This window comes from Heterodontus francisci, chromosome 25 (genome assembly GCF_036365525.1).
Source record: "Heterodontus francisci isolate sHetFra1 chromosome 25, sHetFra1.hap1, whole genome shotgun sequence".
Taxonomy (NCBI): domain Eukaryota; kingdom Metazoa; phylum Chordata; class Chondrichthyes; order Heterodontiformes; family Heterodontidae; genus Heterodontus; species Heterodontus francisci.
In genome coordinates, this window is record NC_090395.1 from 61,232,864 (window position 1) to 61,304,952 (window position 72,089).

Here is a 72,089-nt window from a genome sequence, read left to right on the forward strand (position 1 = left end):
TTGGGGGGGAATTTGTTTAAAAACACACTTTACATATCAAGATTTATGGTGATCAAGAGTTGGTTTTGTTTTGGATATTGTTTTGAGTCAGTTGGGGGTAAGCCTGCTAACAGAGAAGTCACCAGCTCATCCTTTTCCCACTTCTTTGAGAAACCCTGAGAATCCAGTGTGATAGCTGAAACCCCTGATGCAGTGATTCTGCTCTAAAACCTGCCAGACTCATCCTCAACGTCGCCAGAAAAGAACTGCTCCAAAAAGATCCCAGTGACAGCCGTCTACACATATTTGAATACCAGAATAAGGGACCACCTAGGAACAGACCATATTTTATCCTTTTCCTTCAATAATTGACAAGTATGTGGCCAAAGTATTTTTTTGTCTTTTTTTGTCAAGCGATCTCTGCAGAGAAAACTTCTTTATTTTTTCTTTAACCGGTGTGTGTGTGTGCGTGTATGTGTTGGGTTAATTTAGAAGGGAACTTTCATATTTCAACCTGTGTTTATATCTTTACTAAATAAGTCTTGTTTTATAACAAATTACTAATCTTGTTGTTTATTAAAGAAACCTGGTTGGTGGGTTTTATTCTGAAACCAAAATAGATTAAGTATTGGTAACTGGGTAAGACATTTAAACATATGTTGTGACCCATAGAGAAGTGAAACTGGAGAAAGACGGTGCACTCCTCCAGCCTCAGTCGTAGCATCATGTACTGCCATTTTCTAAATGAAATAAAAATTTGCCAAAGTATTAAATATTGTTTGATAAATCAAGGCAGGGTCATGGAAGATGTGTTCCAAGCTATGATTGGTCAAAATCCTACTGTTAAAATGAAATGCTTTTGTAGCTGTTTCAGTGGACTGAGTTCTGAGGTTCACTGGCATGCAGCGTTACAGCACCCAGGGTGTTGTGCTCTGCATTGATAAGATATATATTCACAACAATCATTTCCAACATGCTAAATCTTCAGTTTGACACATGCTACCAGTGACAGGACACCAGCAGAAACAGGTGCTACCAGTGACAGGGCACCAGCAGAAACCAGGTGCTACCAGGAACAGGACACCAGCAGAAACCAGGTGCTACCAGTAACAGGACACCAGCAGAAACCAGGTGCTATCAGTGACAGGACACCAGCAGAAACCAGGTGCTACCAGTGATAGGACACCAGCAGAAACCAGGTGCTACCAGTGACAAGACACCAGCAGAAACCAGGTGCTACCAGTGATAGGACACCAGCAGAAACCAGGTGCTACCAGTAACAGGACACCAGCAGAAACAGGTGCTACCAGTGACAGGACACCAGCAGAAACCAGGTGCTACCAGTGATAGGACACCAGCAGAAACCAGGTACTACCTGTGACAGGATACCAGCAGAAACAGGTGCTACCAGTGACAGGACACCAGCAGAAACAGGTGCTACCAGTGATGGACACCAACAGAAACAGGTGCTACCAGTGATAGGGCACCAGCAGAAACCAGGTGCCATCAATGACAGGACACCAGCAGAAACCAGGTGCTTCTCCACAAGAAGCGAAACAGAAAAGACAAGAGAATCAATTGCCCTCATTGTTCTCATACACATCCAGTGTCCGGTTACACAGCAATATTGCCAGGTAGCAGGTCATCTGGCTGCCCTTCTGGAGAGGCTGTGGCATGTAGTGCAAGCATAATCAGAGGGGAAAAGGAGCCAAAATCTAGATTGAAAGAGAAAGGGCAGTGCACCCAGTGTTTAGACAACCTCTTTTATATGGGTCCCTTTAAATTTTACAATAAAGGATCGCATAGTGAGGCCCTTGATTTGGAATATGTCCTACAGGATGAGTAAAACTGCTTCAAGCCGGGTTTAGTTTGCATTAACCACCGACCACAATAAAAGGTTAGTTATCTGCCATGTAAATTGGTTCCACATCCTTCTGGCTCTTCTGGTTATGGCTCATTCCCAAAAAATATCCTGAATTGTAAAGTACCTTATGCAACTTGAAGAATCCTGAAGTTACAACTCTGAATCTGGTTCAACATTCCCTCTAAGCCAAGCACATGAACAGCCACACAGCAACCCGGAAGGTACTCCACGGGCCACTCACAAGTTGTCCACTTTAAGATACCGCGCACGTGCGACCATAAAAAAATCTTTAAACGGACTGCACATGAAATGAACAGGTTGCGCACAACAAAAAACATTTAGGGTGGCATTGATCTGGACTAATCTGACTCAAATTCTCTGTGAATTCTCACTATAAGTGGACGCTGGCCATCACCTTGTACGAACTGTATTGTTGCAGAAGAATGTCCCCCCCTTTCCCTTCATCTCAATTTGCTGTTAGTTTATTTCTTTCAATCACTTTAGATTTGTTTTTCTAATATTTTATTCTGAAACAACACACTGTAAAATGTTATAGAACAGATTTTTTAAACAAGTACAGCCGTGTGAACATGTAATCAATTAGAACAGCCTTAGAAACCATCCAGAACATTCCAGTTTTTCTGTGGCTGGACACAGTGCAAAAAAACAATCCAGTTCTTGAATGATAAAGATCAACCTATAAAATAAAAGTAAAATACTGCGGATGCTGGAAATCTGAAATAGAAACAGAAAGTGCTGGAAATGCTGAGCAGCATCTGGGGAGAGAGAAACATAGTTAACGTTTCAGGTCTGTGACCTTTCATCAGAACTGGCAAAAGTTTCTTTCTCCACAGATGCTGCCAGACCTGCTGTGCATTTCCAGCACTTTCTGTCCAACATACAAAATGTGTTTCATAAGTGACTTTAATGATGCAGTGGAATTTTTCACCTTGGCACTTTGCAAGGAGCCTGTTGCCTTAATTAGAAAAAAATGCAAAGACCAAAGTTCACCCTCAGTGATGGCAGAAACAGGCGGTAGTGGATTGGCTGCCTTTTATTTACCTCGGCCAATTTTCTTTTGAAATACAACAGGAAAATCAGGTGGATTATATAATGGGCAGCCAAACTGCTACCACCTGCTTCCTACCATGGTGGGAAATGAAAAGCTACTCCAACAACTGTAGATTAATTGAAAGCTAGTCTCCAACTCTGATAGGTTTCTAAGCTTCATTGAGTTTTGAACTGGGCCCCAGGTTGTTTTTATAGAGACTTGTGTTAACGGTAATGCTGACCCTGTATTTCCTGAGGTGAATCAATCTTTATGCATGTGAACACTGCGGGAAGCAACATGCAAAGAGTTAATTTTCTGTAGTTGATCTAATTCGATTTTGCTTCCAAGTTTAAGGAGAGTTTTTTTTACACAATTTTAAAGGCATTTCTCAAGAAGCTTTCATCCTTTGAAGATATGGTCCTGAAATGATATGCGATATTAGCCGATGAACACTTAGTGCATTCCCGTGACCTTCCTCTCTCTGCTATTTCGTAGAGGCATTAACCAATTTAAAATACATGAAATAACACTTGCATTATATCAAAAAAGACAATGGTCGTGAAATTCAGATCCGTAACGCCTGTGTTTTTGGTGCCACCAGTGCCGTTTTTGTCTCCAAAATGGTGTCCGTTGCATGCACTCACACTTCTGGTGCAAGTCGCGCCGGCTGCCATTTTGGTGAGGGTGTTAGTGCGTGTGATGGGCTGCAAGCTCTGCGCAAAACCCTGTGCCAAGTTGGTGTTGGACTCCTCCATGCTCCTTGACATTAACCACAGGCTTTCCGGCAGGCTTCTCAGTGCACCAAGCATTTCATTGGGTATACCCATCAGCCTTCTGCTGTAGGCTGCTCCATCAAAGTGCTCATCTGAGTCCTCTGCAGCAGAACACATATGAGACCTCTCTCTCTGCTGAACTGACAGCTGTTCTACCCTTGTCCTCTGCCCTGACTGCAGACTAATCATGCCCAGTGTCTCTCCACGTGCAGATTCCACCTGTAAGCTATCCACTAAAGTGCGCACAGTGTCAGCATGTGAGCTGGTAGCTGCAAGTGTTAGAGTGAGTGATGGTGTTTTTTCTTCATCACTCTCTTCCTGCTTTTCCACTGCATGCTCTCCCACTGCTACCTGGCCAGGTTGCAGATCTTAGGTATCTGAAAGGAGAAAGACACAAGGCTCGGGCTGTGGTGAGGGTGGGGTGGGGGGGGGGGGGGGGGTGGGTGGGGGGGTGCGCAGGGGGAAGCATGCGGTGCCTGTTTACAGGATCTGCAGCTTGTAGATTAGAAGAGATCATGGGATGTGGGAAAGAGGATTAGGTTTGAGTACTTCATCATATTCAATGCTTTCATCTCCGCTGTTTGCCCTAGTCTCAGTCATGGCCACTTCAATGATGGTGCCCACCATCTCCTCTTTCGAGATGAGGACATGCAACATGCCAGTCCCCCACCAGTTAGACGCTGCAGCCTCCAGTAATGCGCACTCCTTGTCCTGGAAGAAAGAGCAAAATGTGTCAGTGAATGTGGTGCAATGTGTTTGGGTGACGTGGCTGTCATGATTGAATAGCTGGCAGTGTGTGCAAGCTGCAAGATATGGGTGTGAGGCTTGCAGCAGCGCTAAGTGTGTGAGGGTGAGGTGAAGCTATGTTAGGTATGAGTCCTGATTGTTAGAGACTGTTGGTAGGTGAGTGATGGGGGTGTGGTGCATTGAGCAGTGCATAAGGCTTTTGATGAAGTTTCTGAAATATGAAGATAAATTCACTGACCTTGACCTGCATTGCATCCAGGTCCTCAGTGCTGGACTCCTGGTAGTAACCACCAAGCTTATCTGATCCCACTGCCCTCTGTGGATAGCTGCCAGCTCTCCTCCTCTTCACCTCCTCCACCAAGGCCTCCAGTGCAGCATTGAAAAATTTTGGAGTACATTTATTTTGTGTTACTGGGTTCTTCACATAAACTTAACAATCACACACTGATGAATGGTAACAAATGCTTTGGGTTCTTTTTATTGTAGACTCACAATACTACATGCCAGTTACAGGAGAGCTCTACACCACATCTTACTAGGGATCAACACAACTACTACTACTGTGTCACATGCTGTATAACATCACTTCCTGCAGTGATGATGCACACTCACTATTTACATGTTCCTCTGAAGCAATATCACAGCAGCTTACTGCTATGTTGTGCCATTCTTCTGTCTTTCCCAGGTTTATTGTAGAATGACTTCCAGCGTCTGCTCCAGCCATAATGAACCTTCCCTTTAAGAGGTGGAGATTGGCCTGAAGAAATGCAGGCTAGCTTTAACTCCTGCTCGCCTCTCACTATTTGGCGTTTCCCCCCGCCCCCGCTGAGATGTGCAGCCATGCAACAGTGCGCTTAGTGCTGGCTGCACGCTACAGACATTTAAATTAACTGGCAGTACGAAGTTTGCGTCAGAAGCAATGAATGTGGATTAATTACATGTTGCGATCCCAGTGCCTGTTTCCGGGCCCTGTCAAATTCTGGAGCTAATGCCATACAAGAGTGAAGTCTTTCTCCAGCTGTATCACCAGCTATAATTTTTAGGTTATAATCTTGTCTCGATATCAGAAGGCAGTGAAGTGTTAGATGTAAGTATTCTACTTTCTGAGAGCAGATATCACTCTCTGCAAATCACTTGGGAGTATATTTTTCCACCTCTGCTTTTCTGGCACTATTCCTGGATTATTGTTCTGATACTACAGCCTGAATAACAGTTACTGCATTTTCAAAGCAATCGATTGTAAACAATATGCTTTCAGATTTATTTATTGGCAGGCATCAAGATCGGCGCAGCCTTGGAGGGCCGAATGGCCTGTTCCTGTGCTGTACTGTTCTTTGTTCTTTGTATTTATTTAGAGATACAGCACTGAAACAGGCCCTTCAGCCCACCGAGTCTGTGCCAACCATCAACCACCCATTTATACTAATCCTACATTAATCCCTTTACCCTCTCACATCCCCACCTTCCCTCAATTCCCCTACCACCTACCTATACTAGGGGCAAGTTATAATGGCCAATTTACCTATCAACCTGCAAGTCTTTGGCTGTGGGAGGAAACCGGAGCACCCGACGAAAACCCACTTGGTCCCAGGGAGAACTGGCAAACTCCGTACAGGCAGTACCCTGTAAACCGTGGCGCGGAGTCAACTCCCCTTTGGCCCCTTTATTCCCTTCACCCACTTGATCCTGGCCGTCACGTGGGACTAAGTCCTCTTAATTCAGGCTCAGGCTGGGTGTTTGGGATATCGGAGTTACAGGAGAGCCACCCTCCACCTAATCCACCGGCTACAGTTAATGGCTTAGTACAAAGAGGAGGAAACTCAGTCCTTTCTTTAACTATCAATTTACTTTATTCACGCTGTTGTACAATGTAAGAATAAGGCTTATACACTTGGTTAGACAAAAGCTTGCAACTCAAACTGGGTTATACAGTTAATAACAAAGCTAACTAGAATCGATAAGCACACCCACTAGGTTCCTCTGACCTTTCCCTGACCTAGTCACAGAAAACAAAGGATAATACCCGAAAAAGGGGAGAGCTGACGCTGGCCAGGCGTTCCGTTCGCTCTCTCTTTTACGTCGTCGCCGCGTTGCTCACGCAGGGTCTTCCACTTCCGCGATGGTTGAGTCTCCGGAGTTTCTCGTTGGCTCTATGCCTGAGATTCTCCATACTTATTTTCTTTCTTATCTCTTCAAAACTGTGCTGTCTCTTTCCGGTTGGTTTAGGCCTGCTCACCTCGTTCGTATCTTCTCCTTATTGGCCCAGGCCCAAAGACCCGGTATCACACCATGTCCAAATAAGGCTCTATTCCTGTGCTCTCTCCCTTGTCTTGTCACATAAATTAATTAGATCAAACTGTTTTTTACCAGCACAGGCCAGTGTCTGAGCTCAGGTTACTTTAGTTCATGAACTATCCAGCAGCTTGTAACAGATTCTGTACTTCTTGCAGCCCCTGGCCAACTGCCCAGAATCGAACCCAGGTTGCTGGAGCTGTGAGGCTGCGGTGCTAACCACTGCGCCACTGTGCCACCTTAGAATAGTCTCCAAACTCTTTCTATCTAATTCCTTTTGTTTTGCCTCTTGTTATCAAGTTTACTGACAGCTGCCAAAATCTCACCATCATGAGAACTCTTGTTTCTAGTTCTGTTCTGAGACTGCTCTCTGGCCTTTATTTCATTGCGTAATCCCTTCAAGCTACAACCTCTACTTGCACTTTTATCTGTCAGACTACTACTGTGAGTCTGCCCTCTTGCATTATCAGAGGCTCTTTCTCTGGTGTGTGATTGTTTTCTGATGCAAGATTCACTTTTAGACCCACTATCAGTACTTGCACTGCGTTTTCTTACTCTCCCCTCTCAACCCATTCTGCCAATCCATGGACCTTGTTTCTTGGCCGTCATCCTGAACATTCAACCAATATTTAAACTTGCCAGTAGATTTTTCTGCACATCCCACAATTCTTAAATCCCTCCATTCATTAGACTCAACTGGAATCTCATCCGAGTACGGCTCCAGGCAATTGACCTTTGGTTATGATAGCTGCATCATGATCATTCACATTACCACTATCCTGCCCTTGATTTAACATATTCTGTTCAAGATCTTCATCATAAAATAAATGAGAACTTGAGGTACAAGATGCCTTGTTTACTTCCATCAGCTGTTCAGAGTCTGATAAATTGTGTGGAATGAACCTTATACGATGCCTCATAATGCTCCCAATTTTCTCCGAGACTTCAGCCTTGCTGAAAGCCTGTCTCCCAGCATGTAAAACATTCAAATATGCAGGAAAATGCAACTTACTGTCATACCTTCTAGAGTAGGAGGACTACTGCACAGCACAGAAGTCATTTTGGGATTTCACCCACAGACTAGTTATTAGGGACTATATCCTCCAACCATCTGGAATAAATTTTTTGCGTGAACTGCCCATGCCAGGGCAGTTGTCAACTTGCAGTCTGATAGATCAGCTAAAATTTTCATCAATCACTGCATGATTTCTCTCAGAGTCCATTGCTGAAAAGACTTTCAGCTATGGTATTCATGACCATGATGTGCACTCTCTCACACTTGTCCCTGAAACTCATTGTTGACAAATTCTCCTCCATTATCCAAGACTTTGCTGGTGCCTCAAGTCTGGGTCCCTAACTATTTCTCCATGATTTTTTTCGATAATAATCTTTTTGTCGTTACTATGTATTATTGTAGAAAGACTAGATCTGGTCGCCAGGTCTACAAAATGTAGAATGAAGATATTTTTCTCTTTGTCCCATACCTTTAGATCCATGGCAACTAACTCGTCAATGTGCCAATGAAAGGCTTACAATAGGATATGGCAGCATCCTCCATCCTTTTTTTAAAATAAATTTCACACTTCTCATTAATCTTTTCTATTCATCTTGTATACTCTTCATTAACCACACCTGCAACTTCTAGGAGGATTTTTAACCTTTGACAATAGGATGAGCAAATTGTTTCTGGAACTAACACAGCTTTTCCCCTCTCTGATTCTTATCATCTGATGCCATTAATAACTTGTCTTACTTTCAGATGAGAAGCATGAGGTTTTGATAAGGGGATACAATCATGTCCTAACTGGGTGAACTGCAGATCCACTGACTTACCAAAAATAATTGCCTCATCATGCTTCATGCCAAGTTTCATTTTTGGCTTTTTCATAGAAGGTTTACTCAACAGCATAATTATCTCACTGAAAACAACATCAGTAGTTGTAAAATGGCTTACTCCAGCTACTTTACATGGAATTACAACTTTCTGTAGTGATCTCAATGTGCTGGCATCACCAAACCTAAAGCAAGTAGCAGTTTGATATTCCTTAACTTTGTGTTGATCCTCTACTTAGTGAATCAAGATAACATTTTAACCAGTCTGTATCGCATACTGCCAAAGTGCAAGCACTAGCTGGCACTAGACAGCTGAATGACTAACACATTCATCACAGGACTAAAACTAGTGACCAATATAATTTGTTCAAATCCATCATCATCTTCATCCTCTTCCTCAGAATTCTCTGCAAATTTTGAAGACCCTTCCTCTCCACTTTGGGCAATTCATCACAATCATATTTTGAGTCACACCTGAAGCACCTATTAATTGTTCCTTGGGCATTCCTAAGATTCATTCACCTATAATTGCTGTCCCAATTTTGTCTTCTGCGGTAATAACCAGATCTGATAAAAGTGCTTTCATCCTCATTCTGCCCGTCTTTAAGCCTTCCATTGTGCTGATGCTAGCATTCAGCAGCTGGACCATTTCAAAATCTGGCAATCATGCTCTCAGATCTCTATTCTTTGCGTCACTGTGGAATGTCCCATTTGTTCCACGAAGGCTAAAAGACACGACTGTTTCCTGAGGAATATTTCAAGGCAGCAGACATCTGATCCAACAGGGTCTCCTTCTCTGAGAACTGAACACCAGATAGAAACGGGAACCTGTCCATATGAGACACCTTCGCACAATCCAGCAATTTAAATGTCAGTACTAATCCAGGGATTCCCAAATTGAATTTTGTCAATCTTTAATACAATCACTTAAAGTCCTTGATATGTTCCTCCATCTATTTCCAAAATCTATCAAAGTCTGACCTTGTATCATAGGCATTTAACAGATCATCTTTCTTGAAATATTCATCCAACAACTCTAATTGAAGGCCCAAATCTCCATTACTATCTAACTGACGTGTATCCAGCTCACAAAATACTTTACTTCTGTTAGGTAGCGACAATGTCAAGGCCATATCTTGTTTCCTCTTTGGTAGTAACCTATCCACATATCCATTTAATTCTTGCACTGGTCATATGGTTCAGACTCAGAACCAGAGGGTAATCATACCCCCACAATTTACATTTGCTTTCTCCTATTTTTCACAATGGCTATTCGGAGTGTAATTTTCTGTCTGAAATTTATTTTCGTGGCTTCCAACCGTCACCTTTAGGCAACGATCCTCTGCTACCATGCTCTACTCCAGAAAGCCAGTTGGGGAAGGATAGAGCTGGCGCCAATCTTTTACACACTTTTATATTTATTTACAGAGTTACTCATAATGTGCATGTACTTCCTAATCCAAAAACAACTTATATCTATATAGCACCTTCAACAAAATAAAACATCCCAAGGCGCTTCACTGGAGTATTATAAAATACGACACCGAGCCACATAAGGACATATTAGGTCAGATGACCAAAAGGTTGGCCAAAGCGATAGGTTTTAAGGAGCGTCTTAAGGGAGGAAAGCAAGAGATTTAGAGGGGGAATTCCAGAGCTTAGTGCCAAGGCAACTGAAGGCACGGCTACCAATGGTGGAGTGATTAAAATCAGGGATGCTGAAGAGGCCAGAATTAGAGCAGATATCTCAGAGGGTTATGGGCTGCAGATTACAGAGATATGGAGGGGCGAAGACATAGAGGGATTTGAAAACAGGGAAGAGAATTTTAAAATCAAGATGTTGCTAGATCAGGAGCCAGTGGAGGCTCGCGAAATCAGGGGTGATAGGTGAAAAGGACTTGGTAGAAGTTAAGTCAAGGGTGGCAGAGTTTTGGATGACTTCAAGTTTATGGAGGATAAAACATGGGAGACCACCAGGAGTGCATAGGAATAGTCAAGTCTGGAGGTAACAAAAATGAACAACCACTGTTCTAGTCTATCTATTTAAAGGGATAAGATGTTATATAACACTCTTGGAGCTGGTCCCTCTCTGCTGCCGTAACTCTGTCTTCACATGCAAACAATGTCACAGCGATGGTGGGTGGTGGCTCGCGGGCACTTGAGAGGGTGGGGGGGGGGGGGGGGCGGAGGGGAGGGTGTTGCAGTTGAGGGAAACCAGCTCCGAGAAAATTCCCAGCCAATGCTCCTTTCTAGCCTGATTGATGACATTTATTAGATATAATTTTACCTGATCGTACAGTCTATATCAGGTCGCAAGTTAAAATTCTTAACATTGTAACTCTGTTTTACTCTCCCTCCCCTCCTGTGGCCATTGACTCTGCTCTGTACATTGGCTGTAAAGCACTTTGTGATGTCTGGTAGCCGTGAGAAATGCTATATAAATGCCAGTCTTTCTTTATAGCTCCATGGGCCCTCACTGAAGTTTTCATTATTCAGTTGTAAGCCTTGAGAGTGAGTAGCAGCAGGCTGATCAGCTGCAGAGGCCTTTCCAGCCCAGCTCAATCCTGTTTCCGCCCGCCATGCACTTAAGTGCACTTCCAGCTAAGGTGCCAGATAGTGATTATAGCAGGGAACCCTGACTAATTTTTCTGCTCCTTTGTCGATGGCCAATGGGATCATTTATACAATCCCTAGTTCCTTCCTGTCTGGGATTAACTAACTCAGCACACACCGAGGATCAAACCGAGGTCCTTCCTGATCTCTATGGCTCAGCCAATTACTTGTTGAATCACCCGGAGAGTTGAAAATGCAATTTTCAATGTACTGGGGCATGCAGAGAGCATACAAATATTGTACAGTGTTCTGTATAATGTATGAACATCACTTTTATCTGGATCAAAATAGTCCAACAGAAAAAATTGCAATTTTCCTCTTATTATTTTTATATCACGGAGTGAGGGGCGCACAGAGTGGAGACTTCACCGGAGTGAAACGCAGTTAGAGTGTGAAGGTGGGAATTTGATTCAAGTGGGAATTCGCTGCAAAGGGGGAAAGAGGATTGGTTGGTTAACATTTTCTCTTTTTCTCTCTTATCTAAACTAAGAAATTTTAATTAGGGTTGGTGTAACATTAATTGGAATAATAACAATAAGAATCTTCTGAGACTCAGGTAATTTATTAGTAAGGTTTTATTCATAGTAATAAGATTTACCAGCAACAGTAAAGATTATTAGTAGTGGAGCTTAGTAGTAGTGGGGTTTGTTAATTTATTTCTCTTAATTAATTTATAATGAACACATAATAAAGATGGCAGGGCAGGTGATGTGTTGCGGCTGCAGTCTGTGGGAACTGGTGGATGCCAGTGTGATCCACGGCAAACACGTCTGCAGTAAGTGTCTGTGGCTCATGGAGTTTTGGCTCAGAGTCATTGAGCTGGAGGCCAAGCTACAGACACTGCAATGCATCAGGGAGGGAGAAAGTTACCTGCACACTTTTTTCCAGAAGGCAGTCACACCCCATTAGGATAGGGTCTTTTGATTTGGTCAGTGGTCAGGGACGTGAGATTGTGACTGCGAGTGAGGCAGGTAAGGGGATCGAGAAGGCAGAAGTGGAGGAGCCTCAGCCCTTGCAAATGTCCAACAGGTTTGAGATGCTTTCAACTTGTGTGGATGATAGCGAGGGCTGAAGGGTTAATGAGCAAACTGACCAAGGCACAGGAAGCTATTCAAGCATGGGGAGTAAATAGGAATGTAGTAGTAGAAGGGAACAGTATAGTCAGGGGGATAGACAAAGTATTTTGCAGCCAAGAACAAGAGTCCAGAAGGCTGTGTTGTCTGTCCGGTGCCAGAGTTTGGGACATCTGCTCAGGACTGGAGAGGAACTTGCAGTGGGAGAGGGAGGATCCAGTTGTCATGGTCCACGTGGGTACCAATGACATAGATAGGACTAGGAAAGAGGTTCTGCATAGGGAGCATGAACAGCTAGGGGTTAAATTAAAAAGCAAAACCTCAATGGCAATAATCTCTGGGTTATTATCTGATCCATGAGCACATTGGTGCAGGGTAAATAAGATTAGAGAGTTAAATGCGTGGCTCACTGATTGGTGTGGGAGAAATGGATTTTGATTCAACGGGCACTGGCACCAGTACTGGGGAAAGTTGGAGCTGTGCCGTTGGTACTGTCTTCACCTGAACCATGCTGGGACAGTGTTCTGTTAAGTTATACAGGGCATTGTTCTTGAATACTGTGTGCAGTTTTAGTCTCTTTATTGAAGGAAGGATGTAAATGTGTTGGAGGCGGTTCAGAGGCGGTTTACTAGAATGATACCTGGAATGAGTGGATTGTCTTATGAGGAAAGGTTGAACAGACTGGGATTGTTTTCACTGAAGCTTAGAAGAGTGAGGGGGAAACTTGATTGAAGTATATAAGATCCTGAACGGTCTTGACATGGTGGATGTGGAAAGGATGTTTCCTCTTGTAGGTGAGTCTAGAACTAGGGGGCACTGTTTTAAAATTAGGGGTCGCCATTTTTGGACAGAGATGAGGAGAAATTTTTTCTCTCAGAGGGTTGTGCGACTTTGGGACTCTCTGCCTCAGAAGGTAGTGGAGGTGGGGTCATTGAATGTTTTAAGGCAGAGGTAGATAGATTCTTGTTAGGCAAGGGAATCAAAGGTTATCGGGGTAGATGGGAGTGTAGAACTCGAGACACAAACAGATCAGCCATGATCTTATTGAATGGTGGAGCAGGCTCGAGGGGCCGAATGGCCTACTTCTGCTCCTAATTCGTATGTTCGTATGTTTGAGTTGTATAACTAGGACGGTAGAGAGGGCTTTAAACTAAATAGTGGGACAAGGGATCAAGTGAGTGAAGATGTGATAACTTAAAGAGAGAGGAGAAGTTAAAAGAGCAAGATAACAATAAGGATAATGATAATCAGAGTGTGGCCGGAAGGGACAAAGGTACAAACTTAAGAGTGTGTCAGCAGATAAGGCTGGAGGTTGTGAACCAATGGAGATGGGGGGCAGCAGGATTTGGGTGAAGGGAGATTTAGAAATCCAAAGAGAAGGGTCAAGGCATGTTAACAGTATGGCATTGTGGGTAAAGACAATTAGGATGGGACAGGAAGGGACAGAGAGTTCAACAAAAATTGTACATCAGCGAATAAGATCATTGCAGGGAATAGAGATAAAAAATGAAATTAAAAGTCTTTATCTGAATGTGCGAAACATCTGCAATACTATCAATGAACAAGTGGCACAAATAGATCTAATTGCCATTACAGAGACATGGTTACATTGTGATCAAGGATGGGAAATAAGTATTCCAGGATATACAATATTTCAGAAAGATAGACAGAATGGCAAAGGAGGAGGAGTAGCCCTGATAGTAAAGAATGCCATCAGGATGTTAGTGAGAAAGGATCTGGCCTCAGAAAATCATGAAGTAGAATCAGAATGGGTGGAAATTAGGAATAGCATGAAACAAAAAGCACTGCTGGGAGTAGTTTATAGGTCCCCTAATAGTAGTTATACTGTTGGCCAAAGCATTAAACAAGAAATTATTGGAGCTTGTAACAAAGGCAATGCAATAATTGTAGGGGACTTTAATCTTCATATAGACGGGGACAGTAAAATTGACAAGAGTGATCTAGAAGATGAGTTTGTAGAATGTTTTTGCGACAGTTTCTTGAAGCAATACATTGTGGAACTGACTAGGGATAAAGCTCTCTTAAATCTAGTATTGCTTAATGAAGCAGGGTTAATTAGTAATGTCATGGTAAGAGATCCACTGGGAAATAGTGATCATAATACCACTGAATTCCATGTTAAGTTCAAAAGTGACATACTCCAATTGCAAACAAGAATCCTAAACCTAAACAAAGCCAATTAGATAGGTATGAGGGGAGAACTGGCTAAGGTAAATTGGGTAAATAGACTAAAAAATATGGCAGTAAATGAACAGTGGGAAACCTTTAAATAAACAATTCAAAATGTTCAACAAAATACATTCCATTGAAAAACAAAAACTCAGCAAGAAAGACCCCCATCCATGTTTCACTCAGGAAGTTAAAGATAGTATTAGAATAAAAGAAGATGCTTACAATGTTGCAAAAAAGAGTAGCAAATGTGAGGATTGGGAGTGTTTTAGAAACTAGCAAAGGACCACCAAAAAGTTGATTAAAAAGGAAAAAATAGAGAGTAAACTAGTCAGTAATCTAAAAACAAATGATAAGAACTTTTGTAGGTATATAAAAAGGAAGAGAGTAGCTAGAGTAAATGTTGGTCCCTTAGAAGCAGTGAGAAGAGAAATTATCATGGGGAATGAGGAAATGGCAATCTCATTGAAACATACAAGATTCTGAAGGGGCAGGATAGGGTAGACACTGAGAGATTGTTTCCACTGGTTGAGGAATCTAAAACATGGGGGCACAGTCTCAGGATAAGGGGCCAATCATTTTGCACTGAGATAAGGAGCTGTTCCTTCACTTAAAGGGTTGTGAATCTTTGGAATTCTCTACCCCAGAGGGTCATGGATGCACCATCATTGAATACATTTAAGGTTGGGATAGACAGATTTTTTGTCTCTTAGGGACTCAAGGGGTATGGCAAGCAGGTGGGGAAGTGGAGTTGAAGCCTAAGATCAGCCATGATCGTACTGAATGCCAGAACAGGCTCAATGGGCCATATGGGCTACTCCTGCTCCTATTTCTTTTGTTCTTGTGCATTTGATGCCACTGATCAACCATGTCATCTATTAATAACCAAAATGGAAGATTGAACACGTTGGGAGTTGCTTGGGTATACTTAGCCAACAGATGTCATGTGCAAAGAGTAGGGGACAGGTCATGATGAGCTGAATAGCCTCCTTCTTTGCTTTAAGATTCTATGGAACATACTCAACAGGATCATTCATGCATTCATATTAAACACCTACTTACGTGAATCTACAATCAGGATTTATATTCAAGTTGGAACTGGATAATTTCCCGGTTCTGATTTGGTGCTTAACCCCTCAGTATTCAAGAACCAATCCAGCTCTACTTAAATTAACACAGTAGGCTTTATTCTACTGGTTCCAAATACAAAGAAATAACCCCTTCTTTTCACCATCTTCAGCACTTAAACATTATTTTACATTCACCGGTGCGAAGATGCCGTGCAAATTGATTTGATTTTATTCAATCTTTGGCACTTACAGCTTTCTTGTATTGGAGAATGCAGTACCATACATATTATCATTGGCCCAGTGCTTATATTGTAGCAACTCTGTCACATGCATTCCTCTTGATAGAGACTCCACTCCCTGATGAATTCTGCGTATTATGTACCTGGTGTTACCGTTTAAAGAATGATAGTGTTAACTGAGTAAATGCATGGTTTCTGATACATTAAATGGCCTGTTTACACCAAATAATGCCATAATATCAATATGGACATTCTACAACATTTTTATTATGCAAACTGCAATGAAAAGCTTGCTCAAAAGCTGTTCGCCTTACAAACTCATGTTATTTGTGCATATTGCAGTACGTGACGCAAAACATGCCGTTACATTATTGACTCAAGAAATGGCAAATGTGTGAAAATGTGAAAAAAAACTCCAACTTAAACTAGTAGCAGAGTGAATGTAGTAAGTGTAGAAAGAAAACATTGCAGCTATTTTTTTTACTTTTATGTTCACTCAGCAAATATATTCACTATTCAGCAGTTCATTTAAGGAAGTCAACTGTACAGATGGAAGTAAGTGATCTGGAGTTTGGTATCTGGCACCAGTTTCAGTCAATTGCATTATATTCAAAACGAGGCTTAGTTGGGTCGCTCCAATTGGATACATATCCAGTCTAAAGCACAGCGGAAAACTCCAGGCTCAATTTGCCAGTATGGAATAGGGTTCCCATACAGACTGATCCTGCTGTACGGGCTCTTCATTGGATCATCAACCTTAGGACAAAAGTCACCACCTTTTATATGTGCTATCTGGTTGTCATTGAGATAGAGGGCCTGTAATAGAAATCATAAATAAAATAAAACCCAATGAATTTTGAACATAACAGTTACTTCCAACAAAATACGAATAAACAGAGATCAGTGTAATCGCATTTACCGGGGGTTGTGAAATAGAATCATAGACTGATTATAGCACAGACGGAGGCCATTCAGCCCATCATGTCCATGGTGGCTCTCTGCAGGAGCAACTCAGTTTGTCCCACTCCCCTGCCTTTCCCCCGTAACCTTGCAAATTTTCTTTTGAAAGCCACAATTGAATCTGCCTCCACCACACCCTCAGGCAGTGCATTCCAGATCCTAACCACTCGCTGCATAAAAATTTTTCTCCTTGTGTCGACTTTGGTTCTCTTGCCATTCACCTTAAATCGGTGTCGTCTGGTTCATGACCCTTCTGCCAATGGGAGCAGTTTCTCCCTGTCTACTCTGTCCAGACCCCCTCATGATTTTGAAATAAAGTGACAATCTTTTCACTGCTAGTGTAAACCCATCTAGTGTAAAGTGGTACACATTGCATGGAAAACTTGACCACATTGCATATTCCATGAATGATGTTGAAATAACTAAGGATGAAACTGAAAGAGACCAAGAAGTCTTACTGGATACGACACTAAATGGGCTGAATTTTATGGGATCCCCGGAGACAAGCTAAGAGGCGGTAGGGGGTTGTGGGGTTTGGAGGGGGGGGGTGGTGGTGGCCCATAGAATTGCAGCGGGAGGTGGGGCCAGAGGGCCCATTACCTTTCCGTCGCACCGCAATTTAGTTTGAGGCGGGATAGGCCAAAGACGGCCTTCCCACCCAGAGGCCAATTAAGGGCCTCTTCCCCTCCCCCCCAACCTGCCGCTGGCATTAAGTCAGCAGCGGGGGGGGGGGGGGGGGCCTCCGCCACGCCAGGAGGTCACTCAGAAAAATGAGGCGATCTCCCTGCGGGCTTGGGGGGGGGGTGCCTCCTCCGTGGGCAATCACAGAGGGCTCCCACCCGCAAACAACTCACCCCATTGTACTCTCCTCCCCCTGTACTCAACGTCCACCCGCACACCCCTCCTCCATCGCCGGGGCCTGCTGGACTGGCCCCGGTGACCCCACCTCACTTACCTGGGGTCTAGGTCTCCAGCGCTGGGCCTGGGACCAAGGCCTCTGCAGTACCAGCAGTGGCCACCGCTCCCGGTGGCACTGCAGATATTACTGGCCAGCAGTTCTTGGAGGCGGGATCCCTGTCTTTAAAGGGATGGGGTTCAGGCGCAGGGCTGCTAATTGCCTGGGCACCATAGAATCACGCCGGGCTCTCCAAATGGCCAAGGCGGGATTTTCCCCACCTTTATGGCCCAGTGCCGGTGCCGCAAAATTCAGCCCAACATGTGCAATTAAGGCAGGGTAGTACGTAACAATGCTAGTACAATGAACAAAAGAAATAAAGAAAGACTTGCATTTATAGCGTGTCTTTCATGACCTTAGAACATCACAAAGTGCTTTGTAGCCAGCTGTTATAATGTAGGAAATACGGTAGCCAATTTGTGCACAGCAAGCTTCCGCAAATAGCAATGTAATAATGACCAGATAATCTGTTTTCGTGATGTTGATTAGGGAATAAATATCAGACAAGACATCAGAGATAACTCCCCTGCTCTTTGAAATAGTGCCACAGGAACCCATACAACCACCTGAGGGAGCAGACGGGATGACGGCACCTCCGACAGAGCAACATGCTTTCAATACTGCACTAGAGTGTCAGCTGAGAATTTTGTGCTCAATTCTATGGAGTGGAACTTGAACCCACAACCTTTTGGATCAGAGGCAGAGTGCTACCACTGAGCCTCAGCTGACACTGCACTGAACAACATAGCCAAAATAGTAGTATATAAGTTAGAGGAGGCTGTGATCAAACTGTAGAGTGCTCTCATTAGACCCCACCTCAAATAATACATTCAGTTCTACTTGCCAAGTACCAAAAGCCTGGAGGCAATGCCACAAAGCAAGTCTCCCTTGTCAGGCATCTGAGTTACAAGGAAAGACGAGAGGAACTTGGGCTTTGTAGCCTCGAAAGGAAGTAACTGAGAAGCAATCTTCTAAAGGTTTTGTTAAAAGTATAGAAAAAGTTAACTCAGAATACTACTTCAAACTGCGGGAGTAGAATGAAGGATCAAGGGTTTAACTAATAAAAGGTAATTTTAGGAATGATTCAAGAGATTCTTCCGCACAAACAATGGTGATTAATGTGTGCAATAAACTTCCAGACAGAGTAGTGGAGCCAAGAACCATGGACTCTTATAGGAAACAATTGGATGTTACAATGGGGTGGGGGGAGGAGGGGGGCTGTTAGGATCTCTTTCAGTAGGTGAGTGAATATCGGCTGAATAAACAATGGCTAGTGAAAGTCAATCATTTATTCACAAGCAACTTCCTCTGCCAAGTGACTGGAACAACATGTTGCTGAATGATGAAGAAATGCAGCTTGAGATATTGAATGTTTTCATCATAAGGACACATTCATTCATGCATTCATTGTAGCCAACTTGTAATCTGCAGTTGTGCCACAAAACTCTACACTGACATTATAGAAACTTTCCACAGATTTTTGATTCCAAAAAAAGCAAAATAATGATTATCTGTTTTGTTCATCAGCCAAAAAATTCTGGAAGGTTATGCAGCAGAGAAAAACATGGTGAAAATGCAAGGTCACCATGTGCACTTTCTAACAAAGCAGAAAGGCCAAAAGCAAGCTACATGGGTGACAGTTTTTCATCTTCTCCCTCAATCAGTTCACTCGGCGAGAATCCCAGGTGAACAAGAACGATAGTGGGGCCCAAACTTGGTTTAGATACCCTACAATTTAGAAGATTGAGGAGTGATCTTACAAAAGTAACAAAGTGATGATTCAGTTGAACAGAGCTTTGGTCAGACTCCGTATTGAGTACTGCGCTCAGTTTTGAACACACAGGAGTAATATATTGGCCTTGAAGGGGGTACAACGCAGATACATCAGAATGATACCAGGATTAAATTATGAGGATAGCTATATAAATTTGGTTTGGTATTTCCTTGTGTTTAGAAGGTTAAAGGGTGATTTAATTAAAGTCTTGAAAATGCTAAAGAGATGCAATAGGTTAGATAGGATCGAGAAACTATTTACTCTGATTAAGGAATTCAGAACGGGGGGGGGGAGGGGGCAAAATCTTAAAATTGGAGTTAGGCAATTTGGAGTGAAATCAGGTACAAAGGGTAACAGATATCAGGAATTCTCTCCCGAAAAGGCTATGGAGGCCGTGTCAATTGATTTTTTAAGGCTTAGCTCGCTAGATTTCTGTTGAGTGAGTACCTAGGGATATAGAGCAATGGTAGGTAAATGGAGGAGATGGTAGCATAATGGTACTGTCACTGAACTAGTAATCTAGAGGCCCAGGCTAATGCCCCGGGGTCATGAGTTTAAATCCCGCTGTGGCAACTAGTGGAATTTGAATTCAATTAATTAATTAAAATATGGAATTGAAAGCTAGTCTCAGTAATGGTTCCAAAACTAACTATCCTTGATTGTTGTAAAAACCCATCTGGTTCATTAATACCCTTTAGAGAAGGAAATCTGCTGTCCTTACCTGGTCTGGCCTACATGTGACACCAGACCCACAGCAATGTGGTTGACTCTTAATTGCCCTCTGAAATGATCTAGCAAGCCATTCAGTTGTCAAGGGCAATTAGGGATGGGCAATAAATGCTAGCCTTACCAGCAATGCCCACATCCCATAAAAGAATTTAAAAAAAAGTTGAGGTACATATCAGTTATGATTGCAGAACAAGCTCAAGGGGCTGAATGGCTTACTCTTGTTCCTCTGTTCACATGTTTCTGAGTATACCAAGGTAGGTCAACTGGTTTTCAGTATCACTGTGAGATTTCCTGCCACATACTTCAAAAGTGAGGCAAAGGCAACAAATAAGTCAGTATTCACCTCAAAATTCTTCTTTGCCCAGCTTTTTCTGGATTCACTAAATTTTTTTTGTATTTTTGAGGCTTCTTCTTCAGATTTTTCCATTTTCGCCTAAAGGGTAGAATATGGTTCCACAGGCCCAGCTTTCCCTCTTGCATCGTGCCTACGTGGTCATTCTTCATCCATAAGCCTAGATAATACCTGCAGACTGTTCAACATTGGGAGGCTTTGTAACTGGAATCATTGGATAGCAATCAAGGGTGGGAACTTTAACCCATAGATGATGAGACCAATGGTAGTATTGCCCCAGCTGAGATCAACTAATCCAGCACAGCTCATGGATCTTCCAGGCCTGTTTAGTTCAGTTCCCCACTGGCTCATGCTCTGACCAACTAAAACTTTGGAGCAGCTGTGAACCAAAAGTTCTTAAGGGGAGGGAAAATTCCTCTGTGATCTCACCCAAAATTGGGTAAAATCACAGCAGAGATGACAGGAAAATGTCATCTAATGAGACCTAATGCCACCTTGCAGCCAGGATTTCCTTCCCCCCACTTCTGTCAGAACTGCAGTTCCCCACTCCTTCCCCACCTTCTATGTGCAAAAGGGCCCAGGACCCAAATGGACATTCCTTCTTACCTCCTGCGTTTGCATCATTTTCTGCAATTTGCCATGTTGTAGACCTGTGCAATGGCAGTAATGAGTTGAGGAAGCCCTCTCCTGCTAGGACTACACCCTGAAGAGCACAATTTGCCTCCACCTGCCACTCATTTCATTTGTAAATCATAATTTGGCAAACATTTATCAAGTATTTATTAACTTGTTCCATCCAAGCCATGTAACCATCCGCTGAAGTTACTTTGCTCTATAACTGTGATAGTTAAGGATTCATTATTTAAGGAGAGAAGGAACAGAGGTGCCCAATGTTATAAAGGGCTTTGATTGAGTAAAAAAGGAGAAACTGTTTCCACTGGCAGGGGATTGGTAACAGAGGACACAAATTTAAGATAATTGTTAAAAGAACCAGTGGTGAGATGAGGAGAGACTTGTTTATACAGTATGATCTGGAAAGGACTGCTCGAAAGGGTGGTGAAAGCATATTCAAAAGTCATTGTCAAAAGGGAATTAGATATATACTGGAAAGGAAAAAAGATGCAGGGATATGGAGAAAGAGCAGGGGAGTCGAACTTATTGGATAGCTCTTTCAAAGAACTGGCACAGATATGATGGGCCAAATGGCCTCCTTCTGTGCTGTATAATTCTGTGAAATGTACTCATAAGAAGCTATAGTGCTTGATGCTGTAGGGGTTTCCTTGTGTAAGTACTGTACAGCTCCCAACTTATTAAGATTTCAAGATTGAAAGAGTAACTGCATGCACATCATCTCATTTAAGTTCAATCTTACTTGGTCACAGGAGCAGAAAGGAATATTTGAACATTTTACCTCATTCAAGAAATCTGTCTCTGAGAATGACAATTGTTTAACAAATTGCTTTTGTGTTTAGAAGGAGATAGCTGGTTTCTTTCCATCTTTTCATGCTTTCATAAGCAGACAGAACAGTTAATGTATCAAGACCTCACTTCCCTCTCTGTCTCATTTCAACTTAAAGGAAAATATATCAACTGGTCTCACGTGCTAACATTATTCATTTCTTGTTCTGAACATCAGCACCTTACCATGATGCTTTTGTGCTGTGGTAGGCCTGGAGGAATGGCTAACAATCTATTGTTGTCCAGGTGGAGATCCTGCAGGTTTGGCATATGGCTGAGAGTCTTATTGGCAAAATACCTGATTTTGTTGGAACTCAGCCTCAACCTGCAAAGAGTAAAAGGAAGATATGAGAACCACAAGGAGCTCTGAGAAGTACACTGCTGCTAAAACTCAACAGAACTTTCTTATCAATTGACTGGCAGATTAACCATATGGAATATCAGCAGTGCTCTCATGAATGGTTTCATAGTACTGCCTTATCACTGCTCCCTTCTGTCCATGGGAATCCCAAAGAATCCTGTTCACTTTGAGGGGAACCAGTCCCCCTCTGGCAAAATGACCTCAAATGGAACATTCAATTGACATGGATGGAAATATGGGATCCGGAATTCCTGGTTTGGAGTAGAATCGAAAAGAAGACTTCTGCCAGGAGAGGGTGAAGAATTTGCGGTGGAACCTGTTTGTTTTGTGACTCTACCGGGTTACAGTGCCCCTTTAAATTCTGGTGGGGAGATGCTGGTGTACCTTTTACAAGCCCCCTACATCAGGGGAGCCATGTCTAGGCGAGTTCCTGGGTGATCAAAGGAAATTTCATCCAGGACACCTTCATAAACCCTCACTGGGAATTCACACCAGTTGTAAGCTCTTGTGCATTCCAGAAAGACCTGTTGAAAGTCCCACACCTTTTCCTAGTAAAGATAATTGATCCTGAAGGGTATTGATCATGTTCAACTGAAGCTTCATTAGCTCCAATGGGAGACAAAGAAAAGCAAAATTCATTTTTTTTTAAAAAAAAAGATCTTTTCCAGGATTCTCTTCCACCCTTGAAAATGGTGTGGAATCACTCCAATTTCGCAGGCCTTTGGTCAGGGTCAGTGCCCTTGATGTGCCCATGCAGGCAGTAGCAGTCCATCCTCCACATTAAGATGACCCAGTCCCTAGGACCTGGGATGGTGTCAGTGCATCTAGGAATGGCTGGTTGTTCCACTCTGCTGTACTTGCACCAGCAGAGCAGGACTTGAGGACTTTTGACCCTAAATAACCTAAATTGTTCCGGAGACAAGCCAAATTCTGAGCAGCTGAATTTAAATAAGATCAATTTTGTTTATATTTGGAGCTTCCTGCATGTGCAGCTGCCACCGATGGCTTTACCTCATGAACTTTGAAAAATTTTGTGGATCACAGCTGTGCGTGTACAGAATTTCCAACATGTATAATTGTGATTTCTCTGGAGGAATTTAACATTTTTTTTAAAACTGCGTCAATCTTGGCTCAGCAAAATCACAACTTTACATGTCAAAAATCCCAGCATATGTCCTGAGCCCACTTCACTCGAATCTTTGTTAACATCTGATGATATTGGAAAACAAAACAGCACTGTAAAAACAGAACTACACATGTCTTATCTCATATCAAATACATTTCCCCCCCCCCCTCCTAAAGGCGTGGGTTTCCAGCCAAAAGCCATTCCTCCCTAGCGGTGTAACCTCCTCCAGCTTTACAACCCTCCAAGATATCTGCATTCCCTCAATCCTAGCCTCTTGGACATCCCTGATTTTCATCGCTCCACCATTGGCTGCCATGCCTTCAACTGCCACAGCCCAAACCTCTGGAATTCTCTCCTTAAACAGCTCTACCTCACTCTCCCTCTTTAAGACACTCCTTAAAATCTATTTCTTTTGCCAAACTTTTGGTCATCTGCCCTAATAACTCCTTATGTGGCTCGGTGTCAATTCTTGTTTGAGCATACTGCTGTGAAGCACTTTGGGATGTTTTACTATGTTAAAGGTGCTATATAAATGCAAGTTATTGTTGTTCATTTGCTAGTCCAGGCACTGAGTATCACAGCTGAGCACGCTCCAGTTTTTACTTAATACGTACACACTTCCATCAGGAGTGGCTGGATGAAGATCAGGAACGAGAATCTTGCCCCATTTTCCCTTCCGAATCCAGATCTGCCATTTCTAATGCCTCCAGCATTGACCATCTCAGCTGAATTAGCTAACTCTGCACAGAGTGAACATGGGGTCTTCCTGTCCTGTGAGGTTTAGCTACTCACTGAGATAGCTTGGGAGCTTCATGTCCACCATCTCCATACACTATTCACTTAAATTTCTTCTTTCTTTGTTGTGGATACTCCATCATTGAGTACATTCAAGAATGAGATCAATAGATTTTTGATCTCTCAGAGAATCAATGGATATGGGGAGTGGGCAGAAAAGTGGGGTTGAGGGAGAAGAGCAGCAATGATCTTATTGAAAGGTAGGGCAGGCTCGAGAGGCTGAATGGTCTACTCCAGATCCTATTTCTTATGTTCTTATGTTTCTTGTTAAATCCCTGCAAAATTATGGAACTGCAACACGAAGAATGCAGCAAGTGAGAGATGAAGAACTAATGTTACAAAGAAACATGGGAATGGCTAAATGCAAAAAAAAGACTAAGGTCCATCTAATTCATCTTCCAACATCCTGGTAATTACATAATACAATAATGACAGAGTTGTTGTGATCATGACAATCAATATCATTGTCCCTGGTCAATTTCTACTAAGTTGCAATCTCCGTAAAGTTATCATAGTTAGTCCCCTACTTGTTGTCTTCTTTATGTTATCCCACAGTTCCAGATTAAGACTGTCACCTGCCCTCAGAATGGATAGCATAGCTCCAGTAATAATGTAATGTACCTCTGTTACCTTCTATTAAATGAACCCAAATCAGTGTCTGTCATTCCATTTTTTAAAATTCGCTCTTACTTGAGAGTTTATTTTCTTCATTCGGTGGGTGTGGGCATTGCTGGCTAGGCCAGCATTTATTGCCCATCCCTAATTGCCCTTGAGAAGGTGGTGGGTGGCTGCCTTTTTGAACCACTGCAGTCCTTGGGGTGTAGGTACACCAACAGTGCTGTTAGGAAGAGAGTTCCAGGATTTTGACCCAGCATTTTAGCAGCGGTGGGTGGGCCTTCTGCCAAATGGGGAGACTGTCTGGTGAACCCTGGAAGCCTCCTTGCAGGCTTCGGCGGGATTGCGGGGTGGGGGTTTCCTCCTCTTCGAGCACTCTGTGGCCCACGGAGGGGACCCCTGGAGGCAATAGCTGCCTCTGTGGCAACACCCCTCACCCCCACCAGCTCACTGGCGCCTGCCTGACTGGTCCTAGCGACCCCCGACCCCACTTGTTCCGAGGGCAGCATCCATTGATGTGTGCTCCAAGCTCGTTTGGGTGCAGCTGTGGCCACCTTTCCCATGGTGCTGTGGAGACTGAAGAGCTGCCGGCCCTCCGATTGGCTGTCAGCCCTTGGAGGCGGGCTCCCATCTTTTAAAGGGACAGGAGCCTGACAGCAGCTAACTAACTGCTGGATGGGCCTAAAATGTGACTCGGAATCCCCCACACAGTTGAGGCAGGATTGTCCCTGGCTTTCCATCCTATAGTTGGGGCCCCTGCAGCCCCAACAAAATCCAGCCTGAGGAATGCCCCCTGCGCACAGTACCAGAGGATTGCCAAGGCTCATGAAACCATGCCCCAGGAAAAGGAGGAAAGTGAAAGAGGCAAAAATGTTCACTTCACACACTAACATTTAGAAATTGTTATCTAACTACTGCCAATTTCAGAAGTGAATGTCCCAAGTTGGAACATATCGTGCAGTCAATCTTTGGACAATTCTAGAATATTTGTTGTGTTGCCTGATTACTAATTAGTTTTTTTAGTTTGTCACACCATCAGAATGTATTGGAACACATGCCTGAAATGTTTTATAGTTGATTCAGTGAAGCTCAGATTAATCCTATTGCTGGACCTTCCTGTAGCTCTTGGATAGTGTAACTAAAGATGACATAAACAGAAGAGTAGACACAAGTAAATACTACACCATCCTCAGAAATGGTGTTCAACTTTTATACTGGAATCTCAATTTTGCTTTGTAAATATGGGTAGAGACTCCTTAGGAAAACTTGAGAATTTAACTGTTGGTGAGAGAACTCTGAAAGGTGAGATTGAAGTTGAATTGCAATTCAGGCTACAAGTTAGAACTTGGGGTAAAATGTGCATCTTTTTCTTTTGAACATGATTACTCCTCGTTTAAGGCATTTGTGGGGTAGTTTCTCCATACATTCCAAATTATCGGTTTTCTTTCTCTATCCTTTAAAGATTCTTGGAAGAAGTATGCATATGTCAATTTTAGAATAGCTGTGATGGGGTTAAATGCATGTAACAACAGAGCTGGGAATTCCTAATTAGGTTCTGGTGAAAGGTCATTGAGCTGAAACATTTACTCTGTTTTTCTCTCTCCACAGACGCTGCCTGGTCCGTTGAGCACTTTGCAGCATTTTCTGTTTTTATTTCAAATGTTGCATTTCAGAGATGATTTTGAATACTGTACCTGACCAAAGTGCTGAGGTTTTCGAAATCATCCACATCCACTTTGATAATTTTATTGCGGTCAAGATGCATCTCAGATATTGAACTTGGCAGGTCTTAAAAACAAATCAAAATAAGGAACGAGAATATATCAATGGTTAGTTTTGACTTACAGGGCCTTTCTCTTACTGGAATTACAAGTAAGAGTTTTAAATATAAAATATTTAATTCAACTGTGTAATTGGAAATAGTGAACTCTTTATCAACTTCGTTTTAAAATATTACTAATTAGTCGGAGCAGTTAGATATCACCTTTTGGAATTTCAGAAAGTCCTGTCTCAGTAATCCGGAGATACAACAATGTTTTCAAGCCTTGAAAGGCTCCTTTTGCAATCCCTTTTGGCATCAGTGGATTTCTACTTAATTCTATAGAGATTAGAGACATTTGTTAGGAAAGTAAAGCTCTTCATTGGAAATGTTTTTCCAAGTTTTGAAACTATTTTAAATACAACTTAAAATTTTACAAAGCAGAAGATGACCATTTGGGCCATTTTGCCGGACGTGTTTTTCTGAAAGTTGTATTGCCCATAACCTTTGACATTATTTTCTCTTTTACGAATATCTAAATTTTTAAAACTTCCTTTTTAAAAGCTATTGTGGATTCTCCTTCTGCCACTATTTTTGGAATGGAGTTCCATGTTTTAATAACTCTCACCCCCAAAAATTCCCCAACCTCTCCTTTGTTCTTTTGGGGATGATTCTAAATTTATGACCCCTAGTTACTGATTTGCCAGCCAATGGAAATAGTTTTCTCCTATTTACATCAAATTGGAACAATTTAATCAGATTTCCTTGTGATCGTCACTGTTCTAAGGAAAGCCACCCCAGTTTCTCCAGTCTTTCTTCATAACTAAAGCCTCTCATTCCTGATTGGTACCTCTCGAGGGTCATAACACCTTTCCCAAAGTAGGGCATGCAAAACTAGGCTGCCATATGCTTTTTGAGAAAAACTACTGCGCCTTAGTGAGCCACTTCCTTCCAATAGGTTATGTGCAATTCAAACAATCATGGATTCAATCCAAATCATTTTATTCCTGAAGTGATGTAGCTGGTTATCAAGAAGATGGCTGTGCAGAATTTTTAAGATATCAATCTAACAGTACAATTAACATTATACAAGCTCAATGGCTAAGTTCCATTGATGACTGTTCCATGTTTCCACTAGGACTGGAACCACAGGATTTCATTGAGTCTAATCTCTAATAATCCTCACAATCTACCTAATTAGCTCTGCTTATTCATTCTTGTCTGACTCTGTCACCCACCAGCTGGTACGGAGATTATCAACTTCAAGCTAGACTGGATGAACCGTTATGTAAACGAACGTGGACCAAATCAAATTCCTGCAAGATACATTGAGTCTTATTGAAGAAAAACATTTCTCTGGTTGCAAATTGAAAGGTACTTTGAGGGGAAAAATTCTACTTGCCAAATCAACCCACGAGGCAAGATAAACATATCCATCATCAGAAAAAAAAAGATATCCAATCAAGAATCAGTTGTAATCATGAGAATGACCGCCTTAATCACCACAAGTAAGCCACATGACCAAAAGAACTGGCTTTCCCACTCCACACAGGCAGTATAAAGCAAGAGATGGAAGAAAGGGTCTATTTAACGTATGCCTCCTTTTGTGCTGGTATGACTCAGTGGGAGGATTTTCCTTCTGAGGACAGGAAAATGACACCAGGACCACTTCCAGGTCCTGACCCCACTGCGGTGATTGGAGTAGGGGGGGGTGGTGGGGGAGGGTGGCGGGGTGGGGAGATTAAGTAGTCGCAGCCTATGATTTTCATGGAGGAAAGCTGCTAATTGGCTGGAGGGCTGGTTGGGTCAATTAGCAGCCACGGGTGTGGGATGGGGGAAGGAATCTGCAAGTGTAGGCCCCATTTAAAGACATCACAGCAACCTTTATGGTGGCTGCCATTTGGCTGAAAAGAATGGATGCACCAGGGTTTCAGGAGGTGAGGTTGAGGCCTGGCACCCGGGGTAGACCTGCCCCTAGATTCTCTGGTGTTTACCTCAAGGTTCTTCTTGAGGCAGTGAGGAAGAAGAGGGAGGTCCTTTTTCCAGAGGGTGGAAGGAGAAGACCACCTACCCAAACAAAGCTGGGATGGCTGGAGGTGGCTGAGATCGTCAGCAGCAGAAGTGTGGTCCGTAGGAACTGGGTCCAGTGCTGTAAAAGGTTAAGTGACTTTCTTACTTCGCTCTGGCAAGGTGAGTGCAATGCCAGACCCTGATGACAGGCCTCTGGGTATTCAACCTCCAGCAGACACTGCAGATGAGGAGCCTGAAGATGCATGCTGCCCCTGAACATGGGAGGAATGTGTCCCCAGGGTACTTATTGACCCCTCAGCAAGATCCAGAGCCCTAGCGCTGTTGAGGACTTGTCAGTACTGATACGTGCAGCTTCCTATGCCAATGAGCCGCTAGCATTGGTCATAGAGGCCAGCTGTGCCTTTTCTTCCTCTCTTTTGTTCTTGCAAGAGGGAAGGGCTCAGAATGTCAGAGAAAGGGCTATGACAGCAGGTGCCACATTTTCACACCATCACTGCCATGGAGGAGGGAGCCATGGAAATCGCAAGGGTGGACCCACAGAAACAAGTCAGGGAGGGAGAGATGGGCATTCGTGGTGGAGAGGGTGAAAAGATATTGCAATCTGTAAATGAAGGGGCTGGAGTGCACTCCTTCCTGTCTAACAGCGTGCCAAAGACTCAGTGTGTTAAAGAATAGGACTTTATTCATTGGAGTTTAGAAGAATGAGAGGTGATCTTATTGAAACATATAAGATTTTAAGGGGGCTTGACAGGGTAGATGTTTAGAATATGTTTCCACTGGTGGGGGAATCTCGAACTAGGGGACATAGTTACGGAATAAGGGGTGACACATTTAAAACTGAGATGTAAAGGAATTTCTTCTCTCAGATGGTGGTGAATCTTTAGAATTCTCTACCTCAGAGAGTTGTGGAGGCTGGGTCACTAAATGTATTTAAGGAGGAGGTAGATAGATTTTTGAAATCTCGGGGAGTCGAGGGTTATGCAGAGCAGGCCTGAAAGAGGAGTTGAGGCCTGGGACAGATCAGCCATGATCTTATTGAATGGCGGGGCAGGCTTGAGGGGCTGAATGGCCTACTTCTGCTCCTATTTCTTATGTTCATTGGGAAGCCTCAGCACTGCCCAGGCTCCTGCCATCACAGGCTAGTTCTCATGATCTCTTCTTGTGTGTCCCACAGGTTCTGACGTGGAGGGGGAAGGACAGAGTCCTGGCATGGCACTGGGGTGCTCGCAAGAAACCGAGACAGCAGAGCCAGCACAATCACATCTTACAAGTGCATCCTCCACCGGCTCAGATACAGCCACCTTGGTGGGTCCTCATGCACGATTAGATAGGGTGGCACTGGGTGATGAGCATGTCACGAGTGAGCAGGAGGGAGAAGCAGAGGCAGCTGTGGACAGTCCTCCTTGGAGGATGGAGGACAGAGACAGACCTGCTCAGCTGGGCACAGATGCAGGGCCCCGGGAGTCAAAGAAAGGAGGTTCTACTTAGATCAGCAGCAACAGATGTGCTCCCACATGTCAGAGTTCCTGAGGCAGTGCGGGGTCCGGGACTGTGAATAGAGGAGTCCATTCAGTTCATATGTGCCACCATGGCTCAGGGCTTTGAATGCATCAGCTCCTCCAGTGACAGAGTGGCCAACCTCATAGACAGCCATGTGCAGCAACACTCTGAGTGGCTGCAGGTACTGACATGCACAGAATGCGTGCTGCACTCTGTAGCCTTAGCTGTTCAGTGGCGCTGATGGTGCAGAGATGTTTGGAGTGGATGCCAGTTGCGCCCCAGCTGGTGCTCCCCTCCAGCTATCCAGACCATCAGCCGAGGGCTGAGGCTGTCACTGAAGAGGATGACGGTGCCATGCCTCATGGGGCACTGTCAACATCATCAGCCTCCTTGGCGCCCCCGATTGAGGGACAATCTGTGCAGCAGAGCCCAGTGATGGAGGCTTCTGCTTCACTGCAGCCTCTAGAGGGTCCCCACTAGCACCACGATGATGAGGACGGCGGTCACATCCATCTCAGCCGCAAGCAGGGACAAGCGAGCAGGCTGCCTCCACCTCATTCAAGGCCACACGGGGAACACCACATAGAAGTGGCTGAGAGTGGAGGCCACTACGTCGGGTAGAGCACCGAATGGTTCACTGGTGTGTGGCTCACCTGAAAATGTGCACTTTTTAGCCTTTTGAACACACAGTAAATCTTGACATACATGATGCCAGAGATATGAGCTTCTGTTCTTTAATATCAAGATTGGAAAGGAAGAGATGGTGAAGGAAGGCAAAGGTCTTTGAAGGGGACAATGAGACCTCTGGACAGATCTGTAGCATTCATTGGCTGTGAGAATGGATCTTCAATGGAAATGGTCTCACAGGTAACTCAAAGTGAGTTCCAGACCGTGCCGTACCCAGGGTTGGATGGGCTCAGCTGAAACGTGCCTGGATCAGATGGTCCCTGATGTTGACAGAATCCTGACAGGACTCTCGAGTCCTGCGGGGGCCCATCCATTCCATGTGCAGGCGGGCACCTCTGTTCTGCATCTTCTGCCTCCTCTTCCTGTGTCGTGCCAGGGCCTCACCCTCTTTAAGGTTCACACCTCTCTGGAGGTGTTATGGAGAGTACAGCAAACCACCACAATGCGCGAGACCCTTACAGGTGTGTATTGCAGGGAGTTGCCCGACTGGTCCAGGCACCGAAACCCCATTTTCAGAAGCCCATTGGTCTGCTCAATGGTAGTCCTTGTGAGCAGATAGCTTCAGTTGCAGCGCCTTTGTGGCTCCATCCCAGGGTCACATAAAGGGTTGAGTAGCCATCTCTTCAAGGGATATCCCTTGTCCCCTAGAATCCATCCATGTAGTTTGGGTGGTGAAATGAAGAGCTCGAACACCCTGGACTGCTGGAGGATAAAGGAGTCATGGCAGCTCCCAGGAAAGCGAGCACACACATGCAGGAAGCTCTTGTTGTGATTACAGACCAGCTGAATGTTGAGGGAGTGGAAGCCCTTCTTATTGATGAATCTCACCGGCTGGTCAGTCGGCGCCTTGATGGCCGCATGCATGCAATCGATGAGGCCCTGCACCTGGGGGAAATCCAGCAATGGAAGCGAAACCCACTGTCCTCTTAGCCTGCAAGGCGCCGTCTGTCTGAAATTGGATGGAAGTCCCTATTTGCGAAAGCTGGACATTAGTGACCTGCAAGATGCAGTGGTGTGCAGCTACTTGCGAGAAGTCACCAACGTCCACAGTTGATCCTTGGAAGGAGCCAGAGGTAAAGAAATTCAAGACCACAGTGACTTTGACGGCTACTGGCTGGGCATGGTGAGCAGTGCTGCGAGGGGTGAGGTCTTCCATGATGAGGGCACAAATCTCTGTGACCATCTGCCTGGATAGGGGCAATCTCCTGTGGCACTGGTTCTCTGGCATGTCCAGGTAGATCCTATGCTGAGGATATGGCCTCCATTGCCTTCCTGCCCCTCATCCCTCTCTTCTGCCCTCCTCATGCCCTTGGATCATTGAGGCTCTGCCTCTGTTGCTGAGGATGTTGATCCTTATTGTCATTAGACCCAATATCTGAGAATTCTGTTTCCATTGCCAGCAGCTGCATTCCTAGTGCTCAGCTGGACTCCCAATAACATGTGGAAGCCTTACCCCTGCCCCCCATTATGCCCATGCGATGCCAGGAGGGTGACAACACTCTGCACTTTTTTTTTTATTTGTTTGTTGGTGTCGCTGACTAGGCAGCATTTATTACCAATCCCTAATTGCCCTTGGCATGAGTGCTTGCTAGGCCATTTCAGAGGGCATTTAAGAGTCAACCACATTGCTGTGGGTCTGGAGTCACTTGTAAGCCAGCCAAGGTAAGGACAGATTTCCTTCCCTAAAGGGCATTAGTGAACCAGATGGGTTTTTATAACCATCGACAATAGTTTCATGATCACCATTAGACTAGCTTTTAATTACAGATTTATTAATTGAATTCAAATTACACCATCTGCCGTGGTGAGATTCAAACCCAGGCCCCCAGAGCATTAGTCTGGGCTCTGGATTACTCGTCCAGTGACATTACCAATACGCCCATACAGACCACTCTCTCATCAACCTCTGCTGACCCAACGCCCAATGGCATCTGTGTGCCAATAGCTGAGTGCCTCTCTCAGCCATGCTCCCTTTTATGGGTCCATGGTGCAGCCATGATTGGCACCTCGCTGTGTTGTCCCTCCATGCACCTGGTCTGTCCCTGATCCAGCGCACAACCCACACACCTCCATCAAAATTCCAAACTGGCCCTCAACGAGCTGACAATGAGCTTGTTGACTGGACTAATTGGCCTCATTCCCAAATCAGGCAGGATCCCAGGGTCTGCCTTCCCCCGCCCTGAGGAAAATCGCCAGCGGCAGGAATGGTGTTGTGAAACCGGCACGCCGGCCTGCAGTGCTATTTATATCACCCGCGTGCCTCCATTCCCGCCCCCATTGGGGTCTAAAAATCCTGCCCCGTGACTCTATGACTATGGAATGGAAACCTCTAAATCGACTTTAAAAGGAAATATGCAATACCACAAGCATCAGGCCAAGAGGATGAAGAGAAGGGATAAAGAACACATCCGTAAAATAAAATTTTAAAGAGTCACGAATATTTCTGTGCTTCTTTGAAATCTATTGCCAGCTGTTAGGAATAATTCATTCTAGTGAGAGGATCAACAATGAAAGATGATCAAAATGCCCCCCAATATGTATAACTGAACTATTTAATTCTACAGGAAAGTTGAACAATTGCACTGGTGGCATGACTGATAATATTGACATTAAAGCAGTGCTCTATATTTTTAACAAGGATTTGATCAATGACGCAGAGAGTTAAGTTTAAAAAGTGCTTAAAAGTTTCCCGCATAGCAGTGTTACAAAAATCCAGGAAATTTCACCCAGGTTAAAACTTTAACATAATTTCGTGACATTTGCAATTATCTTGAATTTGAGGGTCTTTTCTAAAAATTAAAATCTTCCATAATACCATATTATTGATTCAACCAAAGATATTCACACTAAAGGAGTATGTGTGATTCTGAACTTTTCATACCGAGAGCAAACATGTTGGACATTTCATCAAAGGGTTTCTTTTTCACATAGTTTATTTTGTTGTCACATAAATGGAGTTCAACTAGAGTCTTTGGCATGTTCTCTGGAACACTACTGATTAGATTCTTGGAGAGATATAACCGTCTGAGATTGTGAAGTGAGGAAAAGGCCTTGGGATGGATCCTTTGCAGCCTGTTGTTCACAAGAATTAAAATCTAAATTAAATTAGAAACAAACAAACAGAAAATGAATTGAGAATTCAGGAACAGACAAGGGAGTAATTTTTTGAGTGCGCAGTGGCAGGAGGGACCTCATCCATTGCCAGTGAATATCAGAAAATCATGATGTTCCTTCAATGCATACTTACAAAATTACCCCAAAAGAAAGAAAAATTTGCATTTTATATTCTGCTTTCCACGAGCTCAGGACACCCCAAAGCACTTTACAGCCAATAAAATGCTTTTGAAGTGTAGTCACTGTTGTAATGTAGGAAACTTGACAGCCCATTTGCAGACAGTAAGGTTCCACAAGCATAAAAATGAGCAGCTAAACTGTTTTAGTGAGTTTGGTTCAGGGAAAGATATTAGCCAAGACTCCTCTGCCCTTCTTCAAAATAGTGCCATGAGATTTTTTTACATTCACCCGAGATGGCAAACGGGGCCTCGGCTTAACATCTCACCTGAAAGGCAGCGCCTCTGACAATGCAGCACGCCCTCGAGGGGGTTCACCAGTTCTGATGAAGGGTCATCAACCTGAAAAGTTAACTCTGTTTCTCTCTCCAGAGATGCTGCCAGACCTGCTGAGTAATTCCAGCACTTTCTGTTTTTCTCATTGTAAGAGGGGAATATCACCCAATTAATGGGCAGGATTTTCCCTTCAGGGGTGGGAAACAGGTTGGGACCTTTATCGGGTCCTGAACCCATCCCCGGAGGGGGGACAGACACCGGCCCTGATTTTCATGGGGGCGCCCGCTTATTTGTATTAAGGATGGTGGGTGGGTTCTCAAAGCTGGCCAATCAGAGGTCTTCCAGCTTAAACAGAGCAGCAGGCTTCAAAATGGAGCAGCCCTCTCTCAAACTTATTAAACGCGTTAAAAAATGGATCTTGCAGCCAAGCCACTGTGGGGGTGGGGGTGAGGGTGTCCCTCTACAGGGCGGCCTGTGGCTGCCCTTGCACCCAGGCAGGCAGAGAGGGCCTCTAGGCCTGCCTGGAGCGCTGGTCCCCTGGTCTGCTGCCAGAAAGCTGCCTCCAGGCACCTATACTGTCTCCCGCCACCTGTGGAGACCTGGAGGCTGACCAGAAAATTCCAGTCAACCTCCTTTAATTGGCCTCAGTAGGGTTTTAACAAGCTGTGTCAGCTATCCACTGCATGCGGGCGGGTAGCACTGTCACCACCCCTCATCACGCCTCCACACAAATGTCCTGGAGGCGGAATGATGCCAGCCGGTGGAACAATTGTTAGTTCCCGCCTGCTTCTCTTCCCCGCCCTGGCGAATGCTCAAAATCCTGTTCAATTCATGTAATAGCCATTTTTCTCTGTGGATAATTAATAAAAGGTCAACCTCAAGTCATTGTAGGCAGTTAATGAGTGTCTAGAGAACTAGGCACTTTTCTTCATTTGCTTGTAACAGGAATCTTGCCATCAACTCAAAATAAACATTTTAAATCTTCTAATTTAAAAAAAAATTGCTTTTTGTTCTATTGCAAGTGCATAAACAAAGCTGTTGTTTGAAAAATAAGGAACAGGTGACTTGGGTAGTGCACTGTATTACCACATTGTCCTTTTACCCCTCGGTCTGATCTCAAATCCAGCACAGTTTTAAAGGATGACGATCTCCTTACTCAGTGACATGCATCATTGACTGTGAAGTGCTTTTGGAGTTAAAAACAATGCAAGTTCTCTCCTTGAGAAGCTGGTGGATCTTATTGAATGCCTGCAGTCCATGTGGTGAAGGTACTCTCACAATGTTGTCAGGTAAGGAACTCCAGTGTTCTGACTCACTCTTGGTCCCACATTCTGGAATTTCCTCCAAAAAAAGTCTCCATTTCCATTTCCTCCTTTAAAACCCTCTGTAAAACCCATCAAAGTTTAGGTCTCCCCTCCCACTTTCTCCATCTTTTGCTCAGTGTCCACTTATTCCTTAAACCTCTGCGAAGCGCCTTTTTTATGCATTAAAAGCAGTAAATAAATCCAAGTTATTGATAGCAGGAGCTTTGGCCACAATTTTTCAGTTTTCTTTAGTCGTACAAACTATGCTGGAATACTGTAGAGCAACCAATGTAACACCCCTGTTCAAGAAGGGAGTCAAAGATAATCCAGGTACTGTTAGAGGAGTTGATCTAATGTTAGCTTTGGACAAACTTATGGGGCAGGATTTTTGTTTTGGTGTTGGGACCCAATGTGGGGATCAACTGTGTGTCCTGACACCACATCGTGCCGGAAATAGTCACCTGACATGATTTTCCAGGGATTGGCCAATTAATGGTCAGACGGCAAGCTCGCCATCCAATTAAGAATGGTGGGCGGGCTCCCAACACTGGAGGGCCAATAGGAGGCTCTCCAGCACTGAGAGGTTGGCAGCCTGCCAATGCAGGTAAGGGAGAGAGAGGGCACCTCTCAGTACTTTTAAAAGTTCTGAAAATAACAGCTGTGGCCATCTTTCTGCACTGGCAGTGGGGTGGGGGGGCGGAGCTATAAATTACTTCGGAGCACTAGTCCCTCGGTCTGCCTTTCACTGGCCATATTTCAGCCACTGTGGGGGTGGGGGGGGGCTCGCCTGCCAACTGGAAAATGCCAGTCGGTGAGGGAGAGGAGCTTTAATAGGCCCTTTACTTGCTTCAGTTGGCATGCTGCTGCTTGCAGGTGGGTAGCTGTTGTGTCTCTGACCCGGCTTCCTTGAAAATGGTCTGGAGGCAGGAAGATGCAATTTTTCTGCCCATCTACCTCCGGTCCCGCCTCCTCGGCCATTTGAAAATCCCACCCATGGTTCGAGATATAATTTAGAAATGTACAAGTTAGTTAATGACAATTGACATGGATTTGTCAAAAACAAGTGATATTTGACAAATTCCACTGAATTTCTTTCAAGATGGATTTTCAGAAGGTGTTCAATAAGCTATCTCACAAGAGCCTTGTTACAAAAATTCAGGTGTATAAGAGGAAATGTAACAGTATGCATAGAAAGTTGATTAATGGAGAGAAAGCAAAAGATTAGGGTTAATATAGGGTTTTATAGATAGAGCCTGGAGTATATGCATAATGAAGTCATGATAGGTCATTAAGGAACTGGAAGTACAATGGATAGTTACAGTACTGTCAGCAATTTTTGTCCCCCTGTCATAGAAAGGATATTAAAGCCACTGAACATGTACAACCTTGACTCACCAGGATGATACTGAAAATGAGAAACCAGAGTTTTTAGGGGAAAATTGAGATAGATGGATTATTCCACTGGAGCAGAGAAGGCTAAGACGAGATTTATTAAAGGTTGTGAAAGTGATGAAGGGTTTTCCTCTGATTGTGTAGCTAATGATAGGTGGTCATCAATTAAAAAATGTCACTAAGAGAATATGGAGAGAGATTAGGAGAGGTGTTGGAGTATGAAATGCACAGCGAGTGACTGAGGCAGAGACGATTGCATTTTTTAAGGGAAAATTGGATAAATATTTGAGGCGGAGAAAAGTAAAGGGTATGGGGAAAGAGCTGAGTAATGGGGTTAGTTGTAAATTGCTTGAGAAAGAGCTGGCACAGACACAGTGGCCGGAATTTAATATGCCCCACCACCTGGGAGCGGGCTGGGAGGTAGGGGAGGGTGTAGAGTTGTATGGGAGGCAGGGGATGCCGTGCCTGTTGCCTACCTGCCTCATTGCTATTTTACCAGCAGTAGGGGAGGTGGCAAATGGCCCATCCCCCTTTAGGCCAATTGAGGCCCTTAATTGGACAATTAATGGCCGCTTAAGAGAGGCCGACGTCTATGTTCCTCTTCTGGCTGGGTGCAGTCCCAGCAGTGGCTACCGCACCCGATGGTGCTGCTGGGTTTGAAGAGCTGCCGGCCCTCTGATTGGCCGGCAGCTCTTGGGCGCAAGACATCCTGCCTCCATTGGGCGGAAGCCCCGACTGAAGACAATTAAGGCCTGAGCCACTCAAAATAACAGCGTGGCTTCCAGGCCCGACAGAAGCGGATATTGGAGGCACTGCCTCACTGTTAAAATCTGGCCAACGGACCAAATGGTCACCTTTTGTGCTGTAAATATCTAGGGTTCTAAGAAATGATACAAAGGAACCATCTGGGTAGAGATTTTGGGATTGGTATATTTGATATCAAGGGCAGACATTTGGTAGTTTCAGTGAACAGAATTTGCAGAATTGAATAGAAATAAAAACTGTCCGAACCTGAAGGAATATTAAAGTTGTTTACAGCTGTTTTCTGGGGGTGGGGATTTGTGGGGGTGAAAATTACACTGTAAAATGCCAGGCTTATTCTAATCAATAGGAATGTTTGGGCCAGTTTACTCACCAGAAGATTCTTCAGATTTTTGAAATCATTTTCCTTGAGCTCTCTGATCTTGTTATTCTGAAGATCCAGCAAAGTAGTCTCAGGTAGAATGTATGCAGGTACTTTTGCGAGACCTAAAGTAGGCAAAAGGCTATCTCAGTAACGTAATTATCTTAACAATCTCAATCTTTGTCTCGATGTACCTTACTTGAAGCATGTTAACGTCTGTACCAAAGGTAGATTCATTAATGAGCTCTATCTGGCTGATTTTAATTTGCATTTGAAACTGCAAATATTATTTGACTGCAGAGCTGCCTTTACATCACACTCAGCCATTGCATCCTGGGTAACAGGCCACTGTAATATGTTACCTCAAGTGCCTTCTGGGTAATAGTCCACAGTGACTTTAGTGGCACATGGCCTAGTTTTGCATTATAACTTTCAACAGTCTTTTCATACATGATGGAAATATGCTTGTAAATGTATCTACATTCAAAGGGAAAATGATGATAACAGATAAACAAACATCGGGGCAGAAATTCCTTTAGACCCGTTTTCGGGCCTGAAATCAGCATCACACATGGAGCGCATACACCAAGCAGGAGGCCTATAGCTGACCTCAAATTGGGCATTGGGTCCCATTAACATTATCAGGATGAGCTGCTGATACCCATCATGCCTCTCCCAGCAGCTCGTCCATTTAATAAAGATTAATTCCAGACAGCTTAACTTGTCGTCAGCATGGGGAAAATGTTTTTTTTAAAATTCATTCATGGGATGTGGGTGTCACTGGCTATGCCAGCATTTATTGCCCATCCCTAATTGCCCTTGTGGAGGTAGTGGTGAGCTGCCTTCTTGAACCGCTGCAGTCCATATGAGGTAGGTACACCCACAGTGCTGTTAGGAAGGGAGTTCCAGGATTTTGACCCAGTGACAGTGAAGGAACGGTGATATAGTTCCAAGTCAGGATGGTGTGTGACTTGGAGGGAAACTTGCAGGTGGTGATGTTCCCATGCATCTGCTGCTCTTGACCTTCGAGATGGTAGAGCTTACGAGCTTGGAAGGTGCTGTCGCATTGCTGCAGTGCATCTTGTAGATGGTACACACTGCTGCTACTGTGCGTTGGTGGTGGAGGGAGTGAATGTTTGTGGATGGAGTGCCAATCAAGTGGGCTGCTTTGTTCTGGATGGTGTCGAGCTTCTTGAGTGTTGTTGGAGCTGCACCCATCCAGGCAAGTGGAGAGTATTCCATCACACTCCTGACTTGTGCCTTGTAGATTGTGGACAGGCTTTGGGGAGTCAGGAGGTGAGTTACTCGCCGCAGGATTCCTAGCCTCTGACCTGCTCTTGTAGCCATGGTATTTATATGACTACTCCAGTTCAATGTCTGGTCAATGATAGACCCTAGAATGTTGATAGTGGGGGATTCAGCGATGGTAATGCCATTGAATGTCAAGGGGAGATGGTTAGATTCTCTCTAGTTGGAGATGGTCATTGCCTGGCACTTGTGTGGTGCAAATGTTACTTGCCACTTATCAGCCCAAGCCTGGATATTGTTCAGGTCTTGCTGCATTTCTACACAGACTGCTTCAGTATCTGAGGAGTCACGAATGGTGCTGAACATTGTGCAATCATCAGCGAACATCCCCACTTCTGATCTTATGAGTGAAGGAAGGTCATTGATGAAGCAGCTGAAGATGGTTGGGCCTAGGACACAACCCTGAGGAACTCCTGCAGTGATGTCCTGGAGCACAGATGATTGACCTCCAACAACCACAGCCATCTTCCTTGGCGCTAGGTATGACTCCAACCAGCAGAGAGTTTTCCCCCTGATACCCATTGACTCCAGTTTTGCTAGGGCTCCTTGATGCCATACTCGGTCAAATGCTGTGGGTGGGAGGGAATCAATCAGGAGTGTTTTGCAATTTGAGGGGAGGGGATGTTGGGTGCACACCTGTTCCTCCTGGCTCCGCAGGAATGACTTTTTAAAAAAAGCCTTTTCAGAAGAAACCTTAGCTTTTATTGGCACCACTACTGAGGTCACAGTGGTAGCTGAAGAATCCTCAGTGGAGCAGGCCCAACTCCTCCTCCACTCATCCCAAACAAGTTTCGGCCAGGGACCTAAAGCAGGCATTAGGACTCTCATTTACATATGCAAGGGGCCTAATGCCTGTTATAGGTGGCTCTCACAGATGCCTAAAATATGGTCTCTAAATATTTACCCCCTGTAAAATGGTGCAATGAGGTCCAATTTGTACTCCATGAGGTATTGTTGAAAATTACAATTGCACGCTAAATTTTTATTTGTGAAATGTTTTACGGGCTCCTTGATTCTCCATTCACTCGAACTGTGATTGAACAGATTGCCATTTTCCACTCCAATGGACTGGTGAATGATAGAGAACTTCCCTTGTTCATGAATAAGTGGGTTCCAAATCAAACAGCATGAAATCTCCTGAAATGTACCACCCAAAGTGAACTGGGAAATTAAGTAGTAATGGAGTCCCTACAAGTAGAATGCCACAAGCTGGGTTTTCTATAAAGAAAAAGCAGGAAAACACAAGTCAATGACAGAAATTGTAAATGGAAATGTTCAGTTTGAAATAGGTCTCAGTGTATGTGTTTCTCTTTTGCAAATGTGACTTTTGGTTGACTGCGAAAGGAGGAGAGAAAGCATTTCAACCATTTATAAAGGGTGGGAGAAACAACTCAGTCTGCCCCACGACAGTAACACCTGTCAATCAGAGCTGACCGTGGTCATATAGAGGTTTATAGTCTAGACAGCCTCACCCTCCTGGCTGTTGACAGAAGCAGATGGGAAAGTTAGGAACATAGGGGAAATATTGATGAGACTTTAATCCAACCATTCATTATTTTTCTCCAAGAGGATTGAGATTAACATTAACTTAGTATTAGATTTCAGCTGAGGTTTGAAACTTTAATCTTAAGGCCCATAAAAGTCATTGCCTTAGCTGAGGCAAGTAACAAAATCAGAGTAAGTTGGTGAATTTTTATGAACTAGAACTGGAAAGTATCCTTTTCATATTCTATCTCTGTCTGTCCGCCTATATACAGAGTGCCAATATGAATTTTCATCGGGGCTACACAGAGTCATTGTGAAGCAAAAAGTAGGGTCAAGTAATAGAGTCTAATTTGAATCACTTCCATTATAAACTAATTTTGCTTTCTGCATAAACAGGATTTTGGGCAACATTAAGATGATAGTCATACATATTTTTGAAGCTATGTATTCTCCCACAATTAGTCACTTCCATTATTTTCTTTAAAACTCTCTGAAGTTGACACTGCTTGAATATGGTAATAATCAGAAAAGTAATTGGGTTCAATGCACAACATGACTATTTTTTGGTTTAAAAAGGAAATTACCCAGTGCAGCTACTGTTAAGGTCCTCCCAGACCATTGGTTATAATGACTACTGTTATGATGTTGCTTACTTTGCTCATATTTTCCAACTATAAAGTCCTTAGGGTTTACCATTTCTAAAAATCTGTTGCTGATTAACTGAAGGGAGGATCCTGTGAAAATGCAACACAATTTACTGACTCGATTATTCAAATGTCATGCACCATCTTTTCAAGGGTTCAATCCTCATTGCAGGTCTTGGAATGTAATCAGCCCCTCAATGCTGTATTTAGCATGACACAGAGATGTTTCTAGCTTCTGACTCATCTGTTTAAATGCCTGAGTCACATACCCAGCATATAATGATGACCCCTGCGTTTTACCATTCTAAAATTGGGGTATTCTTGGAAAAACATGCTGGCAGTCTCACTCCTTTGTTCTGCAAGAACCAAAGCTCTATTTCCACTGGTTACCTGACACAAAGCTAAATATCAGACCTGCATAGATAGTAAATTTGACCATTTTACCAGGCATCCAGATAACAACTCCTTATCCTGATGGATCAAGAATCTAAAGTCTGTGAAACATCAACCAAAAACACTCAATTGAAGTTTAGCTCCCAAAAAGATTTTTGCAGATGACAGGAGCATAGATCAATGAGAACCCATTGTAGCGTGTGTGCCACGTGGTGTTCTGACCACTGCATGCTTATGGAAAATGGAAATAATGAGAATCTAGCTGTCCTCTGACATGCACAGCAATATTGAGCGATTGTAGGTGGGGATATTAGGTGTACAGATTTTACATGTGCACAAATCACAATATTTAGATCACTTAAAAGTGACATTCAGACATATATTAAATCTTTAGATGATGTGGGTGCAATTTCTGGACTAAAGAGTAGGGTTGATATTTGTTCAAATAGCTGAGTTGTTAAAATGTGCTGGCTGGTGTGTAACTGAGCCATACAGAATGTGAAAGTTTCTGGCCTGTGCTGAGTTAGATTTCCTGAGACTAGGATGTCACAAGAGGGGGCATTAATTAAACTTGGCTCAGAAGGTGATGATAAGCCAGGATCATCGCTGTCCAATGACCACCTATTAGAAAGTGTGTGTGCATACGTGTGTGTGTATCAGGTAAGGGCTAAGCTAAGCTGTAATGGCCATAGAGCTTTGCTCACTGCTTAGACTCAGAGAAAGAAGGGCCACTGGAGCAAGATGCAGAAGGATACTGAACTGTACCCCAGCATGAGTCAATGCATTTAAGAGAGAAAAGGAAAACTATGGGGAGAAAAAGGAAATTTGAGATTTATATGGACCTGAAGGATCTTCATTTTTGCACTTAATATATAAGGATATAAAAGATATAAAGTGTCAGAAAAAATAGAGAAGGAAAAATGGTAGGTGGGGTGGCAGAACTGATTAGGGAAGAAACTGTAGTGTTGGAAAGAGAGGATGTCCTTGAGGGTTAGAGTTGAGAAGCAAAAAGGGTATGATCATGCTGCTAGGGGTATTCTCCAAATAGCGTGCGAGAGAGATAGATAAATCTGTTGGGAAATCACAGAGATTTGCAAGAAGTATAAAGTGATGACATTGGAGGACTTTAATTACTCAAATTTCAATTGGGATAATGTTAGAGTAAAGGGAAAGGAGGGGGAGGAATTTCTGAAATGTGTTCAGGAGAACTTCCTTGATCAGTATGTTCTCAGCCCTACGAGGAAGGAAACGTTGCTGGATCTGGTGCTGGGAAATGAGGTGGACCAAGTGCCTGTGGGGGACCACTTGGGTAAGAGTGATCATCTTATCATAAGGTTGAGACTCGTAATGCAGAACAGCAAGGAACGATATAAGGTTGAACAGCTAGATTGGAAGAGGGCTAATTTCAATGTGATAAGAAAGGATCTAGCCAAGATAAAATCGAACCAAAGAGTTAAAGGAAGAGCTGTAATGGAGCAATGCGTTATCTTTAAGGAAGAGATGCTTCAGGTACAGTCTAGGCACATTGCAACAAGGGTGGAAGCTAGAGGGACTAAAAACAGGGCTCCTTGGATGACGAGGAAGATAGCGATTATGATGAAACGAAAAAAGAGGGTGCGTGATGCATGCCAGGTGAATTCTTCAAGTGAGAAGCAAGCCAAATACAGTAAGTTGAGAGGGGAGATTAAGAGGAAAATAAGACTGGAAAAGAGAGAATATGAGATTGAAATGGCAGTCAACATAAAAGGGAACCCAAATATCTTCTATGTAAATAGTAAGCGGGTAGTAAGAGGTGGAGTGGGACCCATAAGGGACAAAGAGAGTAATATATCCTTAGAGGCACAGGGGAAGGCTAGAATACTTAATGAGTACTTTGTATCTGTGTTTATTTAGGAAGAGGAATCTGACAAAATATCGGTAGAAGTGGAGAGAGTAGAGGCAATGACTCGGGGGGAAGGGAAAGGGAAAACGACAGGGAGTATGATAAATAAAAAGGTAAGCAGCAGGCTAACATGTGTGCAGGAGGGTTTAAGTTCAAGGCAGACGATGAAAGAAGCAGAAAGGAAGGTTAACTCAAGAGTTATTATTAGAGATGTTGGGAATCATGAGGGTAAGAAAGCTAGCATAAAGGCACTTTACCTGAATGCTCGTAGCATTCGTAACAAGGTTGATGAGTTAACGGCACAAATCATCGCGAATGAATATGATTTGGTAGCCATTACGGAGACATGGTTGCAGGTTGGTCACGACTGGGAGTTAAATATCCAGGGGTACCAGACTATTCGGAAGGACAGACAGGAAGGTAAGGGAGGTGGTGTAGCTCTGATACTCAAGGATGACATCAGGGCGGTGCTGAGAGATGATATAGGTTCTATGGAGAATGAGGTTGAATCCATTTGGGTGGAAATTAGAAACTCTAAGAAGAAAAAGTCATTGATAGGCGTAGTCTATAGGCCACCAAATAATAACATCACATTGGGGCGGGCAATAAACAAAGAAATAACTAATGCCTGTAAAAATGGTACGGCAATTATCATGGGGGATTTTAATCTACATGTAGATTGGTCGAACCAGCTCAGTCAGGGTAGCCTTGAGGAGGAATTCGTTGAGCGTATCCGTGATAGTTTTCTTGAACAGTATGTAATGGAACCGACGAGGGAGCAAGCTATCCTAGATCTAGTACTGTGTAATGAGATAGGAATAATTAATGACCTCATGGTTAGGGATCCTCTTGGAAGGAGTGATCACAGTATGGTTGAATTTAGAATACAGATGGAGAGTGTGAAGATAAAATCCAATACCAGGGTCCTGTGCTTGAACAAGGGGGATTACAATAGAATGAGGGAGGACTTGGCTAAAGTGGACTGGAAACAAAGATTTTACGGTGGGACAGTTGACGAGCAGTGGAGGACTTTCAAAGCAATTTTTCAAAGTGCTCAGTAAAAGTATATTCCAGTGAAAAGGAAGGACTGGAAGAAAAGGGGTAATCTGCCATGGGTGTCTAAGGAAATAAGGGAGGCTATCAAATTGAAAAAGAAGGCATACAAAGTGGCCAAAAGCAGCATGAAACTAGAAGATTGGGAAAACTTTAAAGGTCAACAGAAAGCTACAAAAAGAGCCATAAAGAAAAGTAAGATGGAACATGAGAAAAAGCTAGCACAGAATATAAAGACAGATAGCAAAAGTTTCTATAAATATATAAAACGAAAAAGAGTGGCTAAAGTAAACGTTGGTCCTTTAGAGGATGAGAAGGGGAATTTATTTATGGGATATGATGAAATGACCGAGGCATTGAACAGGTATTTTGTATCGGTCTTCTCAGTGGAGGACATTAATAACATGCCAGTAATTGACAGAGAGACGAACGTAGGTGAGGACCTGGGAACAATCATTATTACGGAAGAGGTAGTGTTGGGCAAGCTAATGGAGCTAAGGATTGATAAGTCTCCTGGCCCTGATGGAATGCATCCCAGGGTACTAAAAGAGATGGCGGGAGAAATAGCAGGTGCACTGACGGTAATTTTCCAAAATTCGCTAGACTCTGGGGTAGTCCCAGTTGATTGGAAAACAGCAGATGTGACGCCACTGTTTAAAAAGGTAGACAAAAGATGGGGAATTATAGACCGATTAGCTCAACCTCTGTAGTGGTGAAGATGCTTGAGTCTATTATCAAGGAAGAAATAGCAGGGCATCTCGATAGAAATTGTCCCGTTGGGCAGACACAGCATGGGTTCATGAAGGGCAGGTCATGCTTGACAAATCTTTTGAAATTCTATGATGACATTACGAGCAAGGTGGACAATGGGGACCCAGTGGATGTGGTGTACCTAGATTTCCAAAAGGCCTTCGACAAGGTGCCGCACAAGAGGCTGCTGCATAAGATAAGGATGCATGGCGTCAGGGGTAAAGTATTAGCATGGAAGGAGGATTGGTTGACTAACAGGAAGCAGAGAGTGGGGATAAAGGAGTGCTATTCTGGTTGGCAATCAGTCACTAGTGGTGTGCCTCAGGGATCGGTGTTGGGACCGCAATTATTTACAATTTATATAGATGATTTGGAGTTGGGGACCACGTGTAGGGTGTCAAAGTTTGCAGATGACACTAAGATGAGTGGCAGTGCAAAGTGTGCAGATGACTGTGAAACTTTGCAGAGGAACATAGATTCATTGAGTGAGTGGGCAAAGGTCTGGCAGATGGAATACAATGTTAATAAATGTGAAGTCATTCATTTCGGTAGGAGTAACAGTAAAAAGGATTATTACTTGAATGGTAAAAAGTTGCAGCATGCTGCTATGCAGAGGGACCTAGGTGTCCTTGTGCATGAATCGCAGAAGGTTGGTCTGCAGGTACAGCAAGTAATTAGGAAGGCAAATGGAATTTTGTCCTTCATTGCTAAAGGGATTGAGTTTAAAAGCAGAGAGGTTATGTTGCAGCTGTATAAGGTACTGGTGAGGCCGCACCTGGAGTACTGTGTGCAGTTTTGGTCTCCTTACTTGAGAAAGGATATACTGGCACTGGAGAGGGTGCAGAGGAGGTTCACTAGATTGATTCCGGAGTTGAGGGGGTTGGCTTATGAGGAGAGACTGAGTAGATTGGGATTATATTCATTGGAATTCAGAAGAATGAGGGGGGATCTTATAGAAACATATAAAATCATTAAGGGAATAGATAAGATACAAGTAGAGAGGATGTTTCCACTGGCAGGTGAAGCTAGAACAAGAGGGCATAGCCTCAAGATTAGAGGGAGCAGATTTAGGACTGAATTAAGAAGGAACTTCTTCACCCAGAGGGTTGTTAATCTATGGAATTCCTTGCCCAGTGAAGTAGTTGACGCTTCTTCAGTAAACGTCTTTAAAGCTAAGGTAGATATCCTTTTGAACAATAAAGGAATTAAGGGATACGGTGGGAGCGCGGGTAAGTGGATCTGAGTCCACGAAAAGATCATCCATGATCTTATTGAATGGCGGAGCAGGCTCGAGGGGCCGGACGGCCTACTCCTGCTCCTAGTTCTTATGATTATGATAGGGTAAAAATTGAGGAAGTATTGGAAAGGCTGGCTATGCTTCGGGTAGATAAAACACCTGGTCCATATGGCTTGCATCCCAGGTTGCTAAAGGAAGTGGAGAAGGGCTTCCAATCTTCCCTAGATATGGGGAAGGTGCCAGATTATTGGAGAGTGGCTAATGTGACACCCCTATTTAGGAAAGGGTGTAAGAACAATCCTAGCAACTACGGGTCAGTTAGTTTAACAACAGTGCTGGGTAAGGTTCTGAAACAATAATCAGGGAAATGATCAACAGGCACTAGGAGAGGTTTGAGTTAATTAGGGTAGCCGGCATGGATCTGTAAAAAGCTGATCATGCTTGACTAATCTAATTAAATTGTTTGGTGAACAAAGAAGGTTGATGAAGGGAATGTTGTGGATGCTGTCTACATGGATTTTAAGCAAATGTTTGATAAAGTACCACATAAAAGGCTGGTTAATAAAATTGATGCTCATAGGAGGGTCAGTGTCCAATTGGATAAAAATATTGACTTAAGGACAAAAAACAGCACATTGTGGGATATAAAAACAGAAAGTGCTGGAAATACTCAGCAGTTCAGGCAGCATCTTTGGAGAGAGAAGCAGAGTTAACGTTTCAGGTCTGTGACCTTTCATCGGAACTGGCAAAGGTTAGAAATGTAATAGATTTTAAGCAAGTGAAGGGGGTGGGGCGGTTGGTGGGGAAGAGAACAAAAGTGAAGGTGTGTGATAGGGCAGAGGGCAGGAGAGATTAAATAACAAAGCAGTCCTGGGACAAAGGCAAAGAGGGTGTTAATGCTTGTGGTGAAACACAAAGCATTAGTCCAAAGAGAGTGTCAATGGCAGAAATGGCAGTCATGATAAATAGCTGTTTTTCAGATTTGAGGATGGTAGACAGTGGTGTTCCCCAAGGGTCTTTGCTAGGATTACTGCTTTTCTTCCTATATATAAATGACTTGGATCTTGGAATACAGAGTAGACTTTCAAAATTTGTTGATGATACCAAACTTGGAGGAGTGGCAAACAGTGGGGATGATATAAACTAACTGCAACAGGACATAGAAAGGCTAGCAGAATGAGCAGACAAGTAGCAGATGGAATTTAATACAGAGAAATGTGAGGTGATGCATTTTGGCAGAAGGGATAGGGTGAGACAATATAGGTTTAATGGCGCATATCTAAAGAGGGTGCAGCAACAGAGGGACCTGGGGGTTCATCTGCATCGATCTTTGAAGATGGCAGGACATATTGAGTGAATGCTTCGCAAAGCATATGGGATCTTGGGCTTCATAAATAAAAGCATTGAGTACAAAATCAGGGAAGCTGAACCTTTATAAAGCCTTCGTTAGGTCCCAACTGGGGTCTTGCATCCAGTTCTAGTCACCGCACTTTAGAAAGGATGTGAGGGTCCTTGAGAGGGTGCAGAGGAGATTTACCAGAATGGTTCCAGGGATGGGGGATTTTAGCTACAAGGGTTAGGTTGGAGAAGCTGGGGTTGTTCTCCCTGGAGAAAAGGAGATTGAGGGAAGATTTAATAGAAGTGTACAAGATTATGACAGGCTTAGATAAGTTAGACAAGGAAAAACTGTTCCCATTAACTGATGGCGCAAGGACTAGGGGACACAGATTGAATGTTTTGGGTAAGAGGTGCAGGGGGAATATAAGAAAGAACTTTTTTACGCAGTGGAGGGTAATAATTTGGAACTCGCTGCCAACAAGGGTGGTGGAAGCGGAGACAATCAATGATTTCAAAAGGAAATTGAATGGGCATTTGAAGGAAATAAACTTGCAGTGCATGACTCTATGACTCTATTCACAGTAATGTGCAAAGACAGTGTTTCGGTTCCAGATGTATTTGTGTTCTCAAAGCAGGAGATCTTTTCTGAATTCTTTTGGAAGAGAACTGACCGTAATGGCAACTGTGTGCACTTTCAGTTCTGCCCTTTTCCTGTAAAAATTGTTTGAGTTTCCTTACCTAAATTAGAACACTGCACCACGCTCAAGTGGCAGCGACACCTTGGTGGACATTTGTAGCGAGGAATGACAGGAAGCTCAGGAGCTGGTCCGGCTGCAGATCCTGGGTCCTCTCCCATGAAGTCAAAGAAGCTGGATTGCTTGAAAGGCTTAGCCTGGCAGAGCATGAAAGCCACCAGACAGGACAGGAAGACCTGAACACCTCCACTCATGGTGACTGAAAGAAGAGAATGTCAGGGTTTCAGCATCGATGTAATCTGTTGCTACTTGTACAAATCCGGGGCCAGATTTTCAAAACGAGGTCGGGAACTTCACGCCCGGATAATTTCCAGGTCCCTACCTTGCGCCTCAATTGCGTTGCTCATGCAACACTATTTTGAAATGTTAAAGCTCTAATTGGGCAGGGGTTGAGCTCGGTGTTCAATTAATGGAGCCGAGCATCTCCGGAAGGTGGGAATATGTGCGACAAAGGCAGTCGGCAGCCCGCTGCTGCCTTGTTGAAGAGTGCGGGCAGCCCTTACAGGGCCAGAAGCATAAAAATAAAGACGGTGTGCATCCATCCAAATCGAAGGTAATGAACATGATCCAGCGCAAGATCTCCGAGGGCCCCATAATTTTCAACCTGAAAAGTAAAGTTTCCCTGTGCCCCGCTGTGAACCTGGCACCTGTGCACTAACGTGCACCAGACAGTTTGGCTTCGGTCGAATCCAAATTGAAAATTCCAGCTCTGAATCCCTCGGCCCCTTAACAAGCTCCTCTAGGAGCTTAATAGGCTGCTAATTGGAGGCCAGTCAGTTCCCCGGTCCCTCCCCTCCCCCACCATCACTTTAAAAATTGTATTCTGTCCCAGAGGCATCAGGATCAGAGATGCCATCCACAACCGCGACTGCGATTTTTAAATCGTGCCCACAACTGGTCTCGACCCCACCGGTATTTGAAAATCTGGCCTCTAATATCCAAATTACATCACTTTCAACAACATTTAAAATCCTAAACATTTCCCATTTACACAATTTCACACAAGATATGATTTTAATTTGAGTCATTTTATTTATTTAATATGGTTTTGTGCCCATCCTTATATTCTTCCCTCTTCTTTTTCTTAGGTACATACCATGCCTCATGGTATTCAGAGAACAGGTTGGCATTCGGTGCCCATGTGCATCTCAGTGCTGCTTCACAGAAGACCCCTGTGAGAAGCAGGTGACTGACTTCATGGCATCACCACCCCTCCCCCTACCCACCCACCACTCCATCTTTGTAACCTCAACCAGTGCTATAATCCTCCAGTTTTCTGGCGGCGATTTTCATTGCTCCACCATTGGTGACCATGCCTTTACCTATCGAGATGCTGGCCTCTGGATTTCCTTCCCTAAACCTCTCTGCCACTCTATAACTCTCTCTCCTCTTTTAAGATGCTCCTTAAAACCTCTTTTTAGCAAAACATGCCATAATATATCTTTATGTGGCTCGGTGTCAAATTTTGTTTGGTAACACTCCTGTAAAGCACCTTGGGGCACTTTACTACATTAAAGGTGCTATATAAATGCAAGTTGTTGCTTTCGATGCGACTGTCTCATCAGTTTTTCCCATTCCCTGCTGACAATTAAATAACTGCAAGTTTTAGCACTGATGGGTTCACTCAGTCCTGCTGCATTCCTGTTACTCTGATAAATTAACTTCAATTTCAAATGCATTTTTTTTTAAAGAAAATGTTCAGTAAAGCAAATGTTGCAAAGCATTGATGTAAAAAATTATTTTTTGGCAGGTCTTTATATTGAGAGTTTTTAAATACACAGAATTGTAATCCCCTCCCATATTGTTCCAAAAGTGCTCCTTCTCTGTAAGAAAACAGGAACATCATATACACAGGAGCATATGAGATTGAGGGACCAGGAAAATATCTACTGATCCATCCAGCCTGTCCCGCACAGTTGTGGTGCCCTATGCATCACAGTACAGATACTCCTATAGAACCATAGAACCATAGAAAAGTTACGGCACAGAAAGACGCCATTCAGCCCATCATGTCTGCCCCGGCTGAAAAAACTAGCCGCCCAACCTAATCCCACCTTCCAGCACCTTCCCACCCATCCAGAGCCCCGTAATTTACCAATTACTTTCAAATAAAGTAGGCTAAATGGATATACATTTTAACATATATGAACGTATCTTCCAATACAAAATTCTGGTTATTGCCAGAAGCAAAAAAAAACAGCAGATGAAAAAACACAGGCCAATTCGAGAAAAACTTGGAAAATTCTTCACCACCCCTCCATCTTTGTAACCTCAACCAGCGCTAAAAAAATCTCCAATTTTCGGGTGGCAATTTTAATTGCTCCACCATTGGCGACCATGCCTTTCCCTTTCGAGGTGCTGACCTCTGGATTCTTTAGGTGATTGAATCACAGTATTTACTGAGTCACTGTTTTGCTCAATGATTCAGTAGACCCAATTTCCAGCAATACTTTCTTTTTCTCGCAGTTTATATCTTATTATGCAAATAGCAATTTTTACTTGCAATGTATGAGCAATATTGCAGTACAATCAAACTTTCAGGGAAGTCACACAGCCTTGGGGATGCATGTGTGATCCATGTTTATCAGTCACAATCTGTTTATCAAATCTTACTACACCCAAATAATACAAATTGGCATCATATTAGTTATCTCCCAACTCTTTTGCAAGAAAATTGGAAACATTCGATGAACAAGTATTCATCCCATCACTTCACCCACACATAACATAATTTGTTTCATGGCCGTACAGGGAACATCAAACTCACTCCTTCAATGGCTCTGTTGGTAACTACTCTATCAGGTGTAGAAACAACCTATACAGACCAGAAAGGTCCCAGGTTTGGTTCTTGCTCTGTGCTAAATTAGCTTGTATCAACTAGGGTGAAGTAAGGCTTGTGCAGCTAAGCTCAGTGCCTCTGGACATGGGAGGGTAAAATCAGGCAAAGTTTGCACTCATGATTCTTATCTGGTAACCCCTGATGGAACCCATACATATGTGCAAAATGAGTAAGAACAGAAATAAATTAAGCTTTAATGCTTGCATAATCAAACGGCAGCCTAACATTCATTGTCTAAGTTCATATATACAGTTATACATCAGATGATCAATATACTGGAGAGTAATTGATGGGATTGTACTCTAGCAAAATGAGCATTTTCAGAAGAGGAAATAATAAAACGAAAGTATAGGATCATATAGTATTCAGGTACAAATAGAATGATAGAATGTTAGCCTTTATAGCTAGAGGGCGTGAATATAAAGGGGAAGAGGTTTTGCGACAGCTATAGAAAGCTCTGATTTGACCACATTTCACGTACTGTACAATTCTGGGCACCTCATCTTGGAAAAGATTTATTGGCTTTGGAAGGAGTGCAGTACAGATTCACCAGAATGTTACCAGGACTCCAAGGTTTAGATTAGTGGGCGGCACAGTGGCGCAGTGGTTAGCACCGCAGCCTCACAGCTCCAGTGACCCGGGTTCAGTTCCAGGTACTGCCTGTGTGGAGTTTGCAAGTTCTCCCTGTGTCTGCGTGGGTTTTCTCCGGGTGCTCCGGTTTCCTCCCACAAGCCAAAAGACTTGCAGGTTGGTAGGTAAATTGGCCATTATAAATTGCCCCTAGTATAGGTAGGTGGTAGGGAAATATAGGGACAGGTGGGGATGTGGTAGGAATATGGGATTAGTGTAGATTAGTGTAAAATGGGTGGTTGATGGTCGGCACAGACTCGGTGGGCCGAAGGGCCTGTTTCAGTGCTGTATCTCTAAACTAAACTAAACATTATTAGGATATTGTATAAAGTCGGCTTGTATTTCCTGGAATAAAGAAGGTTAAGAGAGATTTGGTTGAGGTTTTTGGATTTTGAAAAGAACTGATAGGGTAGACAGGGAAAAATGTTTTCCGCTGGTGGGGGAATGTACAAAGGGGTCTTAACCTTAAAATCAGAGCCAGACCATTCAGGAGTGACAGTGGGAAACATTTCTTTGCACAAAGGGTGGTAGAAGTGTGAACTACTCTCCCACAAAGAGCAGTAGATGCTAGCTCAATTAATAATTTTAAATCCGAGATCGATGGATTTTTGCTAGACAAGGATAAAAAGAATATGAAGCTCAGGCAGATGGTCGGAGTTAAGATACAGGCCAGCTATGATTTCATTGAATGGCGCAGCAGGGTTAAGGAGCTGTGTGATCTCCTCCGGATGCTATGTTCTATCAAGGTTTCCATGCTCTTAAAAGGCCAAGATGAACAATGAAAATATTAGTCTGTAATCTCATGATCATATTGGTATGTGTCATTGATGAGAGTGAAGAAGCTGAACATGCCAGTTTAAAAACAGGAAAGAAATTTGAGAAAAGATCAATATGAAAAATTCCAGAGAATGATGGTAGGCAACATTAGGTGTAATAACAGAAATACTAAGAATTTTGGAACGTGTGAAAGCTGATCTGTACTAAAAGTCAGACGGCTCCTCTGGTGTTTACAGCACTAATTACATAGAGAGAAATAATTCCTCCAACGTGACCAATCTCCATATGATTCCATAAGAAGCACATGTCCCTCTATATATCAGCCAGGACCTTACCCATGACTAGGCTTCCCTCTGCTGGATGCATGTGTGATTACACAATGATAAATTATTAAAGACTACAGTTGGACCTCATATGCAGGTGCACTCACCTCCAGGACTGACTTCCTCAATGATTTCCTTTCAACCTTTGAAGCTTTATCCAATATAAACAAAACTTGGTTTAAAAGTCTTGCATTAAGTTCCATTAGTCTATTGCTCCTGTTCTTTTCCAATTTTCACTAGCTCCCCATTCCCTAATCCATTGAATTCAAAATCTTCAACCACTTTTTCAAATCTCTTACCTCACCATACCCCTGCAGTCTCCTCCAACCTCATGGCCCAGTTTAGTTTTCCACTCTTCTGATCTATGCATTGACCTTCCTTCTGCTCCGCCATCTTGTAACAGACCCTTCAGCCAGGTCATGCCAATTAAAGGCATGTCCCATTCATAACTTTAAACATGGACTTTATCCAGCATAGAATCTTCTGGAACTGAATTTTCCATTTGCTTTAAATGAACCACAATGGGCATTAAAAGTGGACATGGGCTGCAAAGATGGCCACCAAAGGTCAGCTGACCTTTGGCCTGTGTATTCAAGAACTGACTCACTGTCTGAAAAGACAAAAGAATACCTTCCAGACTAAGAGGTGTTATCAACACCCATCCTGAAACCATCAGGAGACATTCCTGAATTGAATGTGTTTCTCCTGAAACAAAGACAGTCTTAACCCTCCTCAGGATGGATGTCTTACAATAATAAACCAGGATAAACATAGACCCCCCCCCCCACCCTATTTGGAAAAGGAACTGTAAGAAGTCACATGGTGGGGCAGCCATGTTGGTTTCCTTTTAAAAGTCTTTTAAAATACAGAAAAAGCAGAAAGCTGATAAGGCAGTACCATTGTGCCTTAAAGAACTGGAGACAGTAACATCTTAAGGTCTCGAAGCCTGTTCCTTTTCAAGTCCACCAGTACAGAAAACCTACCTCTTAGTGATGAGACTACAAGCAACTAACTTCATGACCTGATGAAAATCCACCTCTACGAGAGAATCCAGCAACGACTTTGATGTATGACTCGGCTACTGAATCTACCTAACTATGCTTCAGGAGTGAAAACACCTTCTTCGCTGGGCGCGCAACGCATGCCTTTTCCCCAAGACGAGTCTCACGTGACTTAAGAATTATTCCTTTGTTTGCAATTTGTAAAAGTTCATTACCCTTTTAACAGCTTTCTTTCTCAAGTGTGTGTGTGTGTGTGTGTGTGTGTGTGTGTGTGTGTGTGTGTGTGTGTGTGTGTGTGTGTGTGTGTGTGTGTGTGTGTGTGTGTGTGTGTGTGTGTGTGACATAGCGCTAGAATTTTGGGGTGAAAACGTGAATAAAAATCGTCCTCTTTATTTAAAAGCATGAAATGTGTGCTGCTGGTTATTCAAATTGGCCATACACTCAAGTGTTAAGAAACACAAACATCTTCCTCATCAAAAACACGCTGATTACAGACAGTAAAGGGAAAAGAACTGGGGTTTCAGTTCTCTATCAATTTTGTCCATAACATCCATCTCATCTGTACATTGTGGACTCTTCTCCCTAAACCCTCGCCCCTCTTGCTATTTCTCTTCCAATCCTCAAAGGTCTCCTCAAATCCTTTGGCCTTTCTTGTGATCACCTTGCCTACTTGTTTTCCTCCTGTTGGTTTCTGCCTCTTTCTATGTGAAATAGTATGAGCTGTAGTGTCAGATGTGGTTCAGTTAATAGCACTCTTACCTCTAAAACTCTGGGTTCAAATCCCACTCCAGGACTTGAGCAGAAAAATCAAAGCTGATGCTCCAGTACAGTACTGAGGGAGTGCTGCACTATTGGAGATGCTATCTTTCAGATGAGATATTAAACCAAGGCTCCATCTGTCTCTTTGAGTTTGTGTAAAAGATCCCATGGTGCTATTTTGAAGAAGAGCAGGGGAGCTCCCCCCAGTGTCCTGGTCAATATTTATCCCTCAATCAACATCACAAAAGCAGATTATCTGGTCATTGTCACATTGGAGTTTGCTGGGTGCAAACTGGCTCCTGTGTTTCCTATATTTCAACTGTGACGATACTTATAAAAGTACTTCATTGGCTATAAAGCACTTTGAGATGTCCGGTGGTGGTGAAAGGTGCTATATAAATGCAAGTCTTTTCTTTTACTATTAAAAGTGCCATAATACATGCAAGTTGTTAGTGACCTGACAGTGTGAATGGTAGGTACGATCGAAGTGGCAGGCACAAAAAAGTATGATACCGAAACAGAACTACAGTGAAAAATGTAGAATGAGTGGGTGAATGGGAGAGACAGAAAATGTAAATGTGGCTCTCATTGGCCTAGTTTTGAACCAGTTAGCCCTGGTCGGCGTGGGTTGTCTAGAAATTTCCGAAAGGTAAGTCATAATGTTTTTTAGATAGAAATCTATTTTTTCACTCTGCTGCTGTATCTTATGAAATGGAGATATTAGTAATGCTAAGAATGTCAGTTAATTTCTATCAATAGCAAAGGACTCAAACGCCCCCCTGCTCTGGTCATTACCTTCTTCCTGTACGTGTCCACAGATACACAAAAAAGATTGTGCTTATTTTAAAATTGTGAGCATGTGAACAATATAAAAATAATGGTGAGTTGCAAATTCTAATGTTGACAATTTATTGAATTTAATGCCCTCATTTAGCCAAACTCGTATGTAATAAGTAGGTCGCATTATTTAATGACTAGCACTTATGTTTCAGTTTTAACATTCACTGCCATGTACTGGCAACAGGTAGAACCGCATGTCCGGGCAGTTGCACGATATTGGCTGCCAATTCACTATTGTCTGTTAAATTGGCAGGCTACTTGTCTGACATCCAGTACCTGATAAGCAGAAATTCCCTCCAATATTGGGAAGATCAAAGCCATTGTCTTCAGTCCCAGCCACAAATTTCATTCCCTAGCCACCAATGCCATCCACTTCCCTGGCAACTGTTTGAGGCTGAACCAGACTGGTGTCATATTTGACCTGACATGAGCTTCTGACCACATATCCACGCCATCACTAAGTCATAGAGAGATACAGCACTAAAACAAGCCCTTCAGCCCACCGAGTCTGTGCCGACCATCAACCACCCATTTATACTAATCCTACATTAATCCCATATTCCCTACCACATCCCCACCTTCCCTCAACTCTCCTACCTACACTAGGGGCAATTTACAATGACCAATTTACCTATTAACCTACAAGTCTTTGGCTATGGGAGGAAACCGGAGCACCTGGCAGAAACTCACACAGTCACTAGGAGAACTTGCAAATGCTGCACAGGCAGTACCCAGAACCAAACCCAGGTCACTGGAGCTGTGAGGCTGCAGTGCTAACCACTCCGCCACCCAACTAAGTCCACCTATTTCCACCTCCATAGCATCACCTGACTCTGCCCCTGCCTCAGCTGTTCTGCTGTTGAAGCTTTCATCCATATCTTTGTTACCTCTGGCCTTGACTATTCCAATGCTCTCTGGGCAAGCTTCTCATCTTCTACCCTCTGTAAGCTTGAACTCATCCAAAACTCTGCTGCCTTTATCCTAACCTGTGTAGAAGGAAAAAATTGTGGCCGATGCAGCTAAATAAATACACACATATATATATATATATATGATGAAAGTATAGCCACATATTGTTACAAAATGGAGTATTTACCCAAGGCATTGTGGGACAAGTTAGTTAGCTTGCAGCCTTGAGCATGGTACTGCTTAGCACAGGCAATTAGCCTGACCAAGGAGGGCCCCTCATATCAGTGTATAAGACAGCTGCTTTGTGTAACTGCAGACTGCACGAAGCAATCAGGAATGCAAGCTTGATAAAGGTAGAAGGATTCATTGTGAAGACTCAAGGATAGTTGATAAGGGGGGTCTGGGAAACATCACAAGATGATCAGGGGGCTTGCTATGAGCTGATCACGTAGCCACATGATGCCTAATGAGTAATCTAATTGGTAATATATGTAATGTATGTAATCAATAACCGTTATGATTGGATCATGTCCAGCCAGGATGGGCTGAGTAACTGTTTGAAAAATGTATAAGTATGGATGATTTTCCTTTGTTCGGTGGAGAGGCATTTGGACTGCCCAGTGACCTGCTCCCCGCTGGCGTAACTCAATAAACTGTTTGACATTGGAGCAGACCTGAGTGTCGAGTGATTCTTCTAGATTCATTCCCGCTAACAATTGGCGTAGTCGGCAGGATCAGGTGTAAGTCAGCTCTTCTGTAACCCCGAAGGGGCCAAGGGGGAGTTGGCTGGAGCCTGATCCCGAACTTGAGAACAGGATTCAGCGGTCGCTTGATGCCATCAGGAATACCGGGTGAGTATCTTTAAAGCTTATCCCGGGGCCGGGTGGTGTTTTGCGACCAACGAATGCCAAGTTTGTGAACAGGATCTGAACAATGGTCAAACGGTGGTAGGTAGTTCGTTAAGAGACGTAGGCACTGTTGAGAAGGGTTTGGAATATATGTATGCGTATATATATCATAAGCTTGTTGTATGAAATACGGACAGACTTGTGACCCGACAGTTAGCCAGGAGACGGTCTACTACAAGTTGCGCTAGGTTAAAAGCGGACCTCTGAGAGTAGATTCTAACGGTTCTAATCCTACCCAAGTATGGCCAGTGAAAAGATAAAGCTCGAGTGGGGACCGGAGGGGTCCATTACCTGCCAACTGGCAGAGAAACACAAAAAGTTAATAGGAAAGATGATTGACTCAGTTTGGAATCCCCATGACCCTGCCGCAAAACAAAGGGAGTGGTGACAAAAAGAAAAAAAAGCATTCACTAAGTTTATGGCAGAGTGACACAAAAGACTATGTTTCAGAGTAAAAACACGTTACTGTGTCTTTGATTCGAATGTGTGTATGTTGGAAGCGTCCACGAATGAATTGAATGTCTGGGATGTACAGCTTGTGTTCTGTAGAACTGATTGTCGTTAACTCTTTGTTGTCTGGCTTTAATGTTGAAAGCATGAGTCTATTAAGTTGTTTGGAATTGAATGAGTGTGAAAAGTGATTGTTGAGTGTGTTCATTTCGATTTAAGATTGTGCACCCAGGAATGGGATATAAAATTGAATTATATTTTAAGTTAAAATTTTATTTTGATTTTAAAAGTTGGTTTTGCAACTGTGAAAAGGCAATGAACAATTTTCTAAGAGATAAGCTTCAGCCTTGAAGGTCTGAAGATGGTTGGCAGAAATCCAATTTGAAGTTTACAACTCTTGCTTTAATTGGAGTTCCAGTTTAAAATCTGTTCTAGTTTTTTTGGAGTTTAAATTAAAGACATGACATTGGAATACCAGTGTAAGTGTGCAGATGTGATTTGTTACATGGAGAGCAACTGAACTAATGACAGGAAGGGTGATGAGACTGTCAAGGTATGTCGTAGCAGGTAGTGAGGAAGTAGGACCCACGAGAGAAAGGGTTAAAAGATTTGTGAAGGAGCTGTGCCGCCAACTGCATGAGCTGAGGCAGGAGATTCTATAGACACAGACATGAAAGAGGAACAGACAAAGGTGCCTGTTGTGGGAGACAAAGTAATGGTAAAGGGAAGGGCCGATGGAAAAACATGGTCCCAACTGAAAAAATATAATCAAGGGAATAATGGTAGTATTGATAGGAATTTGGATTATTATTAGATGGGTTACTAACTGGGCAAGGATTGTGGGGAACGAAACCCGAGCACAACGGGACCATATAGATAATTTCAAAAGAGTAGAGATGATAAGAATATAAATTAACTCCTGGATTCCCCAGGACATGTTCGGTCCCCACAGGTAGACATGTATCCCTCGTTAGGGGATACTCACAACATGGACAAGTACTAACACCTGGTGACCACCAGGGCAGTGTGTTTCAATTACAGATATAACCACTAGTGGAGAATGGGAAAGAACCGGACTGCAGTGGCTGTGGGGCCTGATGCTAATATCCGGAGAGGAAGAACAAAGACCCGGTAATGGATGCACAACAGATTAGTGAAAAGAGTATTAATATGGACTATATGAACTATGGGGTATTGCACAATATGTTGGATGGGAAGTGTATAACGGCGAGTAAACCTTTTGAATGCATGGCTTACAGTGAATCCGGGCAAAGGTGCAGTATGTGTACGGTGCTCCACAGATGACCGTGCTAACTGCGTGACCAGACAGAAAGGGGAAGGGGTAATTGAGTGCTGTGTCTTTGGAATTGTTTGTGCCACTCCCATTGGGCAACAGATGATAAGGAAAGTTGAAAGGTACATGGATGTGTGTGGGTACATCAAGCCCAGGGGAAGTGTTGTATGATAATGTAAAACATGAAATTGTGCCTGTGTTGATCAATGTCTCAGGTATCCGGATGCCAGATTATTGTTCAGAACAGGCTAAGAATTTGTATAGTATGTTAGCCACTGTAATAGTGCGACAAGCTGCTGACGCCACAGGGGCCATAAGGATAAGGGGACGTAACCCATTTCATAGATACAAGAGGAAAAAATATTAAATGATGAAGTAACAGGGATCAATACTGGGACTTCTTTAATCAATTCTTTACATACACAAGCGGTAAACGAGAATGTGGAACGACTCTGGAGGGTTATAAGGGAGCTCATAATTCATCAAACAGGTCTGGGGCAGAGAACAATGGAAATACAATTAGATGGAATAGCGGTGCTGGAGGCCCATGCCAAGACTATTAATCACTTTGGATGCCGTACCCGGCAAGGACAATTGTGCCACACTTATGGGCTGTGGATGGTGGAACAAATGAGACACAACCTCGATCAGCTCCAAAGGGGGGAGGTACCAGATTGGATCGACAGGGCGATACCTCCCTCCGATATTATCTGACAGAGATTTTGCAAGGTCGGGGTACCAGGGAAATGGAAAGTACTGCGTTTCCACCATCGAAACATCATACTGCTATGGAAGTTGACGCTGTCCCATACCATACCCAGACTTCTGTTTTACCCCTCAACAACCAGTCACTATAGGACTAGCCTGGATAGTTTATATCCAACAGCGGGGGCTGGAAACCATTAATGCAACTGATCAGCTCCACGATCACCTCCAGCATTATAAAGAGTCAGAGCAAGCCCCAATCCCACACATAGATGAGAAATTGAGCGGATTACGGGACATTACGGGGGGCGGCACAGTGGCGCAGTGGTTAGCACCGCAGTCTCACAGCTCCAGCGACCCGAGTTCAATTCCGGGTACTGCCTGTGTGGAGTTTGCAAGTTCTCCCTGTGTCTGCGTGGGTTTCCTCCGGGTGCTCCGGTTTCCTCCCACATGCCAAAGACTTGCAGGTTGATAGGTAAATTGGCCATTAGAAATTGCCCCTAGTATAGGTAGGTGGTAGGGAAAATATAGGGACAGGTGGGGATATGGTAGGAATATGGGATTAGTGTAGGATTAGTATAAATGGGTGGTTGATGGTCGGCACAGACTCGGTGGGCCGAAGGGCCTGTTTCAGTGCTGTATCTCTAAACTAAAGTAGGTCACTCAGTGAAGCTTTACCATCAGTTAAAAAGAAAGTTAAAGGTTCTCAAGGAAAATAATGAACAGGAACTTCAAAGTACAAGCTGGCGGGGAAGAGTTTGGTATTGGGGGATGAACGTCAATATTCACCCTTGAATCAGGATAATATCACACGTGTTGGTGGGAGTGCAATTGGTACTGGCTCCCACCAGGGTAATATTGGCTTGTAGATCATGCGGACAATATACTAAGCGAAAGAAAGCAAAGGCTTTGGTAAAGGAACAACACAGGAGGTTAACCTCAAAGGGACATGATAATTTGGGTCATATTGATTTGATTTAAATGACCGGGATTCCTGAAATCACGTGACTGGCCAGCACATAGAGGCAGGGAATACCGGACAGGGTTAAAATGGGGATAATAAAGTAGGTATGTCGGTTAACAGGACTAGGGGTAGTCCTTTACCGAAAGGGGGGATTGTAGAAGGAAAAAATTGTGGCCGATGCAGCTAAATAAATACAAACGCATATATATATATATATATATATATATATATATATAAGATGAAAGTACAGCCACATATTGTTACAAAATGGAGTATTTACCCAAGGCATTGTGGGACAAGTTAGTTAGCTTGCAGCCTTGAGCATGGCACTGCTTAGCACAGGCAATTTGCCTGACCAAGGAGGGCCCCTCATATCAGTGTATAAGACAGCTGCTTTGTGTAACTGCAGACTGCACGAAGCAATCAGGAATGCAAGCTTGATAAAGGTAGAAGTATTCATTGTGAAGACTCAAGGATAGTTGATAAAGGCTTGCAGGTTGATAGGTAAATTGGCCATTAGCAATTGCCCCCAGTATAGGTAGGTGGTAGGGAAATATAGGGACAGGTGGGGATGTGGTAGGAATATGGAATTAGTGTAGGATTAGTATAAATGGGTGGTTGATGGTCGGCACAGACTCGGTGGGCCGAAGGGCCTGTTTCAGTGCTGTATCTCTAAAACAAAAATTAAAAAAAAAACAAGTAACTCAATAAACTGTTTGATATTGGAGCAGACCTGAGTGTTGAGTGATTCTTCTAGATTCATTCCCGCTAACACCTGCACTGAGTGCCATTCACCTATCAACCCTGTGCTCACTGACCTGCATTGGGCTGGTTAAGCAATACCTTGATTTAAAAATTATTATCCTTGTTTTCAAATCCCTCCATTGCATCGCCCCTCCCTATTCTGTATTCTCCTCCAGCCCTACAACTCTCTGAAATCTCTGCACTCCTCTAATTCTGGCCTCCTGAGCTTCCCCAATTTTAATCACTCCATCATTGGCAACTGTGCCTTCAGCTGCCAAGGCCCTAAGCTCTAAAATTCCCTCCCTAAACCTTTTCATCTCTCTATCTCCCTTTCCTCCTTTAAGGCACTCCTTAAAATCTACCTCTTTGACCAAACTATGTCCTAATATCTCCTTATGTAGCTTGTTATCAAATTCTATTTGATAACACTTCTGTGAAGCACGTTGGGATGTTTACTACTTTACAGGCACTATATCAAAGCAATTTTTTTTATTCATTCATGGCTAGACCAGCATTTGTTGCCCATCCCTATTTGTCCTTGAGAAGGTGGTGGTGAGCTGCCTTCTTGAACCGCTGCAGTCCTTAGGGTGTAGGTACACCAACAGTGCTGTTAGGAAGAGAGCTCTAGGATTTTGACTCGGCGATAGTGAAGGAACGGTGATATAGTTCCAAGTCAGGATGATGTGTGGCTTGGAGGGGAACTTGCAGATGGTGGTGTTCCCATGCATCTGCTGCCCTTGTCTTTCTCGATGGTAGAGAATGTGAGTTTGGAAGGTCCTGTCTAAGGAGTCTTGGTGAGTTGCTGCAGTGCATCTTGTGGATGGTACACACTGCTGCCACTCTGCGTTGGTGGTGAAGGGAGTAAATGTTGTGGATGGGGTACCAATCAAGCGGGTTGCTTTGTCCTGGATGGTTTTGAGCTTCTTGAGTGTTGTTGAAGCTGTACTCATCCAGGCAAGTGGAGAGTATTCCATCACACTCCTGACTTGTGCCTTGTAGATGGTGGACAGGTTTTGGGGAGTCAGGAGGTGAGTTAGTCACTGCAGGATTCCTAGTCTCTGACCTGTTCTTATCGCTGTGGTATTTATATGGCTACTCCAGTTCGGTTTCTGGTCAATGGTAGCCCCTAGGATGTTGATAGTGGGGGATTCAGCGATGGTAATGCCATTGAAGGTCAAGGGGAGGTGGTTAAATTCTCTCTTGTTGGAGTTGGTCATTGCCTGTGTGGCGCGAATGGGCCCCGAAGAACAGTAGTGGGGCAGAATAGAGGGACATTCCTTTTGATTAACTATGTTTTGACTTGGGAATGCTTGATGCCCAGTCTGGATGTTTAAAATGGGGATGTGCTCCGGGTCCCAAGGCTTTCCCTTGCATTGATGAACACAACATTCATCAAAAGAATTTTCACCATTTGCAGTTTTTAATTAACATGAATGTCAAACTTCTATACACATGAAACTCTTGATTATATTAAGCCACCCTCTTGCATAAGAAGTAATAGGCAATCAGTCACAAATTTACAGTCATATAGAATTAATTGGAAGATTGTGACTCAGTAACTTGTAAAAGTACTGTAACACAATTGATTGATGTGAGTTCGGAAAGGGCAGGAACCCTCATACAGTAGGGTAATTGTTTTAAATAAACTAAGATACCATTGCTCACACTTTAAATTATGAGGTAACTCCTGAAAATTACATATATTTCCATATTTCCAAGAATAATCTAAACTCGAACATTTAGTCGTTCCAAGTAAACAATGTTTCTGTTTAGTGAGAAACATGAATAGTTTGGAGAATTTAAGCCCCAAATTAACATTTGCAGTCTTTAAATTATAATATAAGAGAAACACCATACAATTCAGTGTCTATAATTGCACATTCACTTATACTTTGGTCAGTAGTTTAACACAATTGACGCTGTGACTACTCACATCAACAACTATAATTTCCTAACCACACGACAGTACAGTTTTCAGCGTTCACGTTACTTTGACAGACTAAAGGAACTTTTTGGATCTTTTCTTAATTCTAATAATAGAACCGTATTTGATTTCCTCACACAACATTATTCAGCAGCATTGAACCATTCAAGGCTATCAGGAAAAGGGGTCATTCAAATATTAACGTTTTTTTTAAATGCATATTCTCTTCTATTTTTAGCCTAGTTATCTGTATTTATCATCACCTTCTATTCATTTTCTTCAGACATGAAAGAATAAAGTTCATTGAGACCAGTCTAAGAGTTGAAGGGGAAGGAGTGATTGGAAAATTGAGGGATTGAAGACAACAAAATGTGGGAAAAGGATCTTGTGAAGTAATCAAAGCTGCAAGAATAGAAAGGGACAGTAGATTTTCAACTTTAGCAGTGACTGAGAAGAGGTAGCATCGAGTTGCAGGGAAATTTGGGTGGGTTGTATAACAGGCATTCAACCCACTATCATTAGTTTTCCACACCTACTGAAAGTAACAAGTTATGCATTGGACTCAGAGATACAGGAGACATAGAGCACAATGCTGGAACACAGCAGAGTTGTGGGGGCAAGGAGGAACTGATGGGTGAGAAGGGAAATAGAACATTCCTCATAGATGGAAAAGGCAGAGCCAATAAAGGAGCAAGTCTACATTTTCTTTCATGATTTGTTTTCCCCTTACTCTCCTCTCTTTTTCTGAAGAGACTTTTTTGCTGGAATTCATTTTGAATGATGCCCGACAGTATTTTGGCTATTTGACCATTATTCATATATGAACCAGTCAATAACCATGAGCAAAGGGCATCACAATTAAGCCAAGGGGTGTTGGAAAATCATTAAAAATCCTGACTGATTATCCTCTCACTAAACCAGGGATATTGAGTACTGAGGGAGTGCTGCACTGTCAGAGGTGCCGTCTTTTGGATGAGATGTTAAACTGAGGCACCGTCTACCTGCTCAGGTGGATGTAAAAGATCCCATGGCACTATTTCGAAGAAGATCAGGGGAGTTATCCCCGGAACAATATTTATCCCTCAATCAACATTACAAAAACAGATTATCTGGTCATTATCACATTTCTGTTTGTGGGAGCTTGCTGTGCACAAATTGGCTCCCGCGTTTCCTACATTACAACGATTACTACACTTCCAAAGTACTTCATTGGCTGTAAAGTGCTTTGAGACATCTGATGGTCATGAAAAGCGTTATATAAATGCAAGTCTTTCTTTTCTCTCTGTGCAGCCTTAGGTGTATAACTGGCATATAATTTTGTTTTTATTCATGGCAGGGTGGTGGTCTGATATTTATACATGATACAAAAGGAAATCATATTACATCAGCCACCACTGGCATAAACAGGCACAGGTTTCCAGTCTAGGCATACAGAAGTGGCATTTCAGAGCCCAGTGACCCTTTGGAAAGTATGTAACAGCATAAGCCTGTTGATGACAGGTCAAAGACAGCTAATCAACCACTCTGGCCCAGAAAGTGAGTAATTTAAACTGTGGTTTCTCATTCCTTCAGGTTGTGAATTGGTTTTGGTGAATTGAAAGTGTCAATTTTTTTCTTACTTTTCCTAACCAATCTCATCCATGGTTAAACAGTGGGACCATTTGTGGGTCGGGAACCCGTTAACAGTTGAAGTGGACTTTGCCGAGCCTCTTTAACTGAGCCACAGCATTGTCATCCCTCCTCCGGGTTCCCTGCCCAATCAGGGAGGCCGGACAGGATGATGCGTTGATTTTGTCAAAGGAAGGATTTCTAATTAAAGGGACCATGACATGGCTCAGAAGGGCTCACCAGCACTTGGATTTTTGAGGCTGCAGCAACCACAGGAGGTTCCTCACTCTGACTCTTATTTGGAGGTCTTGCTGTGGGATCTGAGGTGCCTGGCTGTTAAAGGCAGAATGCTAGGTCAAAACAGTGCCTTGCCCAACAGTTGCACGAGGGCTCCCTGCTCATCTTCAATCCCGCTCTGGTGAAACCCATAAGAGGTTAGGATCCCAACCCAATGTCACTTTTAAGGGGTTTGACTCCCCACATGTAACCGAACCCGCCTCCCCTTACCCTGGAAAATGCCTCCTTTATTTCCCATCCTGCACATGATTTGACTCTAGTTCGCCCTCCATCTCAGTTGTCTCTGTTTATTTCTCAATCCCGAAATCTCATTGGAGATGCGCTGTTGCTCCCAGGCGTCCCATTGCCCTTGTCGTTCCATTACCAGCTCACACTTCCAGCAAGATAGAGTGCAAAATATCCGTGAGCTGAGGAGTGCAGGGGAAAAATCTACCTGATGAGGGCCTGTCATGTGATGCCCTTATCCAGCAAATTCTGGTCCTTTAACATTTAAAATATGCAAAGTAAAAATGTAGTTATTCCTTGCGTGAAAGTAATTAACACATACCAACTCAATTGAGTTTATAGTTCTAATATCACTTATTCTTGTTTTATTTCTTCACATTTTTAACAGACTTTAATCTCCATGGAATATGTAGACGATCACCTCAGTGGTGGCATATTTTTTGGGTCATTTAACTTGTAAGAAAGAGCATGCAGTCCATGGGAGTCATAGGGTTTTGCAGCTGTTTAGTAAGCTCAGTAATGCAGTCCTTTATTCAATGAATCTTCACCTCTATGCGATGCAGCGTTGGCAGAAGAGATGTGATACAGGAGTACGATAAGGACATGATTTTGGTTTTGATTATTTAGTTTAACAAAAGCTTAAGCTTTTGTGCAGAAATGGAATTGAAACCCTGTGAGAACCAAAAAAAGAAAGAAAAGCTAGACCTTAACTATGTCCTGTCCACAAAAGAAAAAGCAGGACAAATCTAGTCCAGTCAATTACCTCCCCATTAATCTACTCTCAATCATCAGCAAAGTGATTGAAGGTGTCATTGACAGTGCTATCAATTTCCACTTACACAGCAACAACCTGCTCACCGATGCTCTGTTTGGGTTCAGTCAGGGCCACTCTGCTCCTGACCTCATTACAGCCTTGGTCCAAACATGGACAAAAGAACTGAACTCAAGCAGTGAGGTGAGAGTGATTGCCCTTGATATCAAGGCAGCATTTGACCGAGTGTGGCATCAAGGAGCCCTGGCCAAATTGAAGTCAATGGGAATCGGGGGAACTATCTGCTGGTTGAAAACATACCTAGCACAAAGGAAGATGGTTGTGGTTATTGAAGGCCAATTATCTCAACCCCAGGAAATTGCTGCAGGTGTTCCTCATGGTAGTGTCCTAGTCCCAACCATCTTCAGTTGCTTCATCAATGACCTTCCCTCTATCATAAGGTCAGAAGTAGGGACGTTCACTGATGATTGTACAATGTTCAGCACCATTCACAACTCCTCAGGTACTGAATCAGGCTGTGTCCCTATGCAGCAAGAACTGGACAATATCCAGGCTTTGGCTGATAAGTGGCAAGTAACATTCACGTCACACAAGTGCGAGGCAATGATGATCTCCAACAAGAGAGAATCTAACCATTTCCCCTTGACATTTAACGGCATTACCATCACTGAAACCCTACTATCAACATCCTGGGGGTTACTATTGACCAGAAACTGAACTGGAGCTGCCACATAAGTAGTGTGACTACAACAGTAGGTCAGAAGCTGAGAATTCTGCAGTGAGTAAACAACCTCCTGACTCCCAAAGCCTGTCCACCATCTACAAGGCACAAGTCAGGAGTGTGGTGGAATATTTTCCACTTGTCTGGATGAGTGCAGCTCCAACAACACTCAGTAAGCTCAACACCATCCAGGACAAAGCAGCCCGCTTGTTCGACACCCCATTCACCATCTTAAACATTCACTCCCTTCACCACCGACTCACGGTGGCAGCAGTGTGTACTATATACAAGATACACTGCAGCAATTCACCACGTCTCCTTTGACTGCACCTTCCAAACCTGTGACCTCTTCCACCCAGAAGGACAAGGGAAATAGATGTATTGGAACATCACCACCTGCAAGTTCCCCTCCAAGCCACACACCATCCTGACTTGGAAATATATCGCTGTTCCTTTACTGTTGCTGGATCAAACTCCTGGAACTCCCTCCCTAACAGCACTATTGGGGTACCCACACTAGATGGGCTGCAGCAGTTCAAGAAGGCAGCTCACTACCACCTTTTCAAGGCAATTAGGGATGGGCAATAAATGCTGACCTAGCCAGTGACACCTACATCCCAAGAAATGAGTAAAAAAAAGTAGGGCAAGGAAGGCTGCAAGGTAATAAGTTATTTCCGAGAAATTAACATTGGTGGACGTGGTTTTCCTTCTAAAATTTCACTAGACTCATGAATGAAAGTTCAAGATTGACAATGCATCGACTTCAAGATTGAGCAAACCTAATTTACAATATTCTGAACTCAATTGATATAAATATGATTTTGCACAGTTCTGTAATTTAGCAGATTGTGGCACTTAGGAACGTGGAAATAATATAAAACCTACAGTTTAGCTTTTCCCTCAGTCCTGGGAGCTTTCACTGATGAGATCCAGCTGTAGTTTTCCTAATCAAGAATCACAAGACCTCACTAGATGCTGACCTAAAACATCAATCTGTCTGATGAGAGAGCTGGGAGACGCTCGTGTGCAGCATAAACGCCAGCATGAAGCAGATGGGTCTAATGGCCTGCTTCTGTGCTGTATATTATATGTAATCATTTGCTATCAAAGGAACAGCCAATTTTTGTTCTGACTGTTTAGGTTTTTTTGTAGGTTTCACTCAGCTAAACTGACTTGTTCATGCTTTTTGGGTTCTCTTCAAATTCGCTGACAATGAACTTGGAAAAGACATGTTAAAATCTTGGCAGTGATATTAGCACAGAATGAGGAATTGCTGATTAAAGTCTCTTTCTCCCTCTCGATGTAACAAAGAGAACATTCGGATCGCAGGATGCTCCCTCGAGCAACCCAATTAAGGATTGACAGAATTCATGGTCAACAGTGGCTGGAAGCCTTGAGACTCAATTCTATGACTATTTACATCATATGTAGGAAATATCTATGAGTTCCAATAGTGGGCCACCCATATATTGTTAGCAATGCTCATGACCCTTCATAATTTAGAAGCCAAGAATTTGCATTTAAGAAAGTTAGCGCACTAAAAAAAGATTCTTTTTCAAAAGGAGAGTTGTGGCTTTTTTTTTAAACTGCAGAATGGAGTAGGAATCTAACCCCATGTGGGAAAACATAACAATTGTAGGGCCAATGCTTTTAGGAGTCAACCCTTCACTGGAAAGAAATATTGTTTTGAGCAGAATGTTAACCCACTGATGCCTTCACACACTGTAAAACAGTAACACATCACAGAGGAGTGCTATTACAATTACCTCAATAACAAGGGGGAGCCAAAAGAGTGCTTAGAGGAAATTCACTGATGTTCAAGGCCCTTTCCAGCCTCTACCATCATCTCAGCTTTGTTTTTCTTGATCCATTGCAATATTTGCTCCATTTAGGGAACTTTTCTTGAATTTGTGGAAACCAAACTCTTTCTTCAATTGCGCACCAGCTTTAATGTCTTGCAGTGTCATTGTGGGGCAAAGCTGAGCTATTGTACAGAATGTAACAAATACGAGCAGGAGCAGGCCCCTCAAGCCTGTTCAGTCATTCAGTAAGATCACCGGCGATCTTCATCCTCAACTCCACTTTCCCGCCTTATCCTTATCCCCTTAGACTTCAAGGTTAGGAAGAAAATAGAAACATTAAACATTTAATAGAAAGGATCGAAGTAAGGGAATAGAGTGGGATTAGTTGTTGGGAGTGCCAGCAGCCGCTCCACAGAGTGAGTGAGTCGGTACTCAGGGATATCCACGTTGCGATTTCTAATTCCTAATTTAGCCATGACAATTTGAGAAAGCACTGAATGAAAGGAAATGAGGGGGTATTGTTTGTGATTCTTCCCTGGCCTAGTCTCATGTGCCTCTTTAGAGTTGGCATCAGAGCAGCATTAGCAGGAGTATCTCGAATCATAGGATGAAATAGCACAGAGGGAGGCTATTCAGCCCATCTTGTCTGTGCCGGCTTTCTGAAAGAGTTATTCAATTTGTCAACAGGTAAGTCAATTCCCTAATATAAAAGCAAAATATTGCCGATGCCGGAAATGTGAAATAAAAGCTGAAACGCTCAGCAGTTCTAGTAGGATCTGTGGAGAGAGAAACAGAGTTAACTATTCAAAACATCTGACAAAATATCATTGACCTGAAACATTAACTCTGTTTCTCTCTCCACAGAGGTTGCCAGACCTGCTGAGCATTTCCAGCAATTTTCTGTTTTTAAGTCAATTCCCTGATCCTTTGACCATCAGTGCGCAGTGAACCCAACTGGGAAGATAACTCAGTGGCAGTGTTAAAACTAGCAGTGTTGCAGCCTTTGTTAAACTGGTTGTAAAAGTCTTCAGTATCTCGGCAAAGTGTTTGTTTTGTCCATCCACCTCATGGTTGACAATTGTTCCACTTAGAATCCTGAAAACCTGTTTCACTAAAAATAACCACTTTCTTAGTCAAAACATCAAATAGTAATGTGTAGTCTAGACAGCAACGGTATGTGTTAGCCACAAAGCCTTCGCAGTGTTCCTCACTCTGCCCACATTAAAAATTCACAGCAGGCCTATTATTTGGATTATACTCTCATACTGTAACATTCAAATCTCCTTCTGCAGTTCAATGCTGGCCCACTAAAATGTGTTTGCCTTTTAAATAATAGAGGCTGACCCATGTACCAGTGCAGCCAGTGTTTACTTGTCATAAAAGTATTATTCCAGTTTCAAAGTTGTTTAATTTAAAATCTGATACTAGAATGTTTTAAAAATGAGAAGTTGCTCTGATTGTGGGATCCTTCTCATCCTACATTTCACACATGGCATAAATATTTTTTTAAAATCTCCAGGTGACAATATATTTGAGTATGTACTCCCCTTTAAATGTCAATTCTTGGGTTGGTTATGAAATATGTTTTAAAGAGGAAGATTTTAGAATCTCTAACCCTTTAAGAAAAAGTCTGAGGGGATGAATTTCAGTTGGGGTGCTATTACTCGTCTGTGTTGACATTGTTTGCGCAGGATTTTCACAGCTCTTCCATCAAAGTTACAGCAGACGAGCAGGTGAACTGTTGTGGGAATTCACTTCCTTACTATCACTAACATGGCAAAGGAGACTCCTGCGATCAATGTCTCTTTAGAGAAGAAGTGTCTCCTTCACAGGTGTGAAACTCAGTTGTATTCTGCTGGATGAGGTTTCCTTGTTTCCCATTCCTCATACAGTAATGTACAATCAGACCATTACTTTATCCCCGGTTGGTCCCTTGTTCACCTGGATGAGGCACCAACTGCAGTGGAGAAGGTGGGTGGGCGATCAACTCCCAGTTCTCCATTTGTGCTAGTCAGGTGGGCTGTTAGGTGTATATGGTCGACACAGCATGACTCGTTATCCCCTGTGGGAAGTGGCAGAACTTCACTCATTGCCTCCTTGCTTCAGTCTGCTTTTTCATATTTGCCTCTTTGTTCTTATTGCATTGAATAGACTTCCACTACTTTTTCAAAACCAACATGCTTTTGTTCATGTATTGTCTGAACACGCATAGCAGATAGGAATGCGGACTCTGGTTAACATCTATTTCTGTCCTGGGCAACTGTTAACACTGAAAGTTAACTGTGAGTCAGTGGAATTGCTTAGGAACCTGAATCTATCCAAAGCGGTACCGTTCTAGATGTAAAATTTGGAGTCTCTGAACTGTAGAAGCTCTATCTTATCAGTATTCCACACATCTCTGTGTATTATCATCATGTTGCATGCGGTTTGAAGCTGACTTCATGGCTGAATATTGTGAGCAACACCAGGTCTGTAGTGATAAGAATAGGCCACAAAGCTCCAACAGTTATCTGATTGTGGCGTTCTGAGAGAGAGATGCGA

At 43.2% G+C, this 72,089-nt stretch overlaps 1 protein-coding gene across 1 annotated transcript; it reads right to left on the minus strand.

The window, feature by feature from the left end:
• Positions 1-16,345: 16,345 nt before the first annotated feature.
• LOC137384111 (decorin-like) lies at positions 16,346-49,250 on the minus strand. Its single transcript, XM_068057722.1, has 7 exons — positions 49,040-49,250; positions 38,224-38,336; positions 33,708-33,921; positions 26,834-26,947; positions 26,544-26,637; positions 22,139-22,277; positions 16,346-16,540 (listed from the first exon to the last, which is right to left on the minus strand). The coding sequence occupies exons 1-7, from the start codon at positions 49,248-49,250 to the stop codon at positions 16,346-16,348; spliced, it is 1,080 nt and encodes a 359-aa protein (XP_067913823.1).
• Between the last annotated feature and the right edge of the window lie 22,839 nt (positions 49,251-72,089).

Excerpts from the sequence above, each read along its gene's own strand:
- LOC137384111 (XM_068057722.1), bottom strand. The coding sequence starts at position 49,250 with ATGAGTGGAGGTGTTCAGGTCTTCCTGTCCTGTCTGGTGGCTTTCATG. Across the intron at positions 22,278-26,543 it reads AACCTCAGCACTTTGGTCAG|GTTGAGGCTGAGTTCCAACA; the intron begins GTACAGTATTCA and ends TACTCTTTGCAG. Across the intron at positions 16,541-22,138 it reads CACAGCACAAAAGCATCATG|GCCCTCTATCTCAATGACAA; the intron begins GTAAGGTGCTGA and ends TTTCTATTACAG.